Here is a 72089-nt window from a genome sequence, read left to right as displayed (position 1 = left end):
AAGCGCGGTCCTTCAAAAAAAATCTTGTCCTATAGTAGAGGTGTGTACAAGGTGACCTTGCTTCTCATCAATGTCCTTAGGCACGGTCATCCCCCTTAACTTCAACCTCCTCTGTTTCTATCCCAAGATCATAATCATCCATTGGCATATCCTCAATTTCTTTCTCCTTCAATTCTAGGTTAATTGTTTTGCCCTTTTCTTGTGTGGTGGACTTGTCCTTCGGCGGGTTTCTTCTAGGTGATGCATGCACTGGCTATGGCATCATGCCCTACTTTCCTTTCTTGCTTTTCGCACTCTCCTGGGTCAGGGTAGGCCCTGGTCTAGGAAACCATGGGAACCTGGGGACTTTAGCTGGTATCTTTGCAACCTCCGGAGCAGTTCCCTCTACTTCCATAGCAACCTCTGGCACAGCCCCTTCAACTGTTACTGCTTCCCCAATATCTACAGTTTCTGCCAGCATCAACATGATACTATTCAACAATTCTTGTGTCTCCCTTGGCAATTGCTCAAACGTTGAACTCACTATGAGAGCTTCAAAGAATTCACGATTCATATGCGTTTAAGAGCTCAACAACTCAATGCTCAAAATGCCAAGTGTTCTTCATTGGGTAGCCACATGTAATCTATAGGTTATTTTGAATTAAAATTGGATCATTACCCCAAAATCAGTTCATTAATTCTAGATTGGTGGCATATTTTCAAGGATCTCACCCATAAATTTATTTTTTAAATGCCACCCGCCCCCCCTGCTCCATTTGGCCATTTTTTCATCATCAAATCATGAACATTAACTTTAACAGTCACTTTCTGGCTAACCTGCATGATTTTTTCTGGGGTAGTGCAGCCTTCTGTGCGCTTGTGTGGTCTCGGTGACATCTGCTCGTTTTGAGCAGTTCCCCAACTCGGGTAGTGTAGTTTATAGTCCTATGCCTCCTTTCAGCTGCCTGGAGTGCTAAGACTGTGCTACCTTCATATAGTCACCTAGCTGGATCATTAGTGTATGGCTTCAATCGGATACCATTCACGTTTCCTGAGAAGGGCTCCCCATTTAACTTAACTAACTAAGCTCCTCCACCGTCAGTAATCTCTTTGATGACATAGGGCCCCAGCTAGTGCATCCTAAATTTTCCTAGAAATTTATGAAACTTGTTGTCATAGAACAAAACTAGATCATTTATCTTGAAGGAACATAGTTTAATGTGTCAATCATGCCATGCCTTTTCTCAATCCTTTTGAACTTGTTGATGAAATTCAGCTAGAAATTGGTCCTCCTCAAGCTCTGCTAGCTGCGCGAGCCTCTCTTCCAAGGCTCCGTGGTCTGCCATTCCTATGACTGCCGCTATGTGCAGACTCGGTATAATGTATTCCATTGGAATCACATCTTCTACACCATACACGATTTTGAAAGGCGTTTTCCTAGTCAACTTCTTGGAATTCGTCCTATAAGCCCATAGCACTGCTGGTACGCATGCATCTCAATCACTTCTCTAAGCATTGTAGACCTTTGTTAGTGAATTCTCCAGTATCTTATGGAAGGCTTCCACTGTCCCATTGGCTTGAGGGTAATAAGGCATGCTCTTCTGATGATACACCTCAAATTATTCCGCCAGCGCACTAATTGTCTCATTAAGAAAGTGTGTACCATGATCGCTCATCAAGATCTTTGGATGGCCAAATCTCATCAATAAGTATTCAAAAATAAACTTCGTTGTTTTTGCGCTAGTGCAGTCCTTCACAGGTTGCGCCTCTGCCCACTTGGTCAAGTATTCAGTCATGGTGATGATTTATCGCACACATCTCTTCTTTCCCGGAGGCTGAATTGGGCCCACAAAGTTGATCACTTATTTCTCGAATGGTTGTAATGTCACCTGCAACATCAACAATAGTTCATCCCTTCGTGATGGCCTACCAGTGCTTTGACATCCGTCACAGGCCCTACAATATCCTTTCGCATCTTTATGCAGAGTTGGCCACCATAATTCAACACGTAGAACCTTCTGCATTCTTGCTTTTCTTGTATAATGTCCTCTTGCAGCTCCTCCATGATCCTCCATGAGTATGCTACTTCACTCAAAGTCAAGTACATAGCGTCGCAATATCTCATCTAACCCCATTTTGTACAAGTGTCCTGCAATGATGGAGAAGTCTGTTGCGCGTACTACTAAGTCCTTCTTTTGCTGGCTCATATGCCCTTTTGGAGTAGTTCGTGTTGTCAGGAAATGTATGATATCTTCAAAGTGACTGTTCGTGACATGCACTAAAAAGAGTTGCATGTCAAGTAGTCCTTCCTCCAAATTAGTAGGCTCCTCTCCCATTTCGATGCACGACAGATGATCTAGTCCCACGTTCAATCATCTAGACTTCAAAATAACTTCAAAATCATATTCCTAGAATAATAAAAACCACCTGCATATCTTCCCCCCCCCCCCACAACACAAGCTTATTAACCAGGTATTTCAACGCAGAATGATCTGTATACATCTTAAAATGTCCACCTAGAAAATAGTGCCTAAATTTTTGGAGTTTCTATACCATGGCTAGTCCTTCACGCTCTGTGGTGGAATAGTTCTTCTTAGCCTTTGACACATTCTTGCTCATGAATGTTATAGGATGGTCCAATTCCCCCTTGCCCGCCTGTGTCAGCACGGCCACCAGCGTAATACAGGAGGCGTCAATGTGCACATGAAATGCCTTCTTCCAATTTGGGAAGACTAGGATTGGCGCAGTGACCATTTTCTCTTTCAGCACATCCAAGCTCTTCTAGAATTCAACATTCCAATAGAACGTAGCATCTTTTTCAACAATTTCTCCATGGGTGCGGTGATCTAGGCATAACTCTTGATGAACTTCCTATAGTACCAGGTACGCCCTAGTGTTGCACACAACTATTTCACATTACTTGGCGCCTCCAAGTTGATTGTCACCGTGATCTTTGTGGGGTCTACCATCAATCCTTCTCTGCACACCACATGCCCCAGCAAGATCCCAAAAGGGATCACATTATAGCATTCCAATGCATAGCTCAACTGGGTAGTCCAATCAGGTTGGATCAAGTCCAAAGGATCTTGCGATATCCTAAAGATCATTTCTTTAACTTCCTATATCACCGTGTCAATACAGTCAAACACATCCTCAAAGCTCAACTTCATTAGAAATCCCTAGCGTAGGATATCCCATTCTTCAGTGCCATGGTGGAGCTTGGTTTCTAAGTACTAATTCATTGGTATGACACCTAGGGTATGATAAAACAGATGCACCCATTAAAGATGAGTCTCTACTCCATAAGCCTTAGTCTATTTGGCCAGGTGATCACGTGGGTCATCCCTTCCATCATATTTATCTGTCATCTGCACTTTTGGCTTCCCAAAATGTATTCTCATCATCCTCCTATAGTCGTGCCAATCCCTTAAACTATCCTTGTGCATACCCCACCATCTTACAGGTGTAGCGCGGAGTACCCAGTATAAGGCCCGGAAGCGATTTTTCTCCAACACTTCTCTTTCAAATGCATCCAAAAAGCAATCAACATCAGTGAGCCCATCATAATGGGGAAGATCCCTAACTTCGGATGACATATAGTGCAATGACTTGGTCATCATATTACAATGCAGTGTCAATACTTCATGCAGCTGGTTCTACCAATGCTCCAATTCCTCATCTGAATCTAACGTGAAGGAGCTTTCGCGATCCCATGAAATACGTCTATCCACTGTCGAATTCACCCAATCATGGTCTCACATCATTATCTTGTAAATTTGGTCCAAATTGTCATCGCTTTCATAATTTCGAGTTGGTTCTATATAGCACGGTCGTTCCCCAGGAGCCAGCAGAACCACTATGCAGACCGACTTATTTTCAAATATCATATTCCACTTCTTCAAGTTGATTACCCCATTCATGTCAGTGGCCTAAGCGATTCCAAGGAGCAGAGGGTAGGGATTTCTATCATTCACAATTTCTATTACCTCAAAATTTACCAGTGCGCTTGTGCCCTCAATGTCAACTATAACCCCTTGTAGCCTCCCCATTGGGATAACTTTCTGTTGATTCACCATTCTTAACTGTATCGGACACCACTGGAGCACAGGTCTCCCCATTCTTTCCCAAGTCTATTTCAGTAAAACATTCACGTCGAACCACAGATCCAGGATAACTTGGTCCATCTCGTATTCCCCTATATGTGCTGTGAGTCTCATTTCCTACCCAGTCCTTGCCTTGTGCTTGCCAAGCTTCTTGACCACGTGAAGTTCATCAGTAGTGCCATCCTTACTAGAGCGCCAATTGATCAGTTCCTGTAGGCCCTTAACATCATTATTGTCATGGAGAAACTTCATGCAGGTCTCCAAGAATGTGGTAATCATGGATGGGTCCATTTCTTCAGTTGATTTCTCCTGACTTCCTAAGGTATAGGCCTTAGCGAATCTTTTCTATGCTTCCATAAATTTTTCTCTAGATCAAACGCAGTCTCCTTTTCTGTTGCTTTGTGGACCCATTCGCCCTCTGGAGGTTACTTCCCCTTATCCTCCCTAGTCATGGCTCCACTTCGCAGCATAATGTTTACCTTAGGATCTTCCTTGTGAGGCTCAACCCTCATCATGGAGGTTATGCGCCGGCTGCGCCCCCTATTCGTGAATCTTTGCCAACAACATAGGGCAATCCTCAGTTGCATGGTCAAACTAAGTATAGTAGTGGCATGACAACCACATTGGATCCTAGGCCTCCGCAAATGTAACAAATCATCTACCCTCGACCTCCCTAAGGCCCTCCTCCAGCTCAGCCTTGGTTGTGCCCCTGATACTCACCTCGCATTCCCCTAGTGCCTTGGTTTGGAGGCCACATTTCTATCTACACCTTGTATGCAGGTGTCCTTTTCATCATCAATTTGTAACTTTGACAATTACACTCGTCATGGCCTATTGGTTGAGGGAAATTGCAGAACATTTGGTGCAATGTTTGTACAAATTTCTGTAGCAAATGGCAATTATCAGTTGTATGTTTCCATGCTACCTGACATATACCACACCATAGCGCAGGCCTTGCACTTGGCCTTGCCGCAGCCTCCGGTCATATAGGAATTGGTCCTCCTACTGCAACATATTTTGTGAAGATTGGGTAGTGATCCTTGTCATGCCCCTAACTGTTGCATTTTATGCACCAAACTTCTTCGCATGCCTCTAGCTGAGATATTCTATCCTGCTTCAAACTTTACATCTCGAGACAAAGGTTTTGTAACTGTGCATGAATCTGTTGAACCCCCAGACTCGAATCTTGCATTGATGTTTCATGCATTCTCATTGAAATCTCCAAGGCTTCTTCCTTAGTCATAATATTTTGTTGGGACAGTGTAACCCTTAAGTGAGGCAAGAGCAAAGCCATAAACCATTAGTGTTGCCCATCTGTTAAATTCATATTAGCTTCATGGATTTTACACTTCAATCTCTGATCCAACTCCCATGGGGTCTCACCTGGATTCATTGGGATTTCATTGAATCCCAAAATTGACTGCGCTTTAGACTTAGGCATACTGAATCCTTTATCCAGTGCAGTCTTGATCTCTGCCAACGTCGCTGCCTAGTTATCATTAGAGTACTTGATGTTCTAGGTTAGTGCACGATCCTACAAATCACTAAAAAACGTCACCTTCTTCATGTGATCATCTGTGACACCCTGAACTTCCCATACATCCTTTATGATGAACCAAAATTGGTTCGGGTCCTCATTCCCTATGCCCTTTAATACAGGTAGTTTTACGGAGTTCACCATATTGGAAAGTGGAGGTGGCGGTGGTGTGGGTGATGGGGTGAGTGGTGGGGGCAAGGATGTAGGCGGTGTGGATGGATGGGATGAGGATGGAGATGGTGTAGCTATTCGTGGGAACCCTTGTCTTATCAAAAGACTAGCGCTCAATGGAAAGGTCTGCAGTGCTCCTTCGTTGTCACTTAAAGGAGGTTCGATTAGCGGGCTATACTTAGGACGTTTTCTTCCTCCATCCCTGAAAGGTTTTCCATGTCACATAGCTCCAAACATCAAGGTAACCGCATAACCTGATGTTCACACAAGAGCATCTTAATCCAAGTATTCAACGATTTTAAATACTTACCGCATAGTCCTTTGTAGAAGCAGTGCTCTGCTTCATTGTAACTAACAGAGGTATCAACTATGAATTCTGTCACAAATCCTCCTATGATGCGATCGATCCAATGGTTCACAGTGCACGTGATCTTATCTACAAAAGCTTCCAACCTCCTTACTAGCTCTGGTGTCCAAACAATCAGCTTGTCAAGCCTCCACCTTCCTTGGTCGTCTGCCAACTTCACGATCCACTCATATAACTCAACCAGGAAGAAACAAAAGAAGATTTTATGTATTTATGTGTACAATTATCTATCCAACCATTGTTCTTTAGTCAATTGTATATTCTTTTTTTCTTGTGTTACGAATTCGTGGATCTTTCTATCCAACTAAGTTTTGATTTCTTTCTTAGTTGGATTCCAATGATATGACATCACACATCTCGTTATGTAGATCTCAGTATCAACAACGAAACCATTTGTTGATTTGATGGGCCATGACCAAAGTGTGGAGTACTAAAAAGGTATGTTTTTTATGATCATTTCAATGGCTTTTCAGTGGAACTTGTGAACCTTTTTGCATCATGAATGTGGAAAACAATAAAGAATTATAAAAAAACATGTTGGATTAGTATGCAGGACTTAACCGCTGATAGTTCTCATTCTCCTATGCAGGAAGGGGTAAAAACGAGGAGCTGTTGTTCCAAATAAAAAGACAAGAATAGGGTAACTGTTGTCCCTTTGACGAAGGACCAAGTGCAAACGAGGCTAAGCAGGTTGAAGCAAACCGGTCCGGAAAAGGAGGAGAAGACACCAGCTCGGCAAAGGAGAAAAGAAGTGATTAAGGATTAACAGTTTGGCGACTCCCTCAGGATCTTTGATCCTGAGGGATCACTGCTTTATTTATCTTATTGCTTAGACATCTCCGTTATCACCCTTATATAAAGGGACGACAGTGTTAGCTTTGGGGGATTATGCTTTTATGTAACTTTATGTTAAAGATCGAACTTTGGTCATTGAGTCTCGTTGAACTTGGCTCATTGTACTTTTTGTTTTATGCATTAATATAAACTTGGTGATTATCTTATCTCTGCGTCTGGATTAACTTAAAGCGGTGTACCCTTGAGGCTAAGGGCCCGGCCCTAGAGGACACTTGCTTCTGTATCACTACGATTTGATTTCTACGTGGTTTGCTTATCGTCATTATTTGGTAATCTGATATGCTTTATAAGTTACATCATATGCTCTGTTAAGATTCGTTCATTAAGGTTTTTACAGACAATAACTATTGTATTGACTCTGCATTATATCACTAATCCTTTCAGAGTTGATTGAATATTATTAGACTTAACTGAACATTGTTACTATTTTGTTACAGAGCTCTTATGCTGTATATTCGTGTTATGGAATTTATCTGAAAGTTGTGTTCTTTACGATTCAGGAGTAATGCTATTCCATTTTGAAACGCAGTTGTATTCCTGTTGATGACGATTGGTGCTAGATCAGATTACTCTTCAAGTGTGTTGTGTGTGTGTATGATTTACAAATGTTGTTCCATAACTTATTAGTAATTAATGTTGTTTCATTAGTGCGTGCTGCTTGATTTTCCTGGAGAATGAAAGATCGATGTTTGATTACAACGAGTGCATTTGATTTGTTAGGATAAAGCTTGATTAATGCTCATGAGATTTAGTTGTTCGATTGTTGTTCCATTTTAGAATTGTTGTTCCATTTTAGCATTGTTGTTCCATTCTATATTTGCTATTCGATTTCTTATTTGATGTTCCATTTTTCTACCTGTCGTTTCATTTACTCGCATTTGTTATTTTGGTGTGAGAGACGATCTGTGGCTATAGTGAGCCTCGGCATTTACTGCCTAGCTCCCAGACCCATGGTCCATGCTCTAATTTTCTTTCCATCAGTTTCCAAAGGGATGGGCTATTGCTATCGAACCCTTGACTGACAAAGTTGCCTAGTTTTAGAGTGTGTGATTTATTCATTTGAAGTAACTTCGTTATAGACAAGCATCCGTTTACTCTTGTATTTTTGTTAAACGCTGTACTACTAGCATTACTCTGACAAGTGATAGCCTTAGACTGAGTCACTCTTTGAAATAAAAAAAAGCTCCCGGATTGACATATTAATGTGAGATAATTAGAGGTGAAAGAGACCCTTTTTATAGCTCTACACCAAGTTCAGCATTAGTCAGCCAAGCAAATCCCTACACTATTGGCCCTTTTGGCATCAGCCTATGGAGCATAGACCAAAGTCTCATCCGAAGCACTATGGGGGGATGCAGGAACCAAGTTTGCACACCCTGAGATGGTTGTGATGTTAATCTACACTTCCTGATCCTACCTTCATGCAGATCAAGAAGCCTCTAGGGCTTATAGATGTTCCTTCTCTTTCGTCCTTCAATAGCTCCACGAAGGTATCCGATTGATCTTCGTGCATCCTTAACCAAAGGTCCAGTCACTTACGCGCCCCTGTGGCTATGTTACTGTATAAGTTCCCAAGTTATATCAAGTGTTACCTAATCTACCATGCATTTACAGTTATCTTCACGTAAGCCTATATTCTTGCTCGCGTTTAGTTAACAGATATAATCAAATACATTCATGCATCAAATAAGCATTTAATGTGTACCCAGATTGTAGCATAATATAATTAGATGCATTAAACAGATACAAGATACACAACAATTTGTAGAATACTTCTCTTTGTTGACATGTCAAGTTTAGTACAAACTGTATCCACCTTGCGCATACAACTGCAGGGGTCTGTGCACTCAGTTGCAGCCTTCCACCCTAGGCCTCTATGCACTCAGTTGCAGAGCCTCTACCTATGCTAAGACTCGAGAACACTTAGAACTTCTTACTCCCAAACTCTTTCTCTCTATTACTACTTCTCTTTCTTAAACTATTCTAAGACTCCCTTTTTATACAATCCCATGGTCCACAAACCATGGGTAGATCTTTATAGCCACCATGAGACTTTACAAAACAAGCGCAAACAACCCTTTACAAATCTTGATATATTCACATTCCGTAACCACAAAATGTGAATATTTGACATATTTATTACAAAATTTTGGCTTTCAGCCCCAAAACTAACTCTTGGGGGAACCTGTTCCCAACAGTTGGTCATTGATTTCTTGCATTCCTATGCTGAGATTATGCCTAAATGTTGCCCTTCTAAATTGGAGAAGGAGTTCTTGAAGAGTCTTGTCTTGGACTTGGACATCCAATAAAAGGATGTCTCCAACATCAAGGCATTGGTTGTATGCTTCCTTTTTTATTTTATTAATATATACATCTGATGTTCACTTTCCATAAATGTGTAAATGTGTAAGCATTTAGCTTAATACTCCTTGTTATATTAACTAGTTTATGTTAGATATATGTCATGTACGCTCTTGTATTTTGTATTGTCTTTTGATCTCTCTTGTAGGTACTCAGATGTAAAGAACATGCAATAAGTGAGCCTGGAAGCTAGGAGATCGAAGCCATCACCAAAGGATTTAGTGATTAGCAATAGTGTGAGGTAGGTTTCTCCTTCTCTCCGTAGTTTTGAACATAATCTAGGATAGTATGGATTGGTTTGTTCAGTTTGTTTCTAGACCCACTCATTTGGATAGAGAGAGTGCCTTTATCTACCAAGGGGATTTATCTTCACAACCGAAGGTTTGGTATTTATTTTACTAGTTTGAAATTCAATGAGGGTGCTAGGTCAACATCAAATTTTTAGTCAAATGAATGCTAGTTATTCTCAAAATTCCTATAAGAAACAGTTTAAAAATTACTTCACAAATTTGGTTCAATGATTTTACAATGGGTTAGATTATGATTCGGGGGTAAGAAATATGATTGATGCATAAACTATTGGGTCGTCATTTTGGCAAAGAACTCTCACATAAACATCACGAAAACCTACAGTCAGTCATGAAAACGTCTGCAAAACAAGGTGTCTCCTACAACGACCTTGTACTCCATCTAAAAATGAGCATACATGAGCATATAAGCACTTCAATTCCACATTGAAGGACAAATAGAAAACTTTCCTTAACAAGGTATAGTGATAAAAATACAGAAGAGCTTAATCCTGCAAGTAATAGTTGTTGCAGTAAACTTCTTAAGGTAAGAAAATCCCTACAAGACCTTCTCCATGTTCAAACACCTTCAAGAACCTCTCCAAAACACTGATTGATCCATACACTCATGAACTTAAACCTCCCAAAATTTCCTTTAGATGTGCTCAAATCAACAAATAGAGGTCACCATTGGATCCAGAATTTCCAAAAACATCTAGGTAGACTCTTCTTGAGTGCCAAAGGAAAACAATTGACAAAGATGTGGCTCTACAAACTCTCCATATAGTTTTGTTTTATCTATCCTAAAAATCGAAATAACATTCTAAATACCCTATAAAGTTTCCCTATTTTCCATTGCAAAGTAAACAAATTCACCCGTCGAAGGTTGCAATTTATTGGATACCTAAATTTCCTAATAACCAAGTATGTGGAATAATCTGGCCACATGGGCCATGCATCCAGGGGTCAGGGCTAACCACCCACCCCCATCAGTTTAGCCTATTAACCATCAGGCCTATGGTTGTGTTAGTAGGATACGACCACGTGCCAGGGCTAAATACCCACCCCCACTGCCGGAGCCCTCTCTGTCCTTTGCCGAGGTCCCGTGAGCACACATATGCCCAGTTCTAGGCCTAAATGCCCACACCCTTCTTCTTAGCACTCAATCTTCGACACATGGTACTGTTGGGATGGGGTCCCTACGGATAAATTTTGTCAATTTCGTAGTTTATTTTTGTAAATATGTAACGTCTCCGTCATTTGTGGAAGAGGAGTGTGAAGATAGTAAGAGTCAAAGGGGATTTAGTCCCTTAGGTGGGTAGGTGATAGGAAGGTTTTGAGACCTACCCATGGTCCGCAGACCATGGTATTGTAAAAGGAAAGGCTATAAATAGAAGATTCATAGCGATTATAAGATATAACTAATTGATAGAAATATTTGTAAGGGAAAGTAAGCTAAGGTAGGAAAGGTCTGTTTCTTGTACTTAGGCGAAGGGGAAGGCTCCTGTAGCTGAGTGCACAGAGACCTCGGTAATTATGTAGGCTGAGTGCATGAGCCCTTGTAGCTGAGTGCGTAGGGAAGAAGAGTCTGTACTTGAGCAAATTCATCTAGTAAAGAATTTTTTTATGCAATACTTGTGAATCTATATATTTATTCTTACTTCTATAGTTTTCTACATTTTATCTCTGTCTCACAATTTATATGAATGAATGATTATCTTATATGTGAAAGTAGTAGTTCAGTATAATTTATACATGTTATGAATGTTGCATGACCTTCACAAAGGTATAGATACCGTTTAAGTGAATTACTGTAATTATCTGTCTCAGAATGGTTAGGGTTCGAGAAGATAGAATTAAGTCCTAGGATTCGTAGGAACCTATCACGAAGGCCTCTGGATGCAGAAACCGGGTTTTGTCATCCCCTAATACTGATTTAGGTGAGATTGTAGTCTGCACTATCCAGGTTGTTCCAGAAAGGGTCAACAGTTCAGGGTTTTGTTGGTTACTGCAACTAACTTTGAACCTGGGTTAGGCCCCAAAAGCCAACAAATGGTTTCATTGTTGGAACTGGGATCTTGCTAAGGGATGTGTGATAAGTGGTTCCCCACTAATAAAGAGATCAAAAAGTGGATCAATTAGAAACTGCATGTGTTTGCATCTCAGGAGAACAAAAATTTGTGCTTATTGAAGGAAGAGTGGCTAAATAGATACCTATTCATAGACGAACACGAAATATTCTTTGTCTCTTTCCCTTGTGAATTGCATGAGTGGCTGTACAAATTAGAAGATACTTAAGGTACGTGGAAGTTTGATGGCCCTATTGTGTGGACCCTAGAACATGTAACATGCTTGGAGGCTGTTATAGACATATTTGGGCACTGCAACCCCAATCTTATATGTTGATAAACCAAGGGCTCTTTAACCCATAAAAGTGTTGTTTCATACCATAAAAGATCATGGTCAACTGATTACATCATTCCCCAAAGGTTCCACTTGAAAAACCACTCAGAACTGGCCAAAAATGGACCATACTAATTTCTCCACTGTCAGGGTTCGACGCATACTGACTTCTACACTAGCCAGGTGCGATGCATACTGAAGAGGCCTTCTGTGGGGTGTGATGAGTGAGGATGGACAAATGTCGAAGACAGTTTACTAAGTGGATGCTCATGGTATCTTCCAGAAACTTCTCATAAGACACTTGCCTCTCTGAATTCGCCTAGGGACAAGCAAGAGATACCAGAAATATGTAAGTGGAACCAAGAACAAGCAGTGGAATGACACTAATCAAAAACCCAAAGATGACTCACACCCTTACAGACATCTATAAATAGATCCCTCATCGGAGAGATCTAGAGGCTGGAATTTTGTAATTTGTAAGGAAGTGTTGATAGTTTGTCTTTGAGAAAGAGCATTGTATTGTTGGGTGATCTTTCTTTTCATGAGGTGAACAGGGCTTTGACGTTGGGAGGATGATGCTAGATTAGACAGGTGGGTTGTAATTCTCCCTTCTATTATTAATAAAGTTCTTTGAGTTTTCCTCCATACAATCGTGTATTTGTGAATGCCATTGTATGATCAATGTATTTATGATTCTGCATTGTTTATGATATAATAGATTGATATGTTTTGATGGTTCTTTGTTACTTTGTCTCTACAGGTATTCACTGAGTGGGATAAGTAGGAGAAGTGGCGCAAGCTCTATCAAGGGAGAGAGAAATGAAGAAAGGAGTCAAGCGGAAGATCCAAGTTGGTCCCTTTGCTCCTCTCTTGTCTATCATACATAAAGGAAATCACAAATTGCTTTGATTGTTTGTCTCTAGAATAGCTACCAGACACTGGGGATCGAATAGTTTTTTTGTTTGTTGTTGATTTTTTTTTTAATAAACTATATACGGAGCCTGAAGTTAGTCAGATAGCCTTCGAACTTCTCTTGCTCTGCAATTGCAAAGTAGATGAATGTTGCTTTAGTCAATCTCTGATTTAGTTTATGATTTGAACAAGTGACTTACAAACATCCTATATTCCCCGTTGGTAGCTAAATAACCTCCCAAGATCATACCCCTGTACTTTGTTCTTTACTGTCCATAATAGCTCAGCTTAACTCACTGAATTTAGCTGCAAATTTGAGCCAAAATCCATCTCAATTGTGCTCCCTGGTCCATCGCACTGTCTACAACTGGAAACCAATATGCATCGCACTTATCAAGTGTAGAAGGTGAGATGCTTCCCTGTTTCTATGAAGCATAGGTGCGATGACTGAGTAATCCTATATCTTTCCTTCAAATTTGGGTCTTTTGTCCTTCTTTTCAGCTCTCTTTAGTTGTTTGGATACTTATGAACAATATCTCATTGCTAAAACCTCCTTACATTACATAGAACAACCTCCATTGATTAGGATTAGTAAATGTTTTTATGTATTTGTCCATCATTTGCAATCCTTTGTCAGAAAGTTGCTTAAATCGAACTATCGTTTTTGTGCAAAAACTGTCGTAACTGTCGTTTTGTATCTAAAAGTGAAGTTTCGTTGAATCTTCCTTCCTTGGATAGTTGATTAGACTTTTTGTCGTTTATTTTGATTTGATATTTTGATATTTGAAGTGTCCAAAGAATTTTCTATTCGAAATTGAAAAGTGTCGTTTAAGTCTTCCTTTCATTTTGATAAAGAAATTGTCAAAATGTCACTTTAAAGAAAATATTTCAGATCTATACTCAGTTTTCCTTTTTGGAATTTCTCACATTAAGGGAATGAAAAACAAATACAGTATTTACATTTGCATTTAGACTGTGTGCGAAAATTGATTTAGGTAAAGTGCATTTAGTGTGTGTTGTTTTCTCTCTATTTGAAAGAATCATAATCTTCTTTCCTCAGTAGCTAGGACTTTCATTGCTAAAAAATAAACAACGATTGTTTATCATTTTAGATTGCATATTTGGGAATTTTACATATACATCATGCGCTGAACCTTGAAAGGAAAAATTCTAAGCAAGATCAACTCTGAAATAAATTTCAATGAACTTAACAACGGTTTGGAACCTAACGCAACACATCTAGAGGTCTAGACTAGAGACGTGTTCCAGTGTCGTAAAATCTAGTAACTATCATTTTCATCAAAGGTTGGGTGATTCCTCCTCTTTGATATGACAAGTGCTAGCACAGACTTGTGCTCCCTGTACCGTCAAGTATATATTGGGAGACCACAATAGGCTTATATCTTTTATCCATAGGAAGCCATGTCTACCACCCTATCGGTTGCAATGCACTAAACATAGCATTCGGGAATATTTATTGCCATACATAAGTCCTTGGTATTTTCCCTTTAATTTATCACCAAGGTGTATTTTACAGTTTTTCGATTGGTTTGGTAATCCCTCTGTCTAGATTTCCAGAGTAGTCACTTTCGTTCCTTTTTTTACTCCTTAAAAGAAAGGGTCCATCTGAGCACTTTTCACTTCAGGTTCATTAAAAATCGAAGGGGACTAGAGTCATCTTTAGCTTTTTCTTGACTCTTAAAAATTGAAAAAGCAAAGTTGTGTCAAAGCATCATTAAAATTTATTAAATTCAAAATAACATCCCTATTCCTTTGTTGATCTTAGGTTGAGTTAATGGAGTCTACCAATCATGGAATCTCTCTTGAGGGGATTCCTAGCCCTTTTACATCTTGGGGAAATATTGGTGCACCTTATATGGCCACGTTGTCTCTACCAGGTCTGACTATTGGCCTGCCAGTGTGGCTGTTCTCAACCTCTGTGGTTCAAAATAACGTGATTCCTCAGCAATCGAATTAGCATCTAGTTGATACTAAAGTTGACCCTTCACCTTCCTCTTCATTTGTTTCTCCCTCCCCTTCTTCATCTTTGCTTGGTGAAAATAGTGATGCTAGTAACCAAGTGCCTGAGAAGAAGAAGAAAGGAAAGGAGAAGAAAAAGAAGAAGTCAGTTAAGCAAGGGGGCAACCATGAATCATCTGGTGAAAATCTGCACACTAAATCTCCAAAATATCCTTGTCTAATTTGTGAAGGAAACCATTTTCATCGAGATTGTCCTTGCATTCCGTGGATCTTGAGAGAATGGTCTCCCCATTCGCACCGTCCAGTGTCATCAACCTCTGGTGATCATGTTGACAACACACCATCAACTAGTGAAAATGAAATTCCTGGACAGAAAGGAAAGGTCAGAACTCCATGTGGAATATGTGAAGGGGACCATCATCTTCCCCGTTGTCCTTTTTCGGATGAGGCCAAAATGGTCTTGCATAACTGTCCTGCTTCACTGCAGTGACTTCCACCTAGATACAAGAAACTTTCCCCTAGTCCTTTACTAGTTGAAAATCTGACTGACTTAACTGAACCGTTGGTCGAAACACCTATCATTGAAAGTAAATCTTTTGAGTCCACACCGGACCAAAGTCAATAGGTCGAGATGGCAGTCGACCCAGTCTTGCCTTCAGAAGATCCACCTTCAGATGATATCATTCCCAAAGAGAGTGAGAATGATACTGTTCAAATTCTTTTTGTCAATTCAAAGTCTGATGAACTTGGGGGAAATCCACCCATTCCTTCACAACAGGAAGAGAATCCCCCAGTTCCCACTTCTTAAGGGGTTATTTCACCCATTTAATCAGTACCCTCCTAGCAGTCTAATCACTTCCTTTGATTGGAATTGACTAGTAATATATCGCCTTCCTTATAATATACCATTCCGAATCATAGTAGAAGTTTACAAAATGATCGTGTTTGGAACTGTCATAGATGAAGGGGCTTCAGTGAGTATCCTTTCCTCAACTACTTGGAAAGTGCTTGGTTCTCCATCACTTATGCCTGTTACATAGAATTTGTCAGGTTTTAATAAAGGAACCACTAGACCATTAGGGATCCTTCCCAAGTTGTTGATAACTTTGAGAAGGAAAACTGTTCACTTGAACGTGATGGTAGTCTAAGGACCGTTAGATTTCAATCTACTCCTCGGACGTGACTATGTTTACAACATGGAAGCTATTGTTTTAACACTCTTTCGAGTGATGTGTTTCTCGCATAAAGGAAAAATTGTCACTGTTGACCAGCTTTCCTTCCCCAGTTCAAAAACAGCTTCAGGTCAAACATCATCTCTAAATGGTCCTTCTGCATTAAGAGTGTCTCTTCAACCTTCATTTCACCCACCTAATTACCATGAGTAGTCTGGTGAATAAAACAAAGCTTAGGGGGCATGCACTCTTGTCTACTTGGCGGATGAACTCAGTTGAAAGAAATAAGTTTCCCTATGAGTTATGTGATTGGTCTCTGACACCTTTTACCTTCGTCTATTCGGCGGACAAAGTGCAGGAAATGTTTTGTCTAAACACTGATAGAAAATCATCCTGCTTAAGCATAGTAAGTTTCCATATGGTTACCTAGAGACTCTATTTGGATGCTTGGGGGCATGCAAACCTTTTTAGGCAAGCGAAAAAAGACCAATTTCATTTTTTAGCTTTTTAGTTTTTTTAACTCCTGAGCTCAGGTGATTGGTCCAACACACCATTCACCTTCATCTATTCTGCAAATGAAGCAAAGGAAGGGTTTTGTCTAAACAAGTTGATGAAACCATCCTACCTCTTTGTGGTTTGGTCGTTTCTAGCCTACGAAAAAGGCAATGAGCAATGTTATCGTATAGTTCAAGCTCGTTAAAAAATAAGCCTACTAATGAACATATGTTCCCCGAAAGTTCAATCTCGTTAAAAAATGAACCCACCTTCGGTAAATTACCCTCGTGATCGCAAATTATATCAGCCCTTTGAACCTTGGTTGTGTTTCCTCCAACACCTCTATCTGTTTAGCCGATCATATGCTTCCACTTGATTGTTTACCATTTTGAGGAGCAGCTGCGATGAGTGGTCTTGTTAGCCACCCTGTTCACATCACCATGTTTTGAGAAGTTCCAAGATTACTAGGAGCCAGTTGCTACCCCGGATACCACCCGTTCCTCAAAAAATGAGTCCACTTTAAACCCTTTTCAAACTCGCTAAATATGAAAAGATTCTTGATCAATTGGCCTCTATAGCTCGCTAAAGTGATTGGAAGCCCCATCCCTCCTATGAATTTTAAACTTTTCAGACCTGAGGGATTATCTCATAAAAAAGTTCAAACGCTTGTATTTTTCGGCTCGCTAAAGTGATCGAAAAGTCATCCCTTTTGTATTATTTTAATATTTTTTGGACTTAAGGGATTATGCTACGAAAAAGAACTACCGAAGTTCTATTTTCGTCCCTTTTCAAACTCTCTAAACATGAAAAGGATCGAGTTGTCTTTGTCATTAAACTCATTAAAACAATAGCGACAAACTCTTCCACCCAGACAAGAATGAGTTTCACTGTCGCTAGACTCGCTAAAACATAGTGACAAGTTTGCCCGAAGGGCAAATTATAGAACAAGCATATGTTATCGTCCTCAAGCTTGACAAAAATAAAGAGGTGTTGGTCAGTAATGACTAGGGAAAAAGGGAAGAAAACTTGAATATTTTTTATTGGTAGCAGGTCGCTCTTGAACATGACACTTTCACTCCATCACCATATTCGAGTCGGGTTGTATTATTCCGTTCACCGATCGTATCACCATTGGTCCTCCATACCATCCATATTTTGGGGTTAACGCTACCAATCCATCTCAATGTCGCCGATATGTTCAAGAGAAGTCATTCAAAGAATTCACCATCCAGTTAATGCCTCATCCACTGCAATACCTTCACCCTCCATTTTTCATGACCTCCATTCCTGAACCTTGTATCATCAAATCGTTTTCACCTCCAGGAAATCATTTGCTTCGTTTCGTGTCATAGATGTGGGATACATTAAGACCCTCCTATGATGGGTCACTTATTGTCGAAATCAGCTCATTATCCAAGAAGTTGACTTAGAAACAACCGTTTCAGTACTTTGAAGCTTGCATGCCTCAATGGCAAGTTTCTCACTTCCGGTAACAGGTTTTACATCAATGGCCTTCGACCGAAAGATTTTGCTTGGTATTCGACATCAGATCATATATTCACACCATGTGAATTGTACTATAGTACCTTGAGGGTCATTATCATTATCGGTGATTCCTCTCGCGCCTGTTAACAGCTTACATTATTGGTTGGTAATCATGCAATGTATTTCCTTGTTCGAATTCAGGACATCTTTTCACATGGATCGACTTGTACATCGGGCGAAGATTGAAAGAGTTTTGAAGACACTGGATCTAGTTTCATCTATTCGGGCTGCGATATATTTAGGAATATAAAGACATCAAATGTACATAGAAGTTTCACAGATAGTCATCTAAGCCATAGAAGATGACTCTTCAGATGAAGAATCACCAGTCTGTAACTGCAGACGATTATCTATCCTATGTACATGAAAATGAATTTATAAAGTTGAGCATCGGAATGCCTCATCTAGATCATGAAAATAATATGATGATGATGTATTGTATTGTATCTTATATAGGTCACCTTCCAGTTCGAATACCTTGGATCCTCACGATAAAGCATTTCACCCGACATCAAAATATTTACGACTTAATGCTTTAGGGGGAAACTATTATAGACATATTTTGGCACTGCAACCCCAATCTTATATGTCAATAAGCCAAGTCTATTTAACCCATAAAAGTGTTGTTTCATACCCTAAAAGATCATGGTCAACTGATTACATCATTCCCCAAAAGTTCCACATAAAAAACCACTCAAAATTGGCCAAAACAGGACCATACTGACTGCTCCACTGTCAAAGTGCGATGCATACTGAATTCTACACTAGCCAGGTATGATGCATACTAAAGAGGCCTTATGTGGGGTGCGATGAGCGAGAATGGACAAATGTCCGAGATAGTTTGCTAAGTGGATGCTCATGGAATCTTCCAGAAACTTCTCATATGGCACTTGCCTCTCTGAATTTTCCCAGGGATGAGTAAGAGATCCAAGAAATCTCCAAGTGGAACCAAGAAAAAATAGTGGAATGACACTAATCAAAAACCCAGAGATGACTCACACCCTTGTAGACATCTATAAATGGATCCCTTAGCTGAGAGATCTAGAGGTTGGAATTTTGTAATTTGTAAGGAAGTGTTGATAGTTTGTCTTTGAGAAAGAGCATTGTATTGTTGGGTGATCTTGCTTTTCATGAGGTGAAGAGGGCTTTGATGCTGGGAGGATGATGCTAGATCAGAAAACTAGGTTGTAATTCTCCCTTATATTATTAATAAAGTTATTTGAGTTTTCCTCCATACAATCATGTGTTTGTGAATGCCATTATATGAACAATGTATTTCTAATTCTGCATTTTTTATGATATAATAGATCGAGATGCTTTGATGGTGCTTTGTTACTTTGTCTCTACTGGTATTCACTGAGTGGGATAAGTAGGAGAAGAGGCAGAAGCTCTATCAAGGGAGAGAGAAATCAAGCAAGGAGTCAAGCGGAGGATCCAGGTTGGTCCCTTTGCTCCTCTCTTGTCTATCATACATAAAGGAAATCACAAATTGCTTTGATTGTTTGTTTCTAGGATAGCTACCAATCCTAGTTGGGCTAGAAGATCGAAAAGACACTAGTTTTCTTGGAAACAAAATGGCAACTCCGCTAGGTATCGAATAGTTTGTTTGTTTTTTGTTGATTGTTTTTTTTATAAACTCTATACAGAGCCTGAAGTTAGCGAGATAGCCTTCGAACTGCTCTTGCTCTGCAATTGCAAATTAGATGAATGCTACTTTAGTCAATCTCCAATTTAGTTTATGATTTGAACATCTGACTTACAAACATCCTAGATTCCCTATTGGTAGCTCAATAACCTCCCAAGATCATACCCCTAGACTTTGTTCTTTACTGTCCATAATAACTCAGCTTAACTCACTAAATTCAGCTACAAATTTGCGCCAAAACCCATCTCAGTTACGCTTCCTGGTCCATCACACTATCTACCACTGGAAACCAATATGCATCGCACTTCTCAAGTGTAGCAGGTGAGATGCATCCCTGTTTCTATGAAGCACAGGTGTGATGACTAAGTAATCCTATTTCTTTCCTTGAAATTTGGGTTTTTTTTCCTTGTTTTCAGCTCTCTTTAGTTGTTTTGTTAATTATGAACAATATCTCATTGCTGAAGCCTCCTTACATTACATAGACCGGCCTCCATTGATTAGGATTAGTAAATGTTTTTATGTATTTGTCCATCATTTTAAATCCTTTGTCAAAAAGTTGCTTAAATCGAACTGTCGTTTTGGTACAAAAAATGTCGTAACTATCGTTTTGTATCAAAAGGTGAAGTTTCATTGAATCTTCCTTCCTTGGATATTCGATTAGACTTTTTGACATGTATTTTGATTTGATTTGTTGATATTTGAAGTGTCAAAAGCATTTTCTATTCGAAATTGAAAAGTGTCGTTTAAGTCTTCCTTTCATTTCGATAAAGAAATTGTCAAAATGTCACTTTAAAGAAAATATTTCAAATCTATACTCAGTTTTCCTTTTTGGAATTTCTCACATTAAGGGAACGAAAAACAAATACATAATTTGCATTTGCATTTAGACTGTGTGCAGAAAATGATTTAGGAAAAGTGCATTTAGTGTGTGCTATTTTCTCTCTGTTTGAAAGAATCGTAATCTTCTTTCCTCAGTAGCTAGGACTTTCATTGATAAAAAATAAACAACAATTGTTTATCATTTTATATTGCATATCTAGGAATTTTACATATACATCATGCGGTGAACCTTGAAAGGCAAACTTCTAAGCAAGGTCAACTCTGAAATAAATTTCAATGAACTTAACAATGCTTTGGAACCTAACGCAACACATCTAGAGGTCTAGGCTAGAGACGTGTTCCAGCATCGTAAAATCTAGTAACCATCGTTTTCATCGAAGGTTTGGTGATTCATCCTCTTTGATACGACAAGTGCTAGCATAGACTTGTGCTCCTTGTATCGTCGAGTATATATTGGGAGACCACAATAGGCTTATATCCTTTATCCATGGGAAGCCATGTCCGCCGCCCTATCGATTGCAATGCACTAAACACAGCATTCGGGTAGATTGACTGCCATACATAAGTCCTTGGTAATTTCCCTTTAATTTATCACCAAGGTGTATTTTACAATTTTGTGATTGCTTTGGTAATCCCTCTGTCTAGATTTCCAGATTAGTCACTTTCGTTCCTTTTTTACTCCTTAAAAGAAAATGTCCATTTGAGAACTTGTTACTTCAGGTTCATTAAAAATTGAAGGGGACTAGAGTCATATTTATCTTTTTCTCGACTCTTAAAAATTGAAAAATCAAATTTGTGTCAAAGCGTCATTAAAATTTATTAAATTTAGAATAACATCCCTATTCCTTCGTTGATCTTAGGTTGAGTTAATGGACTCTACCAATCATGGAATCCCTCTTGAGGGGATTCCTAGCCCTTTTACATCTTGGGGAAATATTGGTGCACCTCATATAGCCACATTGTCTCTGCCAGTTCTGACTATTGGCTTGCCAGTGTGGCTATTCTCAACCTCTGTGGTTCAAAATAACGTGATTCCTTAGCAATCGAATCAGCATCCAGCTGATACTAAAGTTAACCCTTCACCTTCCTCTTCATTTGTTTCTCTCTCCCCTTCTTCATCTTCGCTTGGTGAAAATAGTGATGATAGTAACGTAGTGCCTGAGAAGAAGAAGAAAGTAAGGGAGAAGAAATAGAAGAAGTCAGTTAAGCAAGGGGGCAACCATGAATCATCTGGTAAAAATCCGCACACTAAATCTCCAAAATATCCTTGTCTAATTTGCGAAGGAAACCATTTTCATCGAGATTGTCCTTGCATTCCACGGATCTTGAGAGAACGGTCTCACCATTCGCACTGTCTGGTGTCATCAACCTCTTGTGATCATGTTGACAACACACCATCAGCTAGTGAAAATGAAATTCCTGGATAGAAAGGAAACATCAGAACTCCATGTGGAATATGTGAAGGGGACCATTGTCTTCTCCGTTGTCCTTTTCCGGATGAGGTCAAAAGGGTCTTGCATAACCATCCTACTTCACCACAGCGACTTCCACCTGGATACAAGAAACATTCCCCTAGTCTTTTGCTAGTTGAAAATCTGACTGACTTAACTGAACCGTTGGACGAAACACCTATCATTGAAAGTAAATCTTAAGATTCCACACCGGACCAAATTAAACAGGTCAAGATGGTAGTCAACCCAGTCTTGCCTTCAGAAGATCCACCTTCAGATTATATCATTCCCAAAGAGAGTGAGAACGGTGCTGTTCAAATTCCTTTTGTCAATTCAGAGTCCAATGAACTTGGGGGAAATCCACCCGTTCCTTCACAACAGGAAGAGAATCCCCTAGTTCCCTTTACTCAAGGGGTTATTTCACCCGTTTATTCAGTACCCTCCTAGCAGTCTAATCGCTTCCTTTGATTGGAATTGACTAGTAAGATATCTCCTTCCTTATAATATACCATTCCGAATCATAGTAGAAGTTTACAAAATGATCGTGTCTGGCACTATCATAGATGAAGGGGTTTCAGTGAGTTTCCTTTCCTCAACTACTTGGAAAGTGCTTGGTTCTCCATCGCTTATGCCTGTTACAAAGAATTTGTTAGGCTGTAATAAAGGAACCACTCGACCATTAGGGATCCTTCCCAAGTTGCCGATAACTTTGAGAAGGAAAATTGTTCACTTGAATGTGATGGTAGTCCAAGGACTGTTAGATTTCAATCTACTCCTTGGACGTGACTATGTTTACAACATGGAAGCTATTGTTTCAACACTCTTTCGAGTGATGTTTTTCCCACATGAAGGCAAAATTTTCACTGTTGACCAGATTCTTTCCCCAGTTCAAACATAGCTTCAGGTCAAACATCATCTCTAAATGGTCCTTTTGCATCAAGAGTGTCTCTTCAACCTTCATTTCATCCACCTAATTACCGTGAGTATTCTGGTGAATGAAACAAAGCTTAGGGGGCATGCACTCTTGTCTATTTGGAAGATGAACCCAGCCGAAGAAAATAAGTTTCCCTATGAGTTATGTGATTGGTCTCTGACACCTTTCACCTTCATTTATTCTGTGGATAAAGTGCAGGAAATGTTTTGTCTAAACACTGACAGAAAGTCATCGTGCTTAACCATATTAATTTTCCATATGGTTACCTAGAGACTCTCTTTGGATGCCTAGGGAATGCAAACCTTTTTAGGCAAGCGAAAAACGACCAATTTCATTTTTTAGCCTTTTAGTTTTTTAACTCCTGAGGTCAAGTCATTGGTCCAACACACCATTCACCTTCATCTATTCTATGAATGAAGCAAAGGAAGGTGTTTTAGACACTTTTGTGTCTTGCAACTCCCAGCATGAAATGTCCATAAACCAAGGGCTCCTAAGTCCCTAAAAGTGTTGTTCTAACCCCTAAAGGAACAAGGTCAACAAATTACAGCTTCTCCCAGAAGTGCTCCACCAGAAACTGCTCAGAATAAGTCAGAACAGGATCATTTCAGCTGCTCCACTGGCTAGGTGCGTTGCATAGCACCTAAACACACCGGCTAGGTGCGTTGCAACGTACCTAAATGCACTATGACGGTGCGTTGGGCGAGAAATGACAAATGGCAATGCCATTCCCCGAGGTGGAGAGACAATGGAAGCTTCCATAATCTTCTCCTATGACACTTGCCTCACTGAATTTGACCAAGGATGAGTAAGAGGTCTTCAGTCTCCAAGTGGAAGCAAGAACTGACAAAGAGAAGACACTAATCAAATCACAAGCTGACTCATCCTCCTTACATACATCTGTATATGGATCCCTCATCCCAGAGATCCAGAGGAGGGAATTTTGCACACTGTAAGGAATTGTTGTTGGTTTTGAGACAAATATCAGAGTATTGGGTGATTTATGCTTTGTTGGAGGTGAATAGGGGCTTCTTTGCTAGGAGGTTGATGCTGGGTCAGGAATCATCGGTTGTAACTCCTCCTGGATCTTCTTGTTTATCAATAAAAACTATTTGAGTTTTTCCTCCATGCTTTTGTATCATTGATGCTTGTTACATTTGTATGGTTAACTTAAATCTGATCCTAAGTTATTTATGAATATTGATCCATGTCTTTGTATAGTGTTCTTCTTTTGTGATCTCACAGGTACTTGGTGAAGCTGGGCAAGTAAGGGAGCAGGTAGCTGGAAGCTGTCCAAGCAGAGAGGGATTGGATCAAAGGATTAGTGCAAGACACAGGTCGGTTCTTTCTACTCCTCTCTATCTATAGTTCATAAAGGAAATACAAAAGTAGTTTTCTCTGTTTGTTTCTAAGGCAGCTGTCACACCTTAGTGGGATAGAGCAGTTCTAAATTGACACTTTTCCTGGTAACAGAAGGGTTTTGTCTAAACGAGCTGATGAAACCATCCTACCTAACCTTAGTAGTTCCTTAGTTTTTCAGTGTTTTTTTTCTTTTAGTTTGGTCGTTTCTAGCCTATGAAAAAGGCAATGAGAAATGTTATCATATGGTTCAAGATCGTTAAAAAATAAACCTACTAATGAGCATATGTTCCCCCAAAGTTCAAGCTCATTAAAAAATGAACCCACCTTCGGTGAATAACCTTTGTGATCGCAAATTATATCAGCCCTTAGAACCTTGGTTTTGTTTCCTCCATCACCTCCATCCGTTTGGACGATCATATGCTTCCACTTGATTGTTTACCATTTTGAGGAATAGTTGCGATGAGTGGTCTTGTTAGCCACCCTCTTCACATCACCATGTTTTGACAAGTTCCAAGATTACCAAGAACCAGTTGCTAGCTCGAATACCACTCATTCCTCAAAAAACAAGTCCACTTTAAACCCTTTTCAGACTCACTAAATATGAAAAGATTGTCAAGAAATTGGCCTCTCTAGCTCGCTAAAGTGATTGAAAGTGCCATCCCTCCTGTGCATTTTAAACTTTTTAGACCTGAGGGATTATCTCATAAAAAAGTTCGAATGCTTGTCTTTTTTAGCTCGCTAAAGTGATCAAAAAGTCATCCCTTTTGTATTATTTTAATCTTTTTTGGACTTAAGGGATTATGCTACGAAAAACAACTACCGGAGTTCTATTTTCATCCCTTTTCAAACTCTCTAAACATGAAAAGGATCGAGTTGTCTTTGTCGTTAAGCTAGTTAAAACAATAGCGACAAACTTGTCCACCCAGACAAGAACGAGCTTCATTGTCCCTAGACTCGCTAAAACATAACGACAAGTTTGCCCGAAGGGAAAATTATAGAACAAGCATATGTTATCCTCCTCAAGCTTGACAAAAATTAAGAGGTATTGCTCAGCAATGAATGGGGACAAAGGGAAGAAAACTTGAATATTTTTTATTGGTAGTAGGTCACTCTTGAACATGACACTTTCACTCCATCACCATGATCGAGTCGGGTTGGGTTATTCTATTCACTGGCCTTATCACCATTGGTCCTCCATACCATCCATATTTTGGGGTTAACGCTACCAATCCATCTCAGTGTCGCCGATATGTTCAAGGGAAGTCATTCAAAGGATTCACCATCTAGTTAATGCCTCATCCACTGCAATACATTCACCCTCCATTTTACATGACCGCCATTCCTGAACCTTGTATCATCAGATCGTTCTCACCTCCATGAAATCATTTGCTTTGTTTCGTGTTGTAGATGTGGGATACATTAAGGCCCTCTTAAGATGGGTCACTTCTTGTCGACATCAGCTCATTATCCAAGAAGTTGACTTAGAAACAACCCTTTCAGTACTTTGAAGCTTGCATGCCTCAATGGCATGTTTCTCACTTCCAACGACAGGTTTTACATCAATGGCCTTCGGCCGAAATATTTTTCTTGGTGTTCGACATCGGATCATATATTCACACCACGTGAATTGTACTATAGTACCTTGAGGGTCATTATAATTATCGGTGATTCCTCTCGCGCCTGTTAACAGCTTACATTATTGGTTGCTAATCAGGCGATGTATTTCCATGTCCAACTTCAGGACATCTTTTCACATGGATCGACTTGTACATCGCGCGAAGATTGAATGAGTTTTGAAGATCCTAGATCTAGTTTCATCCATCCAGGCTGCGATATATTCAAGAATATAAAGACATCAAATGTACACAAAAGCTGCATGGATAGTCATCTAAGCCAGAGAAGATGACTCTTCAGATTAAGAATCACTAGTCTGTAACTGCAGACAATTATCTATCCTATGTACATGAAAATGAATTTATAAAGCTGAGCATGGGAATCTCTCATCTAGATCATGAAAATAATATGATGATGATGTATTGTATTGTATCTTATATAGGTAACCTTCCAGTTCGAATACCTCAGATCTTCATGGTAAAGCATTTCACCCAACATCAAAATATTTACAACTTCGTGCTTTAGGGGGCAACTGTTATAGACATATTTGTGCACTGTAACCCCAATCTTATATGCCAATAAACCAAGGCTCTTTAACCCCTAAAAGTGTTGTTTCATACCCTAAAATATCATGGTCAACTGATTACATCATTCCCTAAAAGTTCCACCTAAAAAGCCACTTAGAATTGGCCAAAACTGAACCATACTCACTGCTCTATTATCAGGGTGCGATGCATACTAACTTCTACACTAGCCAAGTATGATGCATACTGAAGAGGCCTTATGTGGCGCCGATGAGCAAGGATTTACAAATGTTCGAGACGGTTTGCTAAGTGGATGCTCATGGAATCTTCCAGAAACTTCTCATATGACACTTGCCTCTCTGAATTCACCTAGGGATGAGTAACTGATCCAAGAAATCTCCAAGTGGAACCAAGAAAAAATAGTGGAATGACACTAATAAAAAACCCAGAGATGACTCACACCCTTGTAGACATCTATAAATGGATCCCTCAGCTGAGAGATCTAGAGGTTGGAATTTTGTAATTTGTAAGGAAGTGTTGATAGTTTGTCTTTGAGAAAGAGCATTGTATTATTGGGTGATCTTGCTTTTCATGAGGTGAATAGGGCTTTGATGATGGGAGGATGATGCTGGATCAGATAGCTGGGTTGTAATTCTCCCTTATATTATTAATAAAATTCTTTGACTTTTCCTCCATATAATCATGTGTTTGTGAATGCTATTGTATGATCAATGTATTTATGATTCTGCATTGTTTATGATATAATAGATCGAGATGCTTTGATGGTGCTTTATTACTTTGTCTCTACAGGTATTCACTGAGCGGGATAAGTAGGAGAAGAGGTGCAAGCTTTATCAAGGGAGAGAGAAATAAAAAAAGGATTCAAGCAGAAGATCTGGGTTGATCCCTTTGCTCCTCTCTTATCTATCATACATAAAGGAAATCATGAATTGCTTTGATTGTTTGTTTCTAGGATAGCTACCAATCCTAGTGGGGCTAGTAGATCAAAAAGACACTAGTTTTCCCAGAAACAGAGGCTTCAGAAAATAACATCATGTGGGTCATCGATCACTGGATCAATCATATTTTGGGAGGATTCATCACTAAGTTCATGATCGATAGGTCCACCAGCTATAGTGAAGCAGAGCGCGGGTTCTTCAAAGGACCAAGAGGTAAGTACCTGAAATCTCTGAAAACCTAGACTAAAATGCTAACGTGAGAAAAGCGGGTTATGCTTTTAAATCGATGTTTGGGACTACGCGAAGTGGAAGATCATTCAAAAGAAATGAAGAATAAAGCTTTGAATACAATCCGCTATTAGGATCTTCTGATAGCGATGACGAGGGTAATATTCTGAGAACATCATGAAGCACACTATAAATTGTAACTTAGGGTATCATGGGGATACCTCATCCAACCACTCCACCTCCGCCTCCACCTCCACCTCCACCCCATCATTTAACATGGAGAATATGATGAAGATGCCTATGTTTAAGGGTGTGGGAGCTAAAGACCCCGAACAATTTAGGTTTGTTGCAAATGTTGTATGGAAGGCACAACAGATCACTGATGCTTACATGAAGAAAGCACAACTAGTCATAGTGCTACAAGATAGAACGTTGAGTTGGTACATCAAATTCTACATAGATAAACCCAATGCAACTATGTTAGAGACCTAGTAAGTGATTAATAGTGAGTTTAAGAAGCCAAAATATTAGGTCTAGTCTGTAATAGAGCTCAACGAAATACAACAGAGGGTAAACGAGTCTGCGTGGGACTTTGATCAAAGATTAAAATTTCTGATTCAACATGCTAATATGACCATAACAGATACTCATCTAGAGACTGATGCATTTCTTTTCTCCCATTGTTGCAACAGAAAATAGGAACCAAAGCAGAAGTAGTGGAGAACACCATGAGACTACAAGCATCACCAGTGTAGGATACAAATATAGGGGTACAACATATTCAATCATAGCTAGCAAGCTTGCATATGGAATTGCAGAACCTGAAGAAGTGAAAGGAAGTCCAGCCTGAGGTATGCACTGTAGGAATTTACAGGGTAAGTTCCACAGACAGAACACCAAAGGACACTTCTCACAAGCAGATCACAGATCAATACACCAGTACTTTTGACGTGGTTAAAACCCTCAAAGAGGGAAATAGTCCACGGCCTGAGCCAATGCGACCACTTCAGGTAATTTATTAATAAAAGAATGAAAATTTACATAAGCTTCTCTCATAGACGGTTACCCTACAGATGACCATGCATGCTCTTTAAATAGAGATCATGGACCAATCAGGTTTTAAGCCACAAATCAAGTGTGAGTAGTACCAAGGAGAGAATGAACCGTTGGATCACTACATATCGTGACCATCGGATTGTAAGTTACAAAATGTACATAGTAAAGAAACACACTTTACCTAACTCTATACTAGACCAAGTTATACTTAACTATTTCCTATGTGTCGGAATATCCTAACATCTGCCCTTAAGAACAACTTGGGATAGGATTGAAGGATTTACAAATATGACACAATAGGAGAAGGAAGGAGGCACTAGAGCCTATCCCCCCTTAGTGATAACTTCCTGAACTCCAACCATAAATTGAAGTTTATTGAACTTCGCCTCTGTGAGAGCCTTTGTAAAGATGTCTGCAATTTGATCATCTGTTGAACAATATTGCACTTCAAGAACATGGTCGTGAATGAGCTTTCTGATGAAGTGCACGTGCAGTTAAATGTGTTTTCTGCGCTGATGTTGGACTAGATCTTTGCATAGTTGAATGGAACATTGATTATCACACCAAAGTGTAGTCGAATGTTGCTGCTGAAACCCAAACTTTGACAGGATCTGACGAAGCCACAAGGCTTCCTTACTAGCTTCTACGGCACCACGATACTTTGCTTCTGCTGAAGAAAGAGAAATGGAACCTTGTTTCTTACAAGCCCATCTAATAGGTCCTGAACCAAGAGTGAACACATAACCTGTAGTAGACTTCCGATCATCAGGGTCACCAGCCCAATCGGAATCAGTGAAACCAACCAATAGAGGAGATGCTTCAGCACTGTAATGAATCCGAAACTGAATTGTACCTCGAACATAACAAATTATTATTTTAGCTGCTTTATAATGACTTTCACGTGGGTTTTGCATAAATCGAGCAACAAGGCCAACAGCAAAGGAAAGGTCAAGACAAGTATGCATTAGATACAAAAATTTTCCTACAAGTTGACGGTATAAGGTAGTATCAACTTCAAGGGAAGTACAAGTGACTGAAAGTTTGACTCCAGACTGAAAGGAAGAAGGGGCTAGCTTACAGTCTTCCATGTGAAAATGGCGTAGAATATCATAGGCATACTTGGACTGGGAAAGGGAAATACCTTCCTTGGATTGCAAGACTTGAAGACCAAGAAAATAATGTAAGTGTCCTAAGTCTGCCATTTCAAACTTCCTTTTAAGGCTAGTCTTCACATGGTTTATAAGGCTGGGGTCACTACCAATCAGGATAAGATCATCAACATAAAGAACAAGAATGATAAGAGACTTGCCCACTTTCTTGGTGTAGACAGTATTGTCAGAATGACACCTAGAAAATCCATTTTCTAGAAGAAAGTTATCCATTTTGGCATACCAATCTCGAGGAGCTTGCTTGAGACAATAAAGGGATTTCTTAAGCTGACATACAAGGCTGGAGTCTGTTTGCATAAAGCCAATAGGTTGTTCCATATAGATTTCTTCATGCAAGTGCCCATGCAAGAAGTCAAATTTAACATCCATCTGAAGGACTTCCCATTTGAAAGAGGCAGCAAGGGAAAGAACAAGGCAGATAGAGTTCATTTTGGCAACATGGGAGAAGGTTTCAGTATAGTCAATGCCTTCAACTTGTGAAAAACCCTTAGCAACAAGACAAGCTTTATGTTTATCAACTTTCCCATCTAGTCCATACTTGGTTCTATAAACCCATTTGCATCAAACAAGTTTTCGTTCCTCTGGTAGAGGAACAAGATCCCATGTATCATTTGCCAATAATGAATAATATTCTTCATTCATAGCTGCTTCCCAATCTGGGTGGCCTGAAGCTTCTGCAAAGGTGTCAGGATCATAAGTCACTGAAGCTTGAGCTAGTAAAGAAGAGGCTCTATCAAACTAAGAACATGTACGTCGCTCATATGTAGGATCACCGGCAAGATCACCTGCTGCATCTCTAGTAGCACAGACCCATTTTGGAAGCTGAGGAGCTGAACGAGGATCCTAAGAAGGTGGGGTAGGATTTTCATCCTCGCTTTCATCATCTGAAGAAGAAATATTTTCAAAAATAGAAGAGGTAGGGAGAGGTGGCACATCCGCCGAACTAGGCTCGTAGGCCGATATATTTTCAGCAAACTTTACATCTCTTCTAATGATAACATTTTTGGACTTAAGTGGAATAAGTCTATATCCTTTGACATCTTCAGAATATCCAACAAAAATACATTTTTCACTCTTAGGTTCTAAAGCTTTATGTTTCTCATCTGGAATATGGGCCTATTCTTCACTTCCAAAAACACGAAAGTGACTTACATCTGGTTTAATTGAGCTCCAAAGAAGAGGATGAGGGGGAGGAGCTGGAAGGGGTCATAGAAAAATCATTTGTTATAATTGTGGTGAAGCTGGCCATTTTGCCTATGACTATCAGAATTCGACACATCCATCCTATGAGTATTGCCGAAAATTTGATCATGTTATAGAATATTTCCTAGTACTAATAACCAGGATGCATGAGTATAAGGCTTAAACACCTACGCAAAATGTTTAGATAATGAGAGCGGAGTTTCGCGAATAAGAGCCTAGTATTAATATCATAACGTGAAGTGGTATTGCCACAGGAGAAGATAAACGAAAGCAGCCGGAAAATGAAGGATGGGTACACAAAGTTGTTGAGAAGGAACTTGGATTTGATCTAAACTAGGCTAAGGAAACCTTTATGCAAGCTAAAAAAAGCTTCACTGAGGCCTCTACCTTTGATAGCCAAGAGAAGTTAGGCAGAACTAACGAAGAACAGGATGTAGATCCTTCGCTATTAGCTACCTTTCTGAATAACTTTATGAAGATCTTACGGGATAGAAAGGTATTATAAGGGATCCAAGAGTTAATTGATAGTTGTACATGTAAGTTTAAGCCTCCTCTAGAACAATGCATTGTATGAAAAATTGGCAAAAGAAAGAAATGAATAGGTCACAAAATGAGTCTAGTTGCGCAGAACTTAGAATAAAAAATGGATTAGTTACTTCTTGATCTAGGATCTGATGCGAATGTGAAAACAAAGAAAACTTGGGAAAGAATGGGGAGACCTATGCTATAGTGGTCTCCTATCCAGCTTTGCATGGCCAATCAACAAAAAAGCATTCGTATCGGGCACTTGTATCGAGTTACGGTGGATATTGAAGGAGCAAGTGCCTTGTCTGATTTTGAAATAATCAAGATAGTGGATGATAGTAATCCTTACCCTACACTATTGGGCATTGATTGGACCTTCAACATGGATGCGCTCATTAATATTAAGAAATGTAGGATGACCTTTGATAGAAAGGCGCTCTTGGTTATTGTTTTATTGGATCCAAATGAAGGTGCACGATACACAGAACCAATCTGCGATTATGAAGAAGAAGATAATCTAGACCAAATATATAAGATCATTGCCCAAGATGAGGACTGGATCAATCCTACAATAGATGAATGAATTACATGCGATAAAGATAGTTCCTGCACCTCAGATTTTGACGAATAGATTGAGCATTAGCAGAACAGATTTCCTGAAGTCTCCTCGTTGCATTGCAACATGTTGACAAAATCGTTGTGCTGCATATCTACAAAGGTACGAAATCTACCTCACTATGATGGTTTAGATTATGCTAATTTGTTTTTGGAAAAGTTTGAAAAGGAGATTCCAGAAGAACATCGGTTCCAGGCACTACATCTAGCACTTCACGCTACCTCCTCCCCGCTGGTGGGGTACGCATAAGGACAAATTTGCTAATTGGAAATAATACATGTGAATAATGAAGCTGAGGTTCAGGTACACCAATACCTGTATGACAGAGAAATACACTGGAAAAGACGATCCGCTCGAGCATCTGGCACGATGGATTAAAGCATGCGGAGAGAGTCCTCAGCTTGAATGGGTGCACATGTTTTGTCACACTTTGGATACCATTTCGATGAATTGGTACCTGGAAACGGAGCTACGCCATGGAATAGTCGAGTGGGATATCCACAAGGAAAGTTTCTTGTTAACCTTTAGCTTTGTGGATGGATTTGAATGTATTGATGAAGCACTCCAAGAAATTAAGGTTGCAACCTTTAGAATGCCTGAGGACCTCGTAGAATGGGTTTAACCAGACTGGAATATGAAGTTGCGCCATGTGCTGGAAAGATATAACGTGACTACAGAAGAAAAAGAAGAAGATGATCTTAGAAATATCAGCATTCCAGAGTCTGAGGGACAGCGCGAAGTTGAAGGACCCAAAGCAGTAATCCCTGACACAACATAACCTTTGAAGACTAGATAGATAAACATTGGATCAGATGCGCAACTAAAGTTTGCTAAAATATCCAACTATTGGGATGAGGATACAATTGATAAGGCTGCGAAACTATTGCGCGAATACCAGGACTTGTTTCCCACCAAGTTCTCAGATTTGAAGGGGATAGTTGGGGACATCGATGTGATGAAGATTACTTTGAAGCCAAACGCAAAGCCTGTAAACTAGTGACCCTACTGTTTGAATCCCAAATATAAGGAAAAGGTGCGCAAGGAGTTGGAAAAAGTTCTAGAAGCGGGGATCATTGAATGAATGGAGGAGTCAGACTAAGTAAGCCATATGGTAGTCCAGGAAAAGAAGCAACAAGATGAAATCCAGATATGCGTAGATATAAGGAACGTCAATGATGCATGCATCCATGACTCATTCCCAATGCTATTTACAGATGAAGTCCTAGAGAATTTTGGAGGGTAGGAAGCCTATTCATTCACTGATGGGTTCTTAGGGTACCATCAGATTAAGATCGTGCCTGAGGATTGTAGCAAGACCACCTTTGAGATGAAATGGGGATGTTTTCACTACACAGTAATGCCATTTGGATTGAACAATGCACCTGGGATCTTCTCATGGGTAGTAATTGAAGCTTTTAAGGAATTCATCCACAAGTTCTTAGAAGTTTACATTGATGATTGGACTATATTGGGGTTGGTAAAGTGCCACGTTGCGAGTATGCGCCTTATGATGGACACCTGTTGCACAGATTAGATCGCCCTGAAATTGAAAAATGCATATTTTTTGTTTCTTATGGAATATTGTTGGGTCATGTGGTTTGCAAGTGGGGATTCATGCTAGACTCTACAAAGATAATTGTTATTCTCAATTTGGAGGCCCTGAAGAATGTAAAACAGTTACACGCGACATTGGGCCATACGAGATATTATTGAAAATTTATCAAGAAATATGTGCAAATAACTACACCAATGGAGAAATTGTTGAAGAAAGACATGAAATATTGCTGGGATGAAGAGTGTCAGAACAGTTTAGATATTCTAAAGAACGAGATGGGCACTGCGCCAATTCTGGTATTTCTATATTGGAAAAAGGAGTTTTATGTTGATGTGGAGGCTTCTTATATTGGGTTAGGTGGGATGCAGACCCAACGAGGTGAAGGTGATATTGATCATCCTATAGAATTTGTGAGTAGGAAGTTGTCTAAGGTAGAGAAGAACTACTCAAATACAGAGCACAAAGACTGGATATGGTGTACATGCTACAGATATTGTGGCACTATCTATTAGGCGCACATTTCAAGATGTATACAAACCATTCTGCTCTAAAATACCTGGTCAATAAGCCTTTGTTGTGGGGGGGGGGGATATAAATAGATGGTTGTTTATCTTTCAGGAGTACGATTTTGAGGTGATTGTCAATCCTGGTGTTTCTGGGAAAACTAGTGTCTTTTTGAACGACTAGCCCTCTAGGTTTGGCAGCTACCCTAGAAAAAATAGTTTAAAGCAATTCACAATTTCTTCTAGTATAATAGATAAGAGAAAGGCAATGAAACAACCTGGAACTTCTTCTTAATCCCTTGCTTGATCTCTCTCCCCCTTGATAGAGCTTGCAACTCCTCTCCATACTTATCCCTCTTGGAGAGTACATGTAGAAACACAGTAGCAAAGAACCATCAAAGCATCTTCATCTATTATATCATAAACATTACAAAATCAGACATATAATGAACATACAATAGCATTCACAAATGATAACATTCACAATTGCATAATCATATGGAAGAAAACTTGAAGAACTTTATTAAATAAAAGGCAGAATTACAACCCAGATGTCTGATCCAGCATCATCCTCCTAGCATCAATCCCTCTTCACCTCATGAAATAGCAAGATCACACCAACAATACAATGCTCTTTCCTAAAATTCAAACTATCATCACTTCCTTGCAATTCACAATATTCCAGCCTCTAGATCTCTTAGATGAGGGATCCATTTATAGATGTGTGCAAGGGTGTGAGTCATCTCTAGGTTTTGATTAGTTTCATTTCACTTGTTACATTTGGTTCCATAAGAGGAGAGATAACTGAAGTTTAGATCTCTTACTCATCCTTAGGAAAATTCAGAGAGGCAAGTGCCATAGGAGAGGTTTCTAGAAGATTCCATGAGCAACCACCTAGAAAATTGTCTCGAACATTTGTCCATCCTCACCCATCGCACCCTATAGAAGGCGCAAATAGTATGCATCGCACCTGCGCAGTGTATAACTCAGTATGCATCACACCTGGCCAGTGTAGCAGTCAGTATGGTTCAGTTTAGGCCATTTCTGGGTGGTTTTTCAAGTGGAACTTTTGGGGAATGATGTAATCAGATGACCATATTATTTTAAGGTATGAAACAAATCTTTTAGGGGTTGATGAGTCTTATTTTGTCAACATATAATATTGGGGTTGAAGTGCCCAAATATGTAGCACCTAGACGGTTCAATCTTGGTCCTGATCATCTCTCCTGGATTGAGATGGGTGATGAGTCTACTAGTTTGGAAAAATGGTTTCCTCTTGTGTAGCTCTTTGTTGTTCGTGTCGTAGACAATCACTTTACTGATATAATCTAATTTTTAACAACTGACTCCATCCACAGAGATATATTCTACATAGCAGAAAAAGGATTTGGTGGTTCACATGACTAATTTTCTGTGATCGCGGGACACCTGTATAAAATGGGTTGCGATGAGATACCGCACCGATATTTCCCAAAATTTGAATGACTGAGCATCCTCACAGAAGCACATGGAGGAGTAGCAGGAGGCCACTATGCAGGGAGAGTGATCGCATAGAAGATCTTGCGCGCTTGACTTCGGTGGCCAATGGTGCATAAGGATTCTAAAGAGTATTGTAGGGTGTGTGATGCTTTCCAAAAGATGGGGAAACCATCACGGAGGGACAGGTTGCCCTTAAATCCACAGATAAATTTGCACGCATTTTCTAAGTGGGTGATTGATTTTGTGGGTCCAATCAAGCCATTAGGGAAAAATATTGGAGCACGGTATATCATCATAGCAACCAAATACTTGACGCAATGAGCGGAGGCTCAACTGGTAAGGTACTGTAGGGCAGCGTTATTTTTGAATTTATCTTGTCCTGATTTGGTTGCCCTAAGATATTAATGAGTGACAGGGGCACACACTTCTTAAACGAGATTATTTCCGCGATGCTTGAATAATTCCAGGTTTATCATCAGAAGATTACACCCTACCATACTCAATCTAGTGGTACAATAGAAGCTTTCAATAAAATCCTAGAAAATGCTTTAATGAAGGCTTGATGCAGAAGGTAGAATGACTGGGATGTGCACAGACCAGCAATCCTATGGGCGTATAGAACCACTTGCAAAAAACTGATAAGCCAAACCCCTTTCTGGTTGGTCTATGGGCAAGAGGTTGTGATGCCCATGGAATATATTGTGTCGAGTCTGTGGATTGCAACACTAAATGACATGGCTAGTTGTAAGACTATGTAGGAGCACCTCACGCAGCTAATGGAATTGGAGGAGGATCGGATTTTAGTAGGATTTCACCAACAAGTGCAAAAAGGCATGACACAGTCAACATATAAAGCAACACACCTTCCAGGTTAATGATTTGGTTTTATTATATGACAACAAATTTACGAGATTTCTTAGAAAGTTTCAAATGCATTGACTTGGATCCTATGTGGTAAAGTACATTATAGATGGTTGCGCAGTTCAGCTTGTGAATCTAAATGGAGAATGATTTCCATGCAGAGTGAATGGCAGTTGATTGAAGTTGTACAAGGGTGATCTCTCCCCAGTGCAATGACTATATGATGGTGGGATAGTCTTAGTACTCCAAGAAGTTGCAAGGAAGTACAGGACTATAAACTACACTACCCAAAGATCTGGAAGCCAAAGTAAGAGGGTTGTGTGATTGAAGAATGTAGGGTGTCGAGGGGAGTTGTGCTAAGGTGGCTATGCCACAAAGGTTGGTGTTGTGCAGCTTGGTCAAAAAGTAGCCTTTGGATCCACTGTAGATGATGGGATGGAAAAATTTCTGTTAGGAGGAGTGGGGTGGGCACATTTATGGGGCAGATTGTTGGAAATTTGCCACCAACTATGCATTAATGATAGAATTTTGGAGGGAACTGTTGGATTTGAATTAAAATTCACCTATAAATCTGGCAAGCCACCTAACATTTGAACAATTTGTTGTAGACGATTTTTCCTTAATATTTTCCGCTAGCATGAATATTGTATGTCTGAGAAAGTTTGGGAAGACATCCTAGCATGGCCGAAGTTTGCCAACTTACCTGAGTGGAACTGTGAGATCATCTTGGAGAGAATGACTGCCACTCCACCTGAAACAAAAGTCGTGCCCTCTGAAGCTATGCACTTTGCTCAAGAAATTCCCTCTCCTATGAGAAATACAACTATAGTGCCTAGGTCTCCTAGACCTAAGCCCTCTGCAAATGATAAAAAGCTAAAAATTCCACAACAATTTTCGGTGAGGAAATCACCGCGAAAAATTCCGAGAAAGATCCACCAGAAGGGGAAAATGGACAAAGCACAGTGGCCACATGAGCCCCTTTATTTAGATGAAGAAGAAATTCATGGAGGCATCAAGGAGATCAATGATGAAGAGGGTGAGCTTATGACTCAGCTCCCGCAGTACATCCCATTGAAAAGGGCACATGCGAGGTGCCTAAAGATCTAGATAATGCCAAATTCATGGTCTCTACACCACTATTCCTAGAGAAGGTGGTGTTTGAGGGTGCGCTATTGGGCTGCATTCCATTGCTTAAGCTAGAGGATTGGGATTTGGGAGATCACGAGAAGTTCCCTCGGCTTGTGTCGAACAAATATTTGTCAAAAATATATTACGAGGATACCAGGGTTATGTAATTGGATACTAAGAAGTGGCTCACAGGAGTTGAGAAAGCGGGGCTTCTAAACATGCTCTGGGTGCTGCACTTTAGTTGTACAATCATTAACATTATATGTGTTAGGAAATTACTCACCTTGGTGCACGATGGGTGTCTCTGGCTAGGAGAACCTGTCCCTATTACTGATATGTCAATCCACTGGATCATCTTGCTGCTCTATCAAGGTGTGGATCCAACATAAGCATTTGGAGGGAAAACAAAGGAGAATCAACTCAATGATTAGATGAAGAGAAAGTTCGGGTTCGTTAAGAAGTCGCACGGATATTCCATTTGCTCCATCAAATACCCTATGGTACAGTTCATAGCATAGATATTGGCATGAAAAATCATGTGAAAGTGTCACACGGACAAGGTTTCGATGTCGATGATCTCCTTGGCTACGAAATGTGTCGAAGGAGTCCAGTACAAATAAGCTCAGTAATTGTGCAAGGGGTTCTTGGCAAATTGTCGAGAGGCCTAGGATGAGGGCAAGGCATTTCATTATGCCTAGTTGTCACTTTTAATAGTCTTAGTAGCATGGAGGATGTCAGAGGACAACCAGTTTTCTCCTCAATACCTAGACCTTCCAGAGGCAGTGAATCACCTCACTCTGGGAAGAAAAACATGCAACATAGGTCACAGAGACCAAGATGTTTTGGGTATTAGTGGAAATGGATCTGCACACAGTGATTAGCCAAAGGCCGAGGCTTTCACCTACCTTACATGATCAACTTGAGCCCTACGTCAAATTCAAGGCTGACTTCCACAATATACATATTCAAAGAAGATATGGCGTAAGTTGCCTTACCTTGTTGGCAAGGTGGATGTTCACAAAATTATGGGTAAATGGCCAGGGGAGTGGTTGTACCCATTAGATCCAAGTGAGGGAATGTGCAAGGAAGCAGAAGGTATTACCGTGCATACATCAGTAGTGGAACAATAGAACGAGGTGCAACAAGTTGCAGCTTAGGAGAAAGCTACATAGTAGAAGGAATTTGTTGCTAAAGAAGTTGCTACCAAGGATGCTGCTGCTAAGGTAGCTGCTGACAAAGAGCAGGTGGCCCAGGAAACTATGATATAGGTTGAGAAGTCTGAATCTCAGCACACTCAGGACCAGGAAGGGTCAAAGGTCGAAGAGGGTTGCGGCACGGAGTAGGGAACCCCCTTTGTGGTCAAGAAACGACCGAAGCAGACAACCTTAAGGCCACAAAATAAGTAGAAGTCAATAATATTCTCCTAGGTGGATCTATTAGTCCTCACTGAAGGGGACTTAAATGAAATCGATGACAAGGTCTGGAACACCACGACAGAGTTATGGACCCAATTTGAGCAGCAGCACCAGTAGGTGCTAGGAAATGTGTAGAAGAATCTGTGCTATCTGCAGATCCAGATAGGCTGACTACAAGAGAGCAGGATTCAGGAGAGACTGCATCAAGCAAGTGTGCCGGTTTTGGACACAGATCGAACTTTGGATCTCTAGGCGATTCAGTTACCAGACGGGACCTTGCATGCCCAACAAGAATAGACCAACACCGAGCTTTCGAAGTTGAAACATTTGGCCATCAACCTTGCGACTCTCCCTATCAAGACCCTACATGAGTTGCACCAAGGTGTATCAGATGAGCTAAGGGTTAGGGAGCAGTGGGTGTTTTTGGTGATTAATGAAGTCAAAATAAACAACACACAGATCTTTGAAGAAAAGGCCCAGGAACGGAAGGAGAATGCATGATTTTCCACGCATAGCCAGCACTTAAAAGTTGCGATTACACAGGTTTGTAATGCGCTGCTTGAACTCAACATTGCAGCGGATGTAGAATCAACCGAAAATATCCAGAAACTAGTTGCAGCAGTGAAGGAGTCTAAATATGAAATTTGTCGAGTACAATTTGAGCTACAGTTGCAAATTACAGAGCTACAATTGAAGCTGCAACTGACAAATCTGCCATAAGTTTGGGAGTAGCGCAGAGCAGTTATAAAAGAGGGAATGGCCACACTAGACACAATAGTCAAGGACACCATAAAATTGTTTAAGCAGGCCATGGAGCTTTGGATGTCTCTATAGGAGGACCCCACTCTACAGAAGATTGGTGCTAACCTTAGAGAGAAACAATAGCAATTTGATGAGATAAGGTTGACTGCACACACTTTAGCACCAATATAGAGGTTCACGCAGTTACAGGAAGAAAAGAAGCTTAAGATTGAAATTGAAGAGTTTCACTAAAAACAGGCCATTCTTAGGGACAGGACATAGCCTTGGACAGAGGAAGCCAACCAACTCACTCTATCAATACAAATAAAGATCAAAATCATAGAGCAGATGTAAAGGACAACGGGCCTCATAGTGGAAGGCCCCACTACATAGAAGTTAGTCGAGTAAGTGCAGCAAGAATCTATGCAGGGAACAATGGATCTATAGGTTCTGAAATTAGAGTTCCATGAACTCCAAGCCAAGATTAAAGCACCAGATGAGTGACTCGAGGACGAGTCACCAAATTGTGTTGGGAGCCTATTGGGATGGGGTCCCTAGGAAATTTTTTTGTCAATTTTGTAATTTCTTTTTGTAAAGATGTAAAGTCTTTGTGATTTGTTGTAGCAGAGCACACATATAGTAAGAGTCAAAGGGGCTTTATTCCCTTAGGTTGGTAGGTGATAGGAAGGTTTTGAGACCTACCCATGGTCCGCAGACCATGGTATTGTAAAATCAGAGGCTATAAATAGAAGATCCATAGCAAGTATAAGATATAACTAATTAATAGAAATCTTTGTAAGCAAAAGTAAGCTAAGGCAGGAAAGGTCTATTTTCTGTACTTAGGCAAACAAGAATGCTCCTGCATCTGAGCATGTGGAGACCTTGGTAAGTCCACAAGCTAAGTGCATGGACCCCTGTAGCTGAGTGCACAGGGAAGAAGAGTTTATACTCGAGCAAATTCATGTAATAAAGATAGTTTTGATTCGATGCTCGTGCATCTGTGTATTTATTCTTACTTCTATATTTTTCTACATTTTCACTCTGTATCACAATTTATATGAGTGAATGATTATCTTATGCGTGAAAGTGGTAGATCAATATAATTTATACATGTTATGAATGTTGCACGACCTCTGCGAAGATATAAATACCATTTAAGTGAATTACTATAATTATATGTCTTGGAAGGGTTAGGATTCGTGAACATAGAACTAATTCCTAGGAGCCATAGGATGTTATCACACAGGCCTCTGGATACAGAAACTTAGTTCTGTCATCCCCCAATACTGCTTCGGGTGAGACTGCAACCTGTGCTACACTGGTTGTTTCTGAAAGGGCCAACAGTTTAGGGTTTTGTTGGTTGGCGCAGCTAACTTTGCACCTGGGTCAGGTCCCACAATGCAATAAGTCATGTGTAGGTCTATATGACCAGGGGCTAGGCTATTCCCAAGCCCCCGTTCCATCGATACTCAATTTTGCCTCACTTGTGGTCGTGTGGTGGTTCTATGACCAAGGGTCGGGCTAAGGTACTGAGCCCCAATTCCTTTGCACTAAGGTCAGGTGGTGCAAGTGATTGAGGGTTGGGATTGACAGCCTGACCCCTCCTCCAAAAAGTCGTTGGGCTAAACTTCAAATAAAGGTCGCAACCCATATATGTTAAGATCCACAATGTAGAAGAGATGGTAAAGTGTTGGCGTGTGGGACGGGATGTCATGCATTCAAATTGTGCCTAGCCTATCTGACCAAAAAATCAAATTTTGGCCAATAATGGGGTGACACGTGGTGGCCTCTGGTTGGGCCACGTGGCTCACCCTAATCGGTCCACCACATCAAAATAAAGCAATAAAAACATGAGAAATTCGACCTTATGAGGCTGCCACATAGTAGAACCTGATTGGTTTGTAATTGCACAATGGCATGCTGATGTCAGTAGTATTGAAGCCTAGTCAGCTACCTAGTTAGCAAACCTGCTCATTTTCTAGTTGTTGGGTCAAAGGATCAGAACATAATAACTTGAGCATATGGTGTCAGATTGAGGTGAAATGAATGTCATTGGATTCATAATGACAAGCACTTCGACTTGATGTTGGTTTCAATAATTTCTGGGCACTTTCATTTCTGAGCTAAAATTTGATCTCCTGATCAAGGGTTTATAGGTTTTACCTTAAGCCCACCTATAGGATCCCATGGCCTAACAACATGAACTAGTTTGAGGTCATATATATACACTCGTTGGGTAGGCCTAATTTATTCCTAAGGAGAGGTATCGTCATTATGCCCAAATTTCCCCAGATCAAGTCTACAATTTTCTTGTGCCTCCTGCACTCTGAGTCTTTAGGAAACCCTTGTTTACTTGAAAAGATGCTCAACCTTCTTATCTAGCATATTATTGCATATATTGGAGAGGAAGTCTTTGATGCCTTGTGTTGGATATATCCATAAGAAGGTTTCTTCAGTACCTTTTTTTAGAATCAAGTTCTAGCTTCACCTATTCTTGCTACTTTCAGTTAATAAATAGACTCATGTTCTCTTTCGAAATTGCATTTTTATTCTATGAATGTTAATTTGTAATGCATCTATGTGTGTATGTATGTGTGTGTGTGTACTTGTACTTTCAATTTGGTGATTTGATCATGTTTCTATGATTTTTTTGCAGGTATGCACATTTTGGAAGTAGATAGAAGGTTTGGACCCTACGGGATCTACTTCAAACATAGGACCTCCAGGTACATTTATAGTCCATACTTTTGTTAATTCAAGTTCTTTTTATGATTGTAAGAGTTCTATTTGTTATATTTTTATTCTACTACATTGGGATTCTCAACCCTATCCCCTCGGAACTTTTCCCTTCAATCAAAACAAACTAGAGTCTTTTTCGAAAGAAAAGAATATTCTAGATCCATGCCCTTGGAAATCATTCACATTGATCTTTGTGAGCCATCGAGAATTCAGAACCTGGAAGGAGAAAGGTACTTTATATTTTTCGTGTGATTATACAAGAATGACTTGGGTTACTTTTCTTAAAGAGAAATCATAAACTTTTGAATCTTTTGAAGTTGTCAAGGATCTAGTAGAAAATGAAATAGATTTAGGCCATCAAATTCCTAAGAACTAATAAAGGAGGAGGTTTCACTTCATGTGAATTCAATGCTTTTTGTGAACAATCATTATTGCAAAAACTCCATAGAAAAATCATGTGGCTAAAAGAAAAATAGAATAGTTCAAGATGTGGCCAGATCCATGCTCTTTGAATCTCAACTACTAGACTGATTTTGGGGAGTAGAAGTGTACATGACATTCTATATCTTGAACAAAGCTCAAATAAGAGTAAATGATACCAAAACTCCCTACCAAATATGGAAAGGTAGGCCAATATTCAAATAGTCTAGAGTTTTTGGACTAAAATTCTTCATTATGATAAATGAAGATGAAATAGGGAAACTTGATTCTAGAGCTAATGAAGGAATTTTTCTAGGATATACCTATAGAAGAAAGGATATAGATGTTACAACAAAAGGATTCGAATTTTTTGCATTGATGTAAAAATAGATGAAATGCTTCCTTGAGCCTAGTCATAGCCAATTATCTACAAAGGATCATAATCAAATAAAAATAAGGATGAAGAGCATGATGACGATGAAAGAGAAAAAGGTGAGTCATTGTCCTCAAAATCATTGCCCAAATATATTCAAAAGAATCATCCAAATAATAAAATTTTGGGAGATAAGCAATCAGGAGTTCAAAAAAGAAGGAATATTTCCATTATACCAGACCAAGAGAACCTAGTTGTGTTATCCTTATTGGAGCTTCAAAATTTTATTTAGGCTAGTCAAAATGAACATTGGGTCAAATGTATGAATCAAGAACTAGATCAAATTGAGAAAAATGAGACCTAAGAATATCTACCAAGACCAAAAGGAAAAAATGTGAATGGAACGAAGTGGGTCTATAGAAATAAACTCAATAAGGATGGATAGGTAGTAAGGAATAAAGAAAGAATCATATGTAAATAATATGACCAAATTGAAGGTGTGGACTTCGAAGAAACATTTGCTCCAATAGACAGACTTGAAGTAATCAAGATTTTTTTAGATTTTTCATATTTTAAAGAGTTCAATGTATATCAAATGGTAAATCAACATTTTTTTATGGAGAACTCCAAGAAGAGAATTATGTTGAGTAGGTAGAAGGATTTCAACTATCAAAATATAAGAATCGTGAGTATAGACTAAAGAAAGTCATGTATGGTTTGAAACAAGCACCTAAGGCCTAGTATTTTGGATTGGATAAGTATAATCAACAATAAGGTTTCAAAAGAGGTACAACAGAAAATAATATTTACATCGTGATTGAGAAAGATAACATGTTGATTATTGTTGTCTAAGTGGATGACATAATGTTTGGAAGTGATGATGATTCTATGAGCAAAAGTTTTGCAGTGAACATCGAAAAGGAATTTGAGATGTATATGGGGGTATTTTCTTTCTTTCTTGACTTTATGGTTAATCAATTAGAAAAATGTATGTTTATATCTTAGATCAAGTTCCTTAATGAAATATTAAATAATTTTCGTATGCAAAATTGTGCATATGTGAGCACTCCTACAGTAATGGGTTGTAAAATTATTAAGGATGATGAGTCTCCAGAAATATACCAAACCACATATAGGTCTATGATTGTAAACCTTCTCTAGTTAACATCTTCAATTCCAAATATCATGCAAGAAGTAGGTTTTGTGGGTAGATTTCAATCAAGTCCAAAGGGATCTCATGTGAATGAAATTAAAATAATATTAAGACATTTACAAGGAATTTTTAATTATGGTTTATGGTATCTAGGGGGGACAAATCTTACACTCAAAACCTATAAAAATGTAGATTGATCTAAAAGTATTGATGATAAAATGAGCACTAGTGGAGGAGATTTATTTCTAAGAAATTATCTAGTATCCTTGTTCAACAAGAAGCAAACTTCAATTTCTCTATCCACTAGTGAAGCAAAATATATTGCAATAGCCTCTTTTTGTACTAAAGTTTTGTGGATGAAGTATAATATCAAAGACCTTCAAGAGAATGGTGATAGACCTATTCCCATTATGTGTGAAAATAGAAATGCTATCAACATATTAAAATTTTTGTTATGCACTCTAAAATGAAGCACATTCCTATCAAGTACATTTTTCTTCGAGAACAAGTTGTTGATCAAACTGTCAAATTGGAATACATTCCAACAAAAAGAAATGCAAATAATTTTACCAAACCTTTACCAATTGAAAGCTTTGAATGTCTTAGACATAAAATGGGAGTAATTTCTTTTCTATGAGAAGGAATGTGTCATTAATCTCAACTAAGGAGTATGATATTGACAAGAGTAGCTAAGATGTAGATGACAAGAAATAAACACTAGTTAAGGAGGATAAATAAACAGAGGGAGTCATATTGTAGCAAATATAAAAGGAAGTATTCACAAGGGGAGTAAACATTGGATAAAAAATGAGAGACTAAAAACCATCTTTAATGAATAATACCTAGTAATCTTCTTTTCCATTGATTTTAAATTGGGAGAGAGAGAAGGGATTTGTTAGTAGCATGAGAGAAGGAGTAGCCTTTGGAATAGTAGCTTGACAAGGGATTTCATGCCATCAACGACTGTCAATGTTTGGTGGTGTTTCCATCAATGAAAAGGGTGAATATTTTCGATTAGTATGTTGTCATTGATGACAACTCATTTCATTGATGTCAAAGGATGTTTGAAGGCCTGAGGATGTTCTGAGTTTACTAAAAACGTTTTTAGGTTATGTTTCTCAAAAGGGAACACAAAATTTATGGCTGTAAAATCCTCTCAAAGACCTATCTAATGGTATAGGGCACTTGGTATAACTCTAAATGTATAAGGAATTATAACACTTTAAAGTTTGGTAGGGTTCCAAGGCTCCAAGTTCCAACACAAGTTAATTTTCCTAGTGATTAATTTCAGACCATTTATTATTTTAATCATGGATTAGTGTTAATTCATGACCCTAAATTTGTAGTAGTTTGTGAAATTTTGGTCAGTTGGTTTTCCTAGGAATTTGGGAATAGGATGGAAATGTCACCAATAGACAATGGAAAATGTATCAACAACTAATAGGAAAATTCACAGTGTGGCCCCAATTTATTTATAAAGTGAAAACACAAGAAATGGACTTAGGAAGAAATAACGTGGCAACCCTATGATGTGGTAGTGATGATAGATGGTAGATTGTGATTTGATTATGAGGTTGGTGATGTGCCTTAGAGATGACGTAGTGGCAATGACAGTTGGTCAAGTGATTTGGTTAACTAAACATGGTTTAACATAATCTAATAGGGATTAGTCCTAATCCATGATTGGTCCTAATCCCTAGCTAGACTACGAAGTTGGGAAAATAGATTCACCTAGGGAGCCAAGGACCGATATGTTGTCATGCTTCGATAGGCAGGAAACAAGTGGAAATTATTTGGCCAAAATGATGACATGTCACCTCGTATGTGTGACACATGGAAGGTTTCTTTCGGCTAATCATAATGGTTTATTTTTATGTGACATGTGGCACCACTCTAATGATGTCATGTGGACAAATGATGACAAAACACTAGTACAAAATGGCTAATTAGTTACTAAGATAATGACTAAAATTTTCATATAAACAACCATTTTGCAGTCAGTGACCAGTAGTAACTAATTTACAGTATCTTATAATGCAACCAACTTGTAGTCATTTTTAGCTTAGCGATTAATTGGTTGTATCAAATTTATTGTCTAGTAGTATATTTACTCATAAATTTGGTCATTAATTTAGTCATTTCTTTAGTCATTAATTGTCACAATTAATGATCAAATTTATAACAAAATATATAACTCATCTGAGAAAACCAATTAATGCCCAAATAAATGACCAAAATATTGGTTTCTTTATAAGATACTGTAAATTAGCTACTAATAGTCATATATATGCAAATTTTAGTCATCGTTTGAAACCAATTAATGACTAAGGAAATATAACTTAATTTTGGTCGTGTTAGAAGATACTGTAAATTACCTACTAATAGTCATATACATGCAAAATTTAGTTGTCATTTGTCACAAATTTATCATTTATAGTAGTCATTTATCCTTTTTTTGTAGTTTCATATTCATTATATGAATGAATAATTTAGTACTTTATATTCATTTCATTTGTTTTCGTTAATAATCATTATAAATGACTAATTTAGTCATATGTTTAAGTTATTTGTGTTCATAGTTAATCAATATAAACTACTAATTTAGTAGTGTTAAATTGTTTGCGACTAAATTAAAAAAAATATCATACAATGTGCACTTGTTCGCCTAATATTGAAATGCAAAGTTACATATGTTAATTACACTACTAAACAATATCAAGTGCAACTATAAATAATTTCAACCACATAAATTATATTATATGAAATGCTAAGTATTACAATATGAGTTTCCAACTTAATATTGGTTGGACTACAATTTACACATGAAATGTTGTTTCATTACTACAAAACATTATCATTGTGTTGCCAAGGCATTGTAGGTGAATTCACCAACTCTGTAGACTTCACCATCAATCTCTATGTTTGTGTCTTATGTGGGATATTGGATTTAAGGGTTTCACTAGACCAATTATCTTCTCTCTCCTTTTGTATTTATCGCTCCAGTGTTATTATTCTCCTCTTTCCCCAAATCTTGTAACTTACCATCAGTACTGAGTTCCTTTTCTAAAAAAAAAAATAAGATATAGTGCAAAGTGTAACACATGAAAGACGATGAACGCTAGAATGTAAACTAAAGTATACTATAGAGGATTTATATGACATATACCTCAACGTCAACAATGTTAAAGTCATCTTTCCCCATAAAAGCAACAAACTAGAACAAGTTTTCTTGAGATGAGTGTTGGTCGCTCTAATTGCTTTCACAATTCGAGCTCCTCATAAATTGTCAACCCGAGAAGGTCTTTTTATTTCAAAGATAATAACGCACTGGATATGCTCAATTTCAAAAGCAGAATCGATGTTGTAGGAAAAGAGAAATACACACTTGTTAAATTCATCAATCTACTAATTCACACTCTACTTAATCAGAGCTGAAGTCAATTAAATTATAGCAGAAACGATTTCTCTGTTACAGCAAAAGAAAATCAATCTATAAGGAAAGAAATCATTCAACCATAGCAGGAACAGGACCCTATTCCTTGGTGAGGAACTTCAGCACCTGCTGCCTGGCACTTAATCACACTGTAAGAAAAGCAACTTCAAGAGATCAAGACCCTATTCCAGGAACAGGAACCTTCAGCACTTGTCCTCTTGTTTCTAATCACACTGCAGGCAAAGGAAAGCAATCAATGGGAGCAAGACCCTATTCCTTTATGCAGGAATCTTCAGCACATGCTCTCAACATCATTCACTCGTGCATTTGATACGTGTAGCGCTAAGAAACAGAGTATTGGAAAACCGTGTAACTAGTGTTTCAACAACAGAATTAAGGGAAGTGCAAACACATAAAGAAATAAACAAACTACAGGAACCAAAAGGGTGAATCTTGTGAGGAAGGCAGGCCCTTTCCTTCTCACAAGATTCCCCAGGAGAAAGAATTAAATTAGAACGCTCAAAAGAAGTTTTTATTCATCTGTCAAAGTAACTGATACATTACAGAAGGAGACTAGCTCCAGTTCTCACACAATACTCTCTTGTCACTTACAATTCCCTTCCCCTCTAATGATGATGTCTCCTCTTTTTAAAGAGGAGACATCTTTTACAATTTACATGAGAGCGAATCTTCATCATCTCGATTCTGTTTTCTTTTCCAAAACAGGACTATTCTGTTCTTTCAAAAAGAGATCCTGTTACAACCGAGACAACAAAAGTGCTATCTTCAGGATAATCTAGGTAACCGTATCTTCGTGCTGCTGCTACTATTCCACAAAAAGTTCTTCCAGAATCGCAAATTACGCATAACGGGATTTGCGTGCTTGACGACTGTTTCAGCAACTGAGTCAGCTGTTTCAACAACGGAGTCAGCTGTTTCAGCAACGGAGTCAACTGTTTCAGCAACGGAGTCAACTGTTTCAGCAACGGAGTCAGCTGTCTCAGCAACGGCCGCTCGTTCCCAACAAGGCGTATAACTTATCTGCAATATTTGACTTGTGTTAGCAACAATGCACTTCAATTAATGATAAAATATAAGAGTATTGCGGAATTAAATGTAAGACAGATTAAACATATAATAAAGAAGAGGTTTCTATATACCTTGGGATAAAGTGGATGAAAAAGACATTGAAGTTCATGGTTTAAGAGTAGAGTTGTGTCAAAATATATAGCAAAAATGATACATAGTGGAGTCCTAACATCCCCCCAAGCTAAAAATGTTGCATGTCCTCAGGCAACCCCTAGTCTGAATCAGAGTCTGAGTATTGGGACTGAGCATGCAAATTACTCAAGCAGTAACTGGAGAAGGTGGCATCTGTAGGAGCTCGGAACCCGCTGTCGGTCTGCAAATGTTGCCATGCCAAGGCTTCCTCTCTGTCAGTCAACTGGTAATGACATTGATACTTGTCTGAAGGCGGCCATAAAATTGGAAAACGGAAATGATACCCGATCCAGTTTACTCCACAATGTTGAATGCAATCAATGTACTTAGGGACCCTGGATAATGCGGCTTGAAGATTGAGAGGGTTAAAAGGATGATAATCCTGTCTTTCCTTACATGACTGCTGCCAAAAGATATCATTGGCCCTCAATGCAGCAGTACCCTTCATTCTAATGTGCTGTTGACACTTAAAAAGTATTTAAGCCTGTAATTGCTGCATGTACTCGTTCATTCCTGGCTTCTGCAAGAATTCATAATATTGTGCTATAAACGTGGCTGGGCCTACAGGCTCTGGTCTAATCCACAGGAGTTTATTCTCCTCATTATGACTGCTTGCAGTGAACGCAGTCTGCCAAGTGAGCTGGTTAGACAAAAACGAAGCAAATGCCCTGATTTGTATATCTCCTGCAATTGGAATAAGATTAACTCTCCTATCTTCAGGAATGGCCTCATTATGAAGGTAGAGTTCGCACAGCAGATGCTGGTCACTTTCAGGGGCCTCCTTAAATGTCTCAACAAATTTCTCTGAAGTCATTAATTCATATGGTCTGCCATTTGCTATTGCTTTTAATTGGAAATAAACTAATCGTTCAGAAAGAAAGAGAGAGTAGTTTACAGAGGGTTTGCGCGTAACCATCAATTTCTGCACTAATGAAAACATCAAGGCTATCTTTGCCTTAGACTGTCTGGCTTCCTTTTTATACTCCCTGTGCTCTTGCATTATTTGGTACCAGCTATCCCAGTTGGCATATACATGGTTCTGCCATTGCAACTTATGCTGTCGTAATATTATATCTTGTTCTTTAGCATATTGCTTCTTCCATTTGTTCATCTGTTCCAATTGATTCCATGGCAGAGTCTGTGTCTTGGCATCAGAAGTAGTGGGTTGGGACACTGTTTCCTCTGTCTGGATGGCTGCATCAGAAGTAGTGGGTTGGGACACTGTTTCCTCTGTCTGGATGGCTGCATCAGAAGTGATGGGTTGGGGAGTTGTTTCCTCTGTCTGGATGGCTGCATCAGAAGTAATGTGTTGGGGCGTTGTTTCCTCTGTCTGGATGGCTGCATCAGAAGTAATGTGTTGGGGCATTGTTTCCTCTGTCTGGATGGCTGCATCAGCCTGCAAAGGATGGGATATCTGTGGTTTGATTTCTTCTTCTTCTTGCTTTATAGAGGGTCCTACTGGTTCTTGTGGAGCAGTAGGGCATTCCTCTTTTATTCCACCTGTCGTAGATGTCTCAGGGAGCTGAATTTTAACTACTTTGTAGCCTGCATCCTGGTAAATGCTACCACACTCCTTGCACATATATTCCATACATGGCTCCTTATTTTGCATCGAGGCTACGTGTGCTAATGTATGGAGATTTAGTTCTCTTTCAAAAGCCTCTCGAGCCATGGTTAGTTCAGTTTTGTAAGCTTCTAACTCAGACTTCAGGAACTCATTTTCCTCCAGTAGAGATGTCATAGTATGTGAACCTTGTGTGCTGATTGGCTCTGTTGGAATATTTTGTTGATGCACAGTGGTAGCTGGTTCTTGAGCCACAGTGGGTGGTTCTTGTGTTTCATCCACCGGGCTAGAAATGGGTTCTTGTGCTCCAGTGGCTGGTTGTTGTGTTTCAATCACTGGGCAGGTGACTGGTTCTTGTGTTTCAGTCACTGGGCATTTCCCACTATCGTCCTGCTTGGTGTATTCTTGTGCCTCAGTGACTGGTTCTTGTGGAGCAGTCACTTCTTGGCCCACAAACAATGTCGTATTATCCCGGGGCACTGGTTCTTGTGGGGCAGTGCCTTCGGACGAGACAGGTTGGGAAGTTTGGGATGGGGATAAAGGTTTTAGTAGAATAGTGGCAGGGTCAGGGAAAATGGAGGTGGAATTTGTTTCAACAGTCGTTTTCCTTTTTCTTTTTGGTAAGAAGGCAGCAAAATTATTGCCCTTCCTTTTCTTTGAAAGGGAGGATTTCTTTCTGGGGACAGGGTTTTCCGGAGGGGTAAGAATTTGAGATGTGGACCTTGTCCGTGGTCTGGAGCCTACGACTGTTGAGGTTTTCTTCTTTTTCTTAACGGGTGAGGAAGGGGGTGTTAGAGAGTCGTCACTAGGGACCGAAATAGTGGAGGCAGTTGGCTCTGCTAAATGAGGCGAGCTCGGGGTTGGGTCAATTGGGGGATGCCGAATTTCTTCTTGTTGTTCTTCATGAGGAATTTCTGGAATGTCATGAGGACTCTCAGATGGTTGGGGCGTTTGGTCCTGCTGAGGAATTTCCGGAATATCCTGAGAATTTTCGGGTGGTTGGGATGTTGGGGTTTGTTGAGGAATTTCGGGCGGCTGGGGAATTTCAGGTGCTTGTTGAGGAATTTCGGGCGGCTGGGGAATTTCAGGTGGGGCGTGCAGAGGGGGATTTTGCTGAGCAAAACCCCTCTGTATCAGCAACTGGCATAAACGGTGATGGGTAAGGGATGACATTGGAGATTTAGCTCGTTTACAATAATAAGACATGTTTTTAATACAACCAAGCAGATAATAGGGGATATTAATCAGTCGTCCATTCCTCAAGTGATTCATCAAAACAAAATCATGATTGTACACTACCTGATAACGCCCCTCACATGTTAAGTAGTGTTTGATGAACTTTGCCACTGATGGCCATGGTTGAGGAAGTGAGTGCAGACTAACCCCGCGGCCTCTGGGTTCCACTTGCTCGTCCGGGTGCAAAAATTCTTGCTGCGCGTTAAGAACAACCTGCTTCCTGCTAAACCAGCGAGTACCCTCAGCTGGCAACCCTGATACCTGAACTATGTCATCCTCTGTCACTGAAATGCGAACCCCTTGGACCACTGAAAAATTGTCTTCAAGGTTTTGTGCAAATTCTAAGACTTGTTCCTGGTTAAATTCCCCCAACCTTTCAAAATATACTGTCCATCCCGCTTGTTGGAAGATCTGATAAACTTCAGGAAACAATTGAAGAAGACTTATGGAGCCGGGCTCATGTCTAACAGCCGACCCTCCCATGGCTGTAGCTTTGAGTTTTCCGCAGAGGCACCGACACAGTAAACATAGACCCTGATCGCGCTAGTTGTTGCAACAGAGGCTGCATAGTCTAAATGATGGCAGAAATAGATATGACAACGGGCGGCAGCTTGGTTCATGCGAAATGATTATTCTATTTTTGGAATTCCCCCCCCTACGTATGGTGTAATAATGATTGGACGTGTAAAGGTATGCAATCATTATGAAATGAAATCCTCTCTTTAATATGATTTAACCGAATTACATTAAAACCTTATACCTTACATTTTACCTTTGATTTAATAATTCGAAGTGTCGGTTGCTTCAAAATAGCTTTAATGTACATGGAAGAATTTGTAGATTTTTAGAACGGGAGTGTAATTGAATCTGGTACGTGCTGAACAATTTTCACCAAAAGGATCTGAAGTATAATCGTGGAGAACCAGAAAGCTCATATGACAGCAAAGAGGGATACTGTTTTGATGATAACAAGTTGCTGAAACTGGTGTTTGAGCAATCTGAAGAATGAACAATACGTTGTTGAAACATGTGTTTCAGCAACGGGAGAAATCGATAATACGTTGCTGAAACAGGTGTTTCAACAACAGGGAAAATCAATGATACGTTGCTGAAACAGGTGTTTCAGCAACGGGAAAAATCAGAGAAATGGGATAAATGACTTAGGTCTGTGAATGGAGAAAATATTTGATAAGGGATTATTTCAGCAGTAAGGGGTGGGAAATACTGACTGAAGGAGGATATTTCAGGGGTGGTGGGAGTGGGAATAATAGAAATAATGTGGGTATGGAGGGATATTGCTTTAGGAAAGAGGGTAAAATGATGGGAAGAAGCTTCTTGATTTAAAGCTTCAGATCTTCTCATGATGAATCTGTCCTCCTTATTTCTTTTCCAGAATCTGCAAAATTCAATTGTAATATGCCAATCCTTGACAGGGATTATTAGTGCTAAATCTAATCTAATACTAAAAATATAGTGCAGAAAATTAAGTGCTGTGAGGAGCAGAAGACTCCCCTAGAAAAAGATAATGAATATCATTCATGCAAGCAGTCTTGAAATCCTCTTTAGAAACAGGGCGCTTATATAGACGGAGCCTATGGCCATTGACTAGTAGAGGTGTTTTAGCATCATCAATTGTTACAAGCCTTACCGTTCCGTTTGGAAAAACATCATCTACTTCATATGGTCCAAGCCAACGTGTACGTAGCTTTCCCTGAAAATTTTCAAACCGAGAGTCATACAACAAGGCCCAATTACCTTTTTGGAACTGCTTGTGTTTGATAATTTTGTCATGCCACTTCATCCTTTGTTGCTGAATCATGTTTGTTTGATGAATGGCATCTAATCTCTTTTCATCCAACTCCAAAAGCTGCTGCAATCTAGCTATCTGCACATCATTCAAATCAAGATTAACAGCTAAAGCGGTCCTTAAAGTTTTAATTTCAAATTCCATAGGAAAAACAACATTTTTACCATAAACCAATTCATAGGGAGAAAAACCTGTAGTGTTTCTCGAAGTAGTCCTGTAAGCCCATAATGCCTCAGGGAGCCTTTGGGACCAATCCTTTCGGTTGTCCTTCACTGTTTTAGTTAGAATGGCCTCTAAAACTTTGTTTGTGCTTTCCACCTGCCCATTGGCCTGGGGGTGGTATGGTGTAGTCATTCTATGTTGAATATGATATTTGTGAAGGGTAGATTTAAAACCATGAGAATTGAATGGAGGTCCTCCATCAATAACTAGCTCTCTAGGAATTCCAAATCTAGTGAAAATCTCTTCTAATAAGAAGGCTAGAACAGCCTCTTCATTGGCTCTAATAAGTGCTTTGGCCTCCACCCACTTAGTCATATAGTCTGTGCAGACTAATATATAGGTTCTTTGATTGGATGGAGGGTTAATGGGTCCTATGAAGTCCAAGGCCCATCTTTCAAATGGTTCAGAAACTACCTGGGGGTTTAATGGCATTTGGTCTCTATGATTAGGTTGACCCATTCTCTGGCAGCTGTCACAAGCCCTTACATACTTCTTTGCATCCTTGAATAATGAGGGCCAATAGTAACCCATCCTCAGAATTTTATGTGCTGTTCTTTTATCAGCAAAATGGCCTCCACAAGGGCCATCATGACAAGCTTTCAATATGTCATACACTTCATCTTCTCTAATGCATCTTCGGATCTCCTGATCAAGCCCAGTATAGAAGAGACACCCGCTTATCCAGCTGTACCTGGCACTTTGTTGAACAATTCTTCGCTTTTCTCTATATGACAGGTGTGCTGGTAGTTTTCCTGCAACCAAATAATTAGCAATATCTGCATACCATGGAGAATGAGCAGAGACTGCAAACAAATATTCGTCAGGAAAACTATCATCTACTGGAATATCATTGTCAGTTTTCAACCGTGAAAGAAAATCAGCCACCACATTTTCTTTACCAGGCCGATCTACAATTGTAATATCAAATTCCTGCAATAGTAATAGCCATCTGGTAACTCTAGCATTTGTGACAGATTTGTTCATTAAGTATTTAATAGCTGAATGATCAGTGTGCACAAAAGTAGGATAACTAGTGATATAGTGTCGGAATTTATTAATGGCATAGATTACTGCAAGGAACTCTTTCTCGGTAACTGTATAGTTAAGCTCAGCATGGGTCATATTCTTACTGATAAAGTATATAGCATAAGGAAGATGATTTTCCTCTTGTCCCAAAACCGCTCCAATAGCAATGTCTGAAGCATCAGAAGATATGTGAAACGGGAGATTCCAGTCAGGCCCCCTCAAAATAGGAGCAGTAGACAACTGATGCTTCAGCTCTTCAAAAGCTTTCTGACAAGAATTAGTCCACTTGAATTCAACATTTTTCATAAGCAATACAAATAATGGTGAAGCTATCTTAGAGAAATCTTTAATAAATCTCCTGTAATAACCAGCATGTCCTAGAAAACTTCTCACATCCGTTTGAGTTTTAGGAACGGAAAGATTCTGAATGACCAATATTTTAGATGGATCTACCTGAATACCTTGAGATGAAATAAAATGTCCAAGCACTATTCCCTCACTCATCATCATGTGGCATTTTTCGGTACTTAAGGAGAGGTGAGCTTGTATACATCTTTTAAGTACTTTCTCAAGGTTTTGTAATGCCTCTTCGAAAGACACACCATAAGGGGTAAAATCATCCATAAATATTTCCATACAATCATTCAGCATATCGGAAAAAATTCCTATAACAGCTCTTTGAAAAGTTGCTGGTGCATTGCACAACCCAAATGGAAGAACTCTATAGGCGAAAGTTCCCCAGGGGCTGGTGAAAGTGGTCTTGTCTTGATCTTGGGGTGCAATTCTTATTTGATTATACCCACTGAATCCATCTAGAAAAGAAAAGAATTTCTTCCCTGCAAGACTGTCCAACACCTGATCAATGAAAGGTAAGGGAAAGTGATCCTTTTGAGTAGCTTTGTTTAAAGCTCTATAGTCGACACATACCCTCCATTTCCCGTTTTTCTTAGGAACAATTACTAACGGGGAAACCCATTCACTGTCAGATATGGGGTATATAAATCCTGCGTTAAGCAATTTTTGAAGTTCTTCTTTAACAATTTCTCGTAAATTAGGATTCATTCGTCTTTGGGGTTGACAAACAAGTCGGCATCCCTCTTTAATGTAAATTCGGTGAGTACATAATTCAGAAGAAATACCTTTCATGTCCATGTAATCCCAGGCAAATGCCTCCTTATATTCATGTAATAACTTCATTAGTTACTGTGTTTCAGCATCTGTTAGATCAGGATTTATGTTTAATGTCTTGCCGGGTTCAATTTCAACTGTTATGCTTTTAGATGAGATCGTGGTTAAAATTTGAGATGAATCTTCAGGTTCAATCTTTTCTTGTGCATCAGTTTCAAAAATTGCAGTTAATTGATTGTGTGTTTCAGCAATGACAGAAGAAGGTTCACAAATAAAATTATTGATTATCTCATCCTCTGTATTGTCTTTAAGAGTTAAAGCTTCTCCTATAGTTAAAATAGGCTGAACAGCACTATCATCATAATCCATCCATATAGAATCTTCATTATTGACTACTGGCGTAGCGTGAGGATAAAGAGTTAATTGTTTTGTTTCATAACCATTAGAAATTGTCATTGAACCAGATCTGCAACTAATAAATGCATCAGCTGTGGCCAACCATGGCCTTCCTAGAATTAAGGGATGTCCCCCCAGCTTTGTTTTAGTCTGTAATAGAACAAAATCAGCTGGATATTTCCAGGATTCAACTGAAATGAGTAGGTCTTCAACAATCCCTTCTGGTTTAATTGTGGAACGGTCAGCTAACTCTAAGATGGTGGGTGTATCTCTGATTGTGTTATTCAACTGTAACAATTGTGAAGTTTCCAGAGTCATTATATTAATTGCTGCACCTAAGTCTACCAGAACTCGGGGAATCATTGTTTTACCAATCTGAACTGTGACAGTAGGATGGCCAGGATCACCATATTTTACAGGAGGGGCTTTTCTAGACATTAATGCAGACAAGTCTCCCATCACATGTACTGTAAGGGGATCCTTGGTTTTCCTACCAGGTTTCTTAACACAAATATCCCTTAATGTTCTGGCATAAATTGGTACATCTCTTAATGCTTGTAAAAGTGGAATTTTAATATACAAATTTTGCAATTCCCCCATAAAATTAAAAGCAGGTGTTTCAGCTGTTTTGGTTAAAACCAAACGCTCGGGGAATGGTGGTTCTGTTAATTCAACATTTTTATTAGGAGGTGGTTGAGCTTCTTTTTGTTTCTCGGTTTCATTTTTATCTGCATCAGTTATGTCATCAATAATAGGCTCTACTATTCTTCCAGATCTCAGATGAATATCATTACATTGCATAGTAGGAAATATAGACTGATTCTGAATATCAATGACTTGCACAACTTTATTATTAGGGTTAGGATTTGGTTGCACAGGTAGTTGGGGTCTCATTTGGTTGTTTGGCGGAGCAATTGATGGCAGAGGGAGTGATTTTTGGAATTGAGGCAATTGATTTTTGGTACGGGAGTGATTGACTATTCCAATTTGGGTTCCAAGGATTGAAAGGAGGTGGCTGCTGTGGAGGCCAAGGAGTCCACATTGAAGGGTCAACAAAGGGAGGGTTTTGCATTTGCATGGGTGGGAAATTCATTTGATTGAAAAGTGGGTATTGCATTTGGTTGAAGGGGGGGTAACTTGTTTGGCCAAAAGCAGAATAATTGTTCCAACGATTAAATGGCATACCAGAGTTCGTACCTTGCCCTTTAGGTTGCCATTGTCTTCTTTGAGTTAGCAGGTAAACTGCTTCAGCTTCTTCTTCCGTTGGCTGCAACGCTGCTTTTATTCCTGGGAGAGATGGACACTGTTCTGTCTCATGATCTTTCTCACAAAGGGTGCAAATTGGTATTTTATCTCTTGGGCATTCCCTTAGTGGATGTTTGTCTCTACATTTCGGGCAAAAGACAACCAGAGTTGCTTCTGCTTCGGCCTGCTTCTTCTTAACCTGCAAAGTGTCAATCTGCGAAGCAAAAGAACTTAACATTTTGGTTTTAAATTCTTCAAGTAAATTACCTATTTCCGCTCTTGTTGCTCCTCCATTGGCTGATTTCTACACCCTTGAATAGGTGGAATCTCTTATTCTGTTTCTTGCAGCTCCCCTAGAGCACCTTTTAGCAAGTTCACAAATCTCATCATATGTTTCTTTAGATATATCTCCCTTAGCAAGCATATTTAACATATTTAAACAATCATCCCTTAAACCTCTAAGTAATATTGTTTTACGAATTTCCTTACTTATATCCGGATTATCGGATCTCTGTATGTTGTACTGCAACCTTTCTATGTAGTCCTCCAGACTTTCATCCGACTTTTGTGCCATATTGAATAGTTCATCCTTCTTCTCTCTCGTCCGGTTGTAGTCTTGATATTTAAGCAGAAATTTTTGTTTCATCTGCTCCCATGTTGTGATTACCTGACTTCCAAGGCTCATGAACCACCTTAAAGCATTCCCTTTTAAGGTGGCTGGAAACAGCTTCAACTTTTGAGCATTAGTAACATAATCATAACTTCTGCATAATATATCAAATTCAAAAAAAAATTCGTCAGGATCTTCAGTGGATAAACCATGAAAGTTAGGTAGAGCAGACAATGGAATATTTTTCATTGTTCCTGCAGGGAGATCACTGATGGGGAATCCCAAGGTAGAGAGGGAATTTTCATCCCTTCTTTCTTCTTCAGTACCTGCACGTCCTCCTCCAAAGAGGAAGGCATCATTGTTATCTTCCATTGTTGGCCCTCCTACTGCACTTTCTCGATCGTCAGAATCCTCTATTGGTTCTTCAATGTTTTCTTCCGGTCGTCCAACGCTTTCTACTATTTCCTCAATGTGTTCTACTGATCTGCTAATACTTTCCTCTGACTCCTCAGCACTGACTGCTGGTTCTTCTGTATTTTTAGGACCCACAACTTCCTCTGTTCTGTAATCTGACTGAGGGGAACGCTGAAATTTTGATTTCCGAGAACTTAATCTTTGTGATGATTCAGCCTTCGATACAATCTCGTCAATAAAAGTTTTTCGTCCTCCCCAGCCCTTGCCACCTGTGCGGTTATTTTTCTTCTGGTTTCCTTGTCCTCTCATACAATCTGCATATTAAAAGAAAAGATGAATGCTTTTGAAATCTATAATTACCTTCCCCGGCAACGGCGCCAAAATGTTGGTCGCTCTAATTGCTTTCACAATTCGAGCTCCTCATAAATTGTCAACCCGAGAAGGTCTTTTTATTTCAAAGATAATAACGCACTGGATATGCTCAATTTCAAAAGCGGAATCGATGTTGTAGTAAAAGAGAAATACACACTTGTTAAATTCATCAATCTACTAATTCACACTCTACTTAATCAGAGCTGAAGTCAATTAAATTATAGCAGAAACGATTTCTCTGTTACAACAAAAGAAAATCAATCTATAAGGAAAGAAATCATTCAACCATAGCAGGAACAGGACCCTATCCCTTGGTGAGGAACTTCAGCACCTGCTGCCTGGCACTTAATCACACTGTAAGAAAAGCAACTTCAAGAGATCAAGACCCTATTCCAGGAACAGGAACCTTCAGCACTTGTCCTCTTGTTTCTAATCACACTGCAGGCAAAGGAAAGCAATCAATGGGAGCAAGACCCTATTCCTTTATGCAGGAATCTTCAGCACATGCTCTCAACATCATTCACTCGTGCATTCGATACGTGTAGCGCTAAGAAACAGAGTATTGGAAAACCGTGTAACTAGTGTTTCAACAACAGAATTAAGGGAAGTGCAAACACATAAAGAAATAAACAAACTACAGGAACCAAAAGGGTGAATCTTGTGAGGAAGGCGGGCCCTTTCCTTCTCACAAGATTCCCCAGGAGAAAGAATTAAATTAGAATGCTCAAAAGAAGTTTTTATTCATCTGTCAAAGTAACTGATACATTACAGAAGGAGACTAGCTCCAGTTCTCACACAATACTCTCCTGTCACTTACAATTCCCTTCCCCTCTAATGATGATGTCTCCTCTTTTTAAAGAGGAGACATCTTTTACAATTTACATGAGAGCGAATCTTCATCATCTCGATTCTGTTTTCTTTTCCAAAACAGGACTATTCTGTTCTTTCAAAAAGAGATCCTGTTACAACCGAGACAACAAAAGTGTTATCTTCAGGATAATCCAGGTAACCGTATCTTCGTGCTGCTGCTACTATTCCACAAAAAGTTCTTCCAGAATCGCAAATTACGCATAACGGGATTTGCGTGCTTGACGGCTGTTTCAGCAACTGAGTCAGCTGTTTCAGCAACGGAGTCAGCTGTTTCAGCAACGGAGTCAGCTGTTTCAGCAACGGAGTCAGCTGTCTCAGCAATGGCCGCTCGTTCCCAACAAGGCATATAACTTATCTGCGATCTTTGACTTGTGTTAGCAACAATGCACTTCAATTAATGATAAAATATAAGAGTATTGCGGAATTAAATGTAAGACAGATTAAACATATAATAAAGAAGAGGTTTCTATATACCTTGGGATAAAGTGGATGAAAAAGACATTGAAGTTCATGGTTTAAGAGTAGAGTGGTGTCAAAATATATAGCAAAAATGATACATAGTGGAGTCCTAACAATGAGCGATAGTGGCAACTATGTGTCCAAATGCCCTTATAAAAAAAGAAAATAAAATGTCACCATGGAAAAGAACATCTTAGTAAATTAGTATTCAACCTTCAAGAGAAGCTTAGGCACAATCATGCCAACTAAGTTACATGCTAAAAATCTCAGGTTGTAAATAACTTGTGAAAACAAATAATTTGAGGTGTGATGTCTAATCCTTGTCATTCTATTCACAACATGTCATTCTCTAACCCGTGAACTTGGTCAAGTATATAAACAACATGTGCTCAAATAACAACATGAAAGTAAACTTTTCTAATACTCATGAAAGTTTTTCAACACAAAACAGTTAAAAGGGTTTCAATCAATATTGTGTAATACAAATTCATCTTCAAACTTTGGTTGCTTCTTAAATGGACATGATACTAATTATTTTCAATTTCATAGTTAAAATACAAAGAAAAATCAAAAGAAACATTCAAAATACAACCAAACAATAAAGAGAGAATATCATGGAATGGACATTACAATTATAAAACATTTGCTTTCCAAAAATAACCATGAGGTGAAAGAATCACAACATTCAAAACATTGATGGACAACCTATGCTCAAATCAATTTTATTTTTATCACTTAAAAATTAATTGAAACAAGATATAGTACCGATCTCAAACAACTTACAAAAAATATCCTTGGTGGCACAAACTCTCCCAGTATTTGTATCATAGATTAGAATAAGTTTGTATACTCCTTTCACTACTATCTACTATATGCCACTTGTCTTTGGTAAACTTCAGCAACATATTACACTCTTTAAATGGAAAATCAGATACAGTTTCAATAAACCAATAGACTATTTTAGTCTGGTGGATGTTAAAATCTCATTTCATTATTTTATGAAAATATTTTGAAAAAAAAGAGATAGAAGCTAAGAACTACAAAACGTGTGAAACAAGTGAGATCATAATGAACCAGAAGAGGTTAATAAGTCTCATGTTAGAGTATGGTCAATGTTAAAATCTCATTTCATTATTTTATGAAAATATTTTGAAAAAAAAGAGATAGAAGCTAAGAACTACAAAACGTGTGAAACAAGCGAGATCATAATGAACTAGAAGAAGTTAATAAGTCTCATATTAGAGTATGGTCAATAGCTTTATGTATGGTATACAAAGCCCTTAGATAGAATAAATAATGGTAGTATTGTCAATCTTGAGCTCAACAACATCAAGCTAGAGATCTTAAAGTATAATGATCACCACCACCACCAAATTTGTTAGAATATTTTTTCACATAAGAAAGGAAGTCTTATATCATAACATAAGAAAGGTAAAGCCCTATATTGTAATATGAGAAAGGTAAAAGTATTATATCACAATATAGTGGAAATCTTAATGTACAGATTGGTGTTTACAAGCCCAAACATGGGATGAAGAGTGAGTGTTAAAAATATAGGTTAACATCAAGCCCCAATGAAGAAGATTTTCAAGTATTCATGAGAAACAATATAACACATGATCTCCACCAACAACCAAAGTACTTAAAATACATTGACATGGATTGAGCATTTGATGTGCATAGAAAAAGATACCACACGTTGTATGTTTAATCATTGTAATGGCTCTATCAATTGAAATAGTGGAAGCAACAATATAGCTTCCTTGATGCAAAGGTAAAGTACATAAATTACATGATTAACTAATGAACTTCAATAGTTCTGCAGAGAATATTGCAAATGGAAAGGCCTGTGAAAATTAAATAGAAATGGCAATGCGAAAGATCCCACTTCTAGGTTTTAAGATAGAATATGTATCATTTCACTGGCTAGCTGTCACAATTTGTAATGACAGACCTTGGTTTTGTTATTTATTGTTACTGCTTGGGAGCTCAAAATTTGAAAAGATTGAGAATTATAAGATTCTTATTGGATAGAGAGAAAATCACAACATTCTCCACTGCCTTTCAAAAAATGTTATACATATGTTACGAAGTGTTTCCAACTCCAATGCCTTTCAAACAATGTTATACATTTTTACATAGTGTTTCCATCTATTATACTCAAATGCATATCTACATTATAGTAAAAATCCCACTGAAGACCCCAAAAGTGGGATCGGCCAACCAACAATGCCCTACAATTTTCTAAACCTTCAATAAGATCTAGCATGTAGTCTCATAACAATGAATTATATATGTACCAGTTATATCCTCATAAATTCAACCGATTGTAGAAATAGCTAGCAATTCCCTTCAAAGGTGAATAGAAATGCCAATAGAGTGGATATTTTAATTATAACATACCCAAAAAATTGTTCATTCAATTCCATAGACATGGCTCCACCTTTATAGAATGTACGAAGAAAAACATAACTCATGCATAATATTTATAACTTTTACAAATGAGTAACTTTGATAGTACATGCATCAAGAAAATTATGACCTCATCAAAAAAAATATCATGATTTGAAGAAGACCTGTATAACACACACTCACTCTAAAAACATAGAAAATATCTATACCATGTTCAAACTTACTCCCAATGCATGCAAAATATCATGACCATGTCCAAACTTAGTCCAAAATACAAAATGCCACAACCCACCATACGTCATTGGTACAACTTGTAGTTACATCTTAGTTCTAAATTTCTAAACCATTAATGTCCATGATCATAAAGCTCTGATTAGCAAGAACTTATTTATTAAACCCTAGTATCGCTTTGATCTTATGAGATTCAAGCATTTCAAAACTCCTTTTCGAATCATATAGACTTTTCAGATTAGAAGTTATGATGTTACAATACACTCCAAACAAGTTTCAATTGCCTGAAGATAACTCTATCTCTAGTTTTTATTGAACATTGTTTAGAGGAGGGAAGATTTCAGTCATTAATGATGGTATTATTGCCAATGACTGAGACACCGGGTCCTATGAATCACTTAAGGCCGTTCCAATGCTCACAAATCTGCACAACTGAGTGTACCATTAAGCAATATATTATAACTAAAAATGTGTTCAGAAGATAAATGAGGGTTTCATTGGTAGTTAAAACTACTAAATCCTTTTGAATATTTAAATTAAATTATTTGGAAATAAAAGGCCTATGCCAAGTATCCTGAGACTTCCCAATGCCCAAATTTATTCTTCTAGAATAAGAATGGAAAGGATTCCCACTACCATGCATATGCCACTTTGAGAAGTAGCAAGAGTTAATTAAGGATGACATATTTACAATCTAATACAGCGATCCATATACAATACACTCTCCAGCTAAACAACTTTATAAAAATAATAATGTAGATCTAATACTCTTCCACAAGCCATTATATCTTATAGGATTTAGAAATTACCATCACATGTCCCTTCATTTAACAAATCATCACTAAAATTTTAGGTCAGGAGAGGAAGCATAAAATTATTTAATAAAGAAACCCTGATGTAAGTAAAACCAATGTAAGCTCAACAATGAAAGTGAGATTGGTGTACGCACCAACGACATGAAAATGAGAGATAGGACACCAAAATTCAGAGTAATTACCTGAAGGATTGTTCTCTCGGATATAATATTTTAGCAAATGTTTCTCAGTTATGATATTTCTATCTAGAGGTGATGAATATATATCATAATTTACTAGTGTTGTGTACATGACATTTCAAGACTGTATTTTTTTTAATTTTTCTAAAATGTATATTATTAGTTGGATTTTTTAAAATAATTTTAAATAAATAAAAATGTCTTGCTTCAGACATACGTAGGCTTCTTCTAGGGGTGGAAAAAACAAATTAAAAAGGTCACTATCAACCTTTCCAACCTAATAATGAATTATATAGCATGAACCACAAATCAATATTTGTTGTGAGTCGTTCTACAAAATATAGAAAACTGTAATCTCAAGTCACATCCCCATACATTTTCACCACCACAAGTAGGGTTTCCAATAACATGCACTTCATGTACACCATACGCAAACTCATGCTAAAAGGTAGATGATCCACTAATTGAAGCCCAAAATTTTCAGAGATTTCATTAATCCAATTATCACTATCAATTAGACCATTTCACAAGTAAAATACACCAACTTGTGTCAACCAAAAGAAACTGCATTAATCCATTGCTAGTACAATGGTATCACTAAACACAATGAATTGATGCATGTTTGAGCATCTTTAACTGGCTTAACTAAAAAATGAAAAACTTTGTGATTACAAATATTGATTATTTTAACCATAAACCTCCTTCAAATAAGAAAGGATGAATTTAATAATCAAGGTATTCCATTTTCCTAATGGATAATAGCACTAGAAAAGGAAAAATTGCATACAAAATGACCATCAACTTGTAAAGCCAACAACCTCAAGATACATGGTGCATCGATTGAGGCTTTCAAGCACTGAATTCAACCATCTCTTGATCTAAAATATGTATGTGACTAGATAGTCTTTGAAATTAATTTCACCAACATAATTGGCCCTTAATGTCCTCATTAGCCCTTAGTGTCATTGGCTCTTAGTGTCCTCCCCCAATTGTGTCAGTAGAGGAGTCATGCTCAAGAGACTCTACTAAGTCAGGTTCCCAATATAACTTGGGGACTCAGCTTCCCTAAGGTGTATGATGTATCCTTGTTTTGTTTCGGGAGCTTGGGACAAGCATTAATATGCTTGTGTGATGTTAATATTCTTCATGGCATTGTGAAATAATGAGGGCTACAAGATAAGGTACTCATATCCATTGATGCTCAGCAGAGGATATATGTTCTAATCACAGTGTATCTGAAAATGAGGGTCGCCAAATCCACTGTTAATTTTCCCAAAAGGATAGTTGAATTCAAAATCCCCACATGTATCTCGTAGACAATCATGATACTCACTACTTAGACATAATGTTGGGATGTAGGGGGGGAGGATAAGGGTAGTTGCAATGACTAGAAATAAAAGACCAAAAGCAGTGCGAGACATTGAATTGGTAAGAAGCAGAGTACATACTCCCATACTTTTCTCTAATTTTGGGGATGAAGAACTTAGTAACATGGAATTATGCAAAGAAGATGAAGGAGATGAATGAGAATTTTCTTCTTGTAACAAGATATCTTTTGTAATCCCATGATTTTTAATTCCATGAACTACTAGTGTGGCTTCTCTGGTCCATTGCATTGTTTGCTTGAAAATAAATTTCACATGCCTTTATCTTCCTGAAAAGAATTGTACAATGGTCTAGACTTGAATACTCTCACAAGGGGAGGTGAACAAAGTGAATTTCATAGAAACTTATTAATTTCATGTTCACATGGTGTGACCAAACTATCTTTCTTTTTTTTAAATACCTCCCAAAAATCAGTGCTCAATAAAATTATCTGAAAAATCCAATACATAACATAGAATTGCAAATCAATATTCAAAATTAATCGTTGAAGTTAACCTCACCTACAAAAAATATATATGTAGGCATGGATGAAACATCCACAAATAGTATTAAATACATAATCCTTCAATTTACTAAAAATATTGGCTTTTTCTTGGGTTGTCTAGAATCTCCCATGCCCAAACTTATTGGATGTGTCAATGAACTTCAACTTTATTTCCCCCAAGGTGGTATGAGAATAATGTTTCAGAAATGACTACCACAAAGTAACCACCTACTTCTTGGTGCCCATACAACATCCTTCGATCATAATGTAATCATATTTTACCACACCATAATGAGGGAAACCACCCATTGATGTTATACTCTTCTCAGTCCTATCGAATTTAGTCATTTCTTTATGGGATTCCTAATTTTCCTTGCCAATCTTGTAGATCCTCTTATTCATCTTAGTACGATGATGATAACCATTCTAACTAGCCCTAGCAACAGTAAAGGAAATCCTAGCTGGATTTCAAGCACCAAATAGAGGCTACCTTACACAAACCCATGTGAGCTTTTCTGGGAAGTTTGGTAACACCCCACCTGGTTACCACACCTTCATAACCCTTACCCTTTGTGACACCAATAACATCAATCATTTCATCGTTTTGGAGAAGAGTGTCAATAGGAACTTGTTTCTCAAAGAATTTATACGCATACTCTACTTTTGGGAAATTGTTCCCCCATTAACTTGTATTTCCATTAGGTTTGTCTTCTTTTGTTTCGATCCTTTCATATTCTTAATATGGGTGTGAGAAAGAACCCTAATTACGGTTTCATACTTCCTCATATACTTAATCTCCACCTGGATCTGCTTCTTACCATCCTCGAAATCATACTTCTTGGCGTAATTAGTGCAAGCCTTCTTCTTAGCCTTGTACCAGCTTTTATATAACCGCCTCTACACCTCCTCGCTGAGGTGTTGAGCCCACATTGTATTAAGGTTCTCAAGACCTCTGGGTGTCTTGATACAAGTGACAACACCCATGATCACCATTGATGAGGTCTCAATTACTGTCACAGCATCACATGTTTCCTTCTTATGAGTCTTGGATGTGGGTTTATCAACCTCTTTGACGATGTGGGTCTTGTCAGCCTTGTAACCCAAAAAGGTTGTCATATTGCAGGCATTTGATGGATCATCCTTGGGGAATGACTTCACTTTTCCTCTATGTCTACATGCCCTCCGCCTGTTCACTCTCCATCTTGATTCTCTCTCCAGCCCTCTTGCATTCACTTCGTTCAACTTTCTAGACCTTGCCTCTGAACCTTCTAGCCTTCCCATGCATCATGAAGTCGTTGTACTTTAGTACATTAATCCCAAAACAATGTTGATCTGCGGATATGGCTCTGTTGACCAGGGAAATCAACTTCAGATTTCTCCCGCCAATCCATTGATGCCTCCCTCTGTAGTTTCAATCAAAAAATTAAGTGATGGATTAGTTCCCAGGGATGATTACGGATCCAGCCTAGTTGGCTTCCCTCTCTCCCCCAGTTCTACTGCCCCCCATACCCCTTTGTCCCTCTCGCCAATCAACCCACCACCTTCATCATGTCTTACCTCGCCCATACACCCCTCTCCCATAAACTCTGATCCTTACATGCCATTGTCTAATTCCCCCGTTCACTAATTACTAACCAACATCTTCCAGTGGAAACTGCCCTCCATCACCCTCTTTCGTTTTCGAATTTTCCTAGTTTGAATATTTCTCATGCGTTTGATTTTCCTTTTACTACTTCAATTCTTTTAGCTCTAAATTCACATTCTTCCTCACATTCCATTTATATGGATCCCATTACCCCCAATAATCCCTCTATCGAATTTGTAAATTATAAATTTAATTCTACCTTAATTCATTTCCAAATCATGATAAATCTAACATCAATAATTTAACCAACTTAATTTCTGAGAATAATAATTCATCTCCTACTCATTTACATCTATAAAATTGATTAACATGCTTTCTAACCCTTCTAATGATATTTTATTAGAGGCTAATTCCTCTTCTTTACCCCCTTCTTCCGCCTCTCCCACTCCTAGACCCCCTTATGTTGTGAACCTATCCTCACTCGTCATTGATCCCCCTACCCTCCATTTCTTGGAAACATGGGTCAACTTTTCTCTTTCTCCTCACAAGAATCCCATTGAAGATATCCTTTGCTCTATGGAGTTCATTGCCGAAAGCCTCCCTTCTCATGTTGCTGAAGAAATTCAACAAGACTTTGGAAGAATTTTACGTCATGCTAAACCTCCCATCCCCAACTTATCTAAAGACGATCAAGTGTCTCAATGATAACCTCAATGTCCTTGTCCTCAAAGCAGATAAGGGTAATGTTATGGTTATCATGAACTCTATTTATTATGATGCCAATATGACAAAGCTCTTGTATTATTCCTCTTATAAAATCCTACCCAAGAACCCCCTGAACACCATTTCCCATCTTGTCACCTAGATCATAAAGTCCTCTTATATTCTTGAGGCCATTCAGCGCAAGCTCATTCCCCTTTCCCCCCCAACTCCTAAAATTTATGGTCAATCAAAAATCCATATGTAGGATATTCCATTTCATCCCATTGTTAGTGCCATTGGAGCTCCCACCCATGCGCTGAGTCGTTATCTAGCCACCAACCTACAAAAAATTGTAGGCTCCTTTTCCTCTTACGTCAAGGATCTTTTTGATTTCATAGAGAAGTCTAAAATCATTCTGATTGATGAGAATGACTTGTTGGTCATTTTTAAAGTTGTATCCCTCTTCACCAAGATCCATGTCCCTTAAGCTTTGAATTTGATCTCCCATTTAGTTGACACTGAAACCCTAAACCTGATCTAGTTATGCCTCAACTCCACCTTCTTGTCCTTTAAGGGTTCTATCTATGAGAAAATTGAAGGTAAAGTAATGGGTTCCCCCTGTCTCTGGTTGTGGCTAACATCTTTGTGGAATACTTGAAATGATAGCTCTCAAGTCCTGGCATCTCAAACCAAAATTTTTGTTTCGTTTTGTCGATGATACCTTTTTCATTTGGCAACATGGATGCTTTGCGCTTGATTCCTTTCTTTCCCACCTTAATATCATTGGCCCTCATATCCAGTTCACTATGGAAATAGAATGCAACCAATCATTTCCCTTCTTATATGTCCTTGTTACCCACCTGCCTAATGGCTCCCTCTGTAATCAAGTATATAGGAAAAATACCCATATTGACCGCTATCTCAATAGCCAGTCTCATCACCAGCCATCCAAAAAGACAGGCATCCTCAAAACCCTCTTCTCCGGAGCTTTAAATCTCTTTGCCTCTAGTCTCTTTTAGAGGAAAAATCCCATCTAGTCAAGGATTTCAAAGCCAATGGCTATTCCTCTGCTCAAATCTATAAAGCTCTCAAATCCGGTGCTCAACCTAAGGCTAGGAAGTCAAACCCCTTCCCCTCTTGTGGCCAAGTCACCCTTCCTTACATAAAAGGGACCAACAATCTTATTGCTAATATGCTGGCTAAGAAGAGCATAAATATCATATTTAAGCCCCATAAGACCTTTAAGCAATTTTTTTTTCACCCAAAGACTTATCAGATCCCATGCAAGGATGAGGGGTTTATAAAATTCCTTATTCTTGCGGGAAATATTACATTGGTCAAACAGGTCGACCTTTCAAAGCACGCCTCAAGGAGAATATTTATGACACCAATCATAACTGGTTGGGTAAATCTTCCATAGAAGAACACTCTTATAAGTCTAAGCACTTAATATGCTTCGATCAATCTAAAATCATAGCTTTTGCCCCATTCTACAACTCTCACATTATTCGAGAAGCCCTCGAAATCGAGAAAAACCCTAATAACTTTAATAGGGAGGATGGTTATAGGTTTAGTCAATCCTAAAAGCCCGTCATCCACCATCTCATCCAATGACCCTTGCCCCCCCCCCCCCCCCCCTTGTTTATCGTGTACTCCTTCCTAGTGCCCCTATATTCTTTCCTCCCTCGTCCCTTGTTTCAATTATTGTCTTAATAGTTTACCCCCTGGTTTCATAAAGTGTCTTCATTAAATTCCTATTCATTTCTTTTCATTGGAAATTTAGATATCATTCTAGACCTCAATCTTTTTATTCCTCATTATACTTTATTATTAAAATTCCTTTTATACAATTTAGAATCTATGGTTATCATGAATTATTTCTTTGCTCATATAACCCTTAATATAATAATTTTATTTCTAACCCATTCTTTTGTCAATTACTTAATCCCTTTTATCAATAGGTTTTTATTACTTTTATTATATTTAAAATTCAGAATAACAACTTTCCTACCTAATTCTTATACTTTTTTATTAAAATTCCCTCTTATACAATTTAGAATCTATGGTTATTATGATTTTTTTCTATTATTTATTTTCTCGTATAATTCTTAATATAATCATTTTATTTCTAATCCATACAATTACTCAATCCCTTTATCAATAGGTTTTTATTATATTTAAAATTATTAATCTCAGATAATTCTTAAACTCTTTTATGAGTCAACTTTCTTTTAATAAATCCTCAATCGTATTCATTTTTCATATCCTATTCTAATCCTTTTCTGGTTGGTCAAAAGAATTATCCTTGGTCTAATATATTAATTATTCAGTGACCATTATCTAATTCTCAATTGACCGTTAGACCAATTGACTTACATTTCAATAATTGTTCCTATAAAAGGCTCTCCAAAACTCGTTTACTCACAAGACTCTCATTGGTCCCTGATGATGGATGGAGTCACCATCTGAAACATTGGATAGATTAACCATATTACATAGTGCAATTTCAGAAATATCTAACAATGTTCGAACTTCCTGTGACTCATCTCTTCAACTGCAACTCCCCCTTCTTCTTCCTCTTGTCTGCCCCCAAAGTCTCTAACATGGAGTCGATCCCTGACATTAACCGCCATAAATAAATCATTTGTTTACTGTTTTCCATCTTTACCGGTAAGGTAAAAATAAAATAATATTAAATTAGTAAGCCAATCAACTAACTATACTACATTCATGCCCTCATAGTCTTTAAGATTCTCACTCTACTCTTTTTCACATGATGATATTAATTTGTGCCATACATAAATTTTTCATAATAATTCTTGAATTTTCAATATTTTAGTAAAGTGTGGTATATTCAGCCACTAGGTTTGAATTTCATCTTGATAGCCAACTCTGCTAGGAAAATAATTATGCCATTCTCATGTCATGTCGAGATATAATCGTTGAAACCGTGACACATTAAAACTCTGAAAGCCCTTCAAGGTCTGCAGAACCATCTTGGTCGGGTTCGTGACACATCTCAGTGCCACAAGATCTTCTTTATGGATCATTGTGAGCTCACTACCGAAATTGAACAATAATTCCTTGAGGCCCTTGGTGTCTATATTCTCACATAGAGATTTCAGGTTTAATAATTTCTTTCTTTTGGATCAAGCAAGGGTTTTAAGGTGCACACTTACCGGCCAAATTTTCTTTCAAACCCTACCCTCCGACTATACATGTCTTCTGACTTCTTTTGGCCTCCTTTATTGTTCTCAGTGAATTGTGTTTGGCCTCCTTTACCATTCCTGATTTCCTCTCTCTAGCATTTCCTCTCCCTTACAGTTCCAGAAGAGTGAGTTATACCAACAATTGGATTTGCACTATAGTGGAATATTTATTTATACTCCTCTCACTTGCAAAATAACTCTATTTGAGACGATTTTTGTAGGGGTGGATTATAATAAATGATTTTTAAACATTTCACACACTAAATTTTATTTTTCTTAACACTTTTCACATTAAACTTTATTTTACAAACTTTCCTCAAATTAGATATTAAAATTGATTTTCAAATAAAATAAAATGGCTATATTTTTTAATATTAAAAGTTAGTTTTAATTTTCTCCATGGTGTAGATCAGTTGATGATAGAAT

General features: G+C 38.6%; 1 pseudogene; it reads right to left on the bottom strand.

The window, feature by feature from the left end:
• Window positions 1–32877: 32877 nt before the first annotated feature.
• On the bottom strand, window positions 32878–71000 carry LOC149143088 (large ribosomal subunit protein uL3-like; annotated as a pseudogene).
• Window positions 71001–72089: the final 1089 nt, after the last annotated feature.

Source organism: Pinus tabuliformis, chromosome X (genome assembly GCF_031772625.1).
Source record: "Pinus tabuliformis cultivar Carrire ecotype Pingquan chromosome X, CPIR1, whole genome shotgun sequence".
Taxonomy (NCBI): Eukaryota; Viridiplantae; Streptophyta; class Pinopsida; order Pinales; family Pinaceae; genus Pinus; species Pinus tabuliformis.
The sequence above is the reverse complement of the archived record's forward strand: the minus strand, read 5'-3'. Positions and strand labels throughout refer to the sequence as shown.